At 28.1% G+C, this 72,089-nt stretch overlaps 1 protein-coding gene and 1 long non-coding RNA gene across 2 annotated transcripts; both read left to right on the plus strand.

The window, feature by feature from the left end:
- The first annotated feature begins 12,940 nt into the window (after window positions 1–12,940).
- LOC135928900 (uncharacterized) lies at window positions 12,941–13,722 on the plus strand. The gene is made up of 3 exons (XR_010572403.1): window positions 12,941–13,072; window positions 13,118–13,303; window positions 13,349–13,722. It is a non-coding gene; the product is annotated as an uncharacterized LOC135928900 (long non-coding RNA).
- A 17,185-nt stretch (window positions 13,723–30,907) lies between these two features.
- Window positions 30,908–57,464, plus strand: LOC135928946 (exportin-1-like). Its single transcript, XM_065465402.1, has 25 exons — window positions 30,908–31,082; window positions 31,122–31,296; window positions 32,739–32,845; window positions 32,931–33,046; window positions 38,025–38,139; window positions 39,416–39,535; window positions 39,910–39,964; window positions 40,316–40,504; window positions 45,690–45,865; window positions 46,402–46,617; window positions 46,927–47,065; window positions 47,310–47,413; window positions 48,368–48,602; window positions 50,443–50,522; window positions 51,174–51,503; window positions 51,881–51,985; window positions 52,076–52,261; window positions 54,158–54,269; window positions 54,357–54,590; window positions 54,798–54,971; window positions 55,061–55,201; window positions 55,427–55,613; window positions 56,031–56,127; window positions 56,423–56,525; window positions 57,105–57,464. Exons 1-25 carry the CDS (start codon window positions 30,972–30,974, stop codon window positions 57,146–57,148), a joined length of 3,651 nt encoding a protein of 1,216 aa, XP_065321474.1. The 5' UTR covers window positions 30,908–30,971; the 3' UTR covers window positions 57,149–57,464.
- Window positions 57,465–72,089: the final 14,625 nt, after the last annotated feature.

The following is a 72,089-nucleotide window of genomic DNA, read 5'->3' on the forward strand; positions in this document are numbered from 1 at the left end:
TGATGAATGTTATTGTAGATATAACTGACAGAGGTTGCTACCCTATAGAGTCACTGATGAGTGTTTCTACCGTGGAAAATCTTATTTTTCTTAGGATATACCCAGCAATACTTATTCTAGGATATATTGGAAATTCGATCGCTTTTGTATATCTAATATGCAAGTAAAATAGAAATTAAGAAGGAATTTATTTTTATCAAAAGATCACAATTACAAATCAAGTTTTGCTCACAGTAGTAAACATAATCTTGCCTATATAAGATTAAGATTCTTTTAATTGGGTTCGTTTCTTAAAGGCTCATTGAAAAATATTTATTATTTTAAATAAGTATTGTGATTTAAATAACATGCTGGTTTTTCTAATAAATTTTTAATTTAATTGTAATGGTCAATAATGGTGATAAAATGGGATAATTTTTTTCGCACATTTGATCCTCGTCTTTAAATAGGTTCTTCCTTTTATACTGTGAGCGCTAAAAAGGTGGGTTTTTTACTAATGAAGACCCTGATGGAAATGGTCCTTCAGGGCGAATAACTAATTTAACACGCGAAGCACTATATTTTTTTTCATTTTTTATTGCTATAATTAATACATTTTATTTACAAATTATCATAAATTTTTTAAAAAAAATGATAATAATCTTCACAATCACCCAGAAAATGGATCATTCCTACCTCGTACAGCAACTTAAATGTTCCCATTCGAGATATTTGATACTATTTATTTCCCTCTTTTTTTTTACTATAGTTATATCTATTGCCGGACAACATAATTCCAATCCTTATTTTATATGTTTTTAATTTCTTTTTTATTATTTTCAATTATAATTCCTGACGTTTAGCCCCCAGGTAGTGAGATAGCTTAAATAACTTTAGTGCACATTCGAGATGAGTTAGAACTTCGGATTAAAGACAATCTATAGCCATGTATAAGGGTAAAATAAATTTTTTAATTTTTGGAAGGCAATTTAATATCTGCTGAAACTATCAGTAATATAAGATCTGCGAAAGTAATATTTTTTTCATTCCTAAGGCAAAAAATACGTAAATAAAAGTTTTTGAAGCTAAAAATTGTATTTCATAATTTTATGAATATGGAACTCCCGTTACTATTATGGTAGATAGTATGTATAGAGAAACATCTTTTGATCCAATTTGAAACAATTAGTCTTATAGATGAAAAGGTAAAGTTTATCTTTTTGTCCCACCTGCAGGATAACCACAGTATCCTCCACCAGTTATTTCTATTTTAAAAAAGGCAAATAGGAACATATGGTCACTTCCATGTTTACCATCCTATTTTTGGCGTAGAAATATAAGCTTAACTATATATTATAATTAAAAAATTTTTCTGGCTTAATTATACCCAGAAGTATTTCACAGTTAAATAGAATCAATTTCACTCAATTTACCATTTTAATAAAGAATGAATAGCAGTTCCTTTCTGGGAGCCTAGGATATTTCTTTAAATTATGCTGATATTTAATCAAATTCATCATGAGAATCATTGTAATATTTAATATATTATTTCTCGAATATAATTCTGGTATAATAAGATTGTTCTTCTCGAAAATCTGGCATAAATTATTTAAATCCTATAATAGGAAGGCAAAGTTATTATAAAAATGGTTATCTTGCCCAACAGCTGTAATTTTCATATTAATATAACTAAACCATAAATAATTTCGTATACCTTAACAATTAAAGGATTCACAAGATGATGCAGAAAACAGTGGTACCTTTCGATCCAAACACTAGTATTAATCATTCAATGATGAATCGATTTAGACGTACTTTGTTCAATATTCTTTTTTGCTTTTCGCACACCACTCATTCTTCCTCACCGACAGACAATATATCATCTAATTTTCCTGATACGATAAGAATAAATATTTTGTATGCCGTTTATTTTGCCTTTAATCTGTGTATAATGGTGGTCCTCACCTCGGATCCTTTATTAAATTATTATTGGAAAAGCAGAAGTCATTCCACTCTCCATAAGCAGATATGGTTGGGATACGGGTGGAATAACTACAAATCCAATTATTACCAGCCTTTGACACAGTCGCTCATAAATATCACTTTTTCGCTATCGGTATTGATATGCTTGTATAGTTACTCTATGGCAGAACATAGAGAATATCTCAAATTCTTAAAACCAAAATACCTTAAAGGCACTGTAATAGTCATTATAATATATTCTATAATTATGTTCACCCCAATAGCCTTTCGGTACAAGATATTGAAAGGGAAACTTTGTCGCGTTCCGGACTTTGAAAATGACAGCATTGAGGCCAGAAAAAAAGCATCATTCACAAAAGAGAATTACTCTGAAATAGGTGGTCTAAGTTGGTATGAAAAAGGCTTAATAGAAGACCTACCGCTGAGAACTTTTTATATAACAGTTTATAATGTATTTGAGAAAAAGTCCTCTAAAATGTGGATCATATATCAAATTATTAGAGAGGTGATTTCAAAATTTATCCCTTTGTCGGCTATATGTTACGCGTATATTCACCTGATGAGCAAAAAGATAAAATCAAAATATATGATTGGTAACACATCAATGCACTTCGCAAATGATTATCAGAGACAGACCCTGAGATCAATTAATGAGTCTAGTACCCATTCCTTAAAAAAGTTTTTACACTCATCAAAAAATCTGGAACCACTGCAAGAAGGCATTGAAATGAACGTTAACAATATTAAAGAAATAAAAAATGAGTCGAAAACTCTCAAAACTCCAACTAATATTTCAAGTATAATATTTATATTTTATAAGCATAGAAAGTTATATTTTTTAAAAAAGTATTGTTGTTTAGCTAAAAAAAAATATATCAAAAAAATAAATTTTCTTTAATGATATTTAATCTGTAAACTGTAGAATAATTACACTCAAATTTCACGCGGAAAGCTTAAGAGTATACAACTTTCTAAGACACTCTTTATTAGATTGCTTAAAATAAATAAAAAATTTGCTCATATTTATAATTTAAAAAATTTTTTCCTCACTTCAAAATAACCGGAAATGGGAAATAATCTATTTTGTATTCCTAATGGTATTTGAAATGCTTTTTTTTGAAAGAATTTTATGCAAGGAAGTAGATAGAAAATAATTATAATATTAACCTAATATTTGTATTTTATTGTATTTAACAATTTTGTTTTATAAACTCAAATTTAAGCTACTATTTAAATTATCATCTAAATAATTTGAAATATTACCTATAATTATTAATTTATAGTACCTTACGTCGGCACATCATCTCCTACTCAAAAAACAAGCATTAATAGCACCAATTTTTCATTCCCAACTCAAGAGCAGAATAAAAGGACAACACCCGCAAACGCGAGTATTTTTCGTCAGTTATCTCCGCCAATGGACTTGTCAAACAGTTACGGAATAAATCTAACCACCTTCAGTTTCCTAGTTTTTCAAAATGTAGTATTCATGGTGCCAATCATAATAATCAACATATTCTGGAATCGCTTTTTGATGATGGATGCATCCGTTTTAATAAAATTAGATATGATTTATCATTTATTTAGCCTCTTATTCGCCACAACAATGTTTTACTTTGAAATTATTTTTAATTCAAATTGGCCAGCTTTAATAATGGCATAACTCGAGATGAACGTTAATTTTCAAAAAAAATTGAAAAATAGCCTTGATATATATTGCATTCATTTTAATTTTAAAAATTGTTAATACATTTGAAATTTATTTTAAATTATATTAACCTACGTACTTGTGTTATATTATTTCTTTCGCTTAACATGATATTTAATCTTATAGTTACATTGATTGTTATTTACTTTTGAAAAGTATATATATAGAAGCTATTAGGTTAATAGTTAGTTAGTTATATTTTATAATAAATAAATTTAAAATAAATTAATTTTGTATCGATATCATTTTTAATTTCTTCACCATATTAGCAAAAATAAATCGTGTTCAATTAAATATTTAAAAAAAATTAATATAAAGGATTGTTGGAATAACTGTCCTATTATTATAATACTAGCCGATAGCCCGTCACAAGAATGACAGGGAGTCAGAAATTTCTCTTTTATTCAAATGATGGATGAATAATAAATTTTACCGTTATTTTGATGATGAATTGAATCAGAAATTTTCCTATCTTACGACATGTGATTCAGAAATCAAAATTTATTTAGATGAAGGGTTTTCCCAAAATTTTCCATTATTTTTGATAAAATATGTTAATGAAGTATATATTTAATTAATTTTAATTTATGTGCGCATTAAAAAAAAATCTTTACTAAATTTATAATATAAAAAATACAATCTTTGGTAGATTAGTTTTGCATAACTTATTTTCGATTTAACTTTTCCCCCACAAAATTCACTTCTATTAATAATATAATTAATATATTCTCGCTAGAAGAGATTGAAAGAATCTTTTCTTTAATCAATATAGTCAAATGAGAGGAATAGATTATCCGTGTTCATTCGTGCCAAGATTTCTAAAAAAAAATTTTAGATAAGGTCAAATATATTCTAAAAAATATGGAAATTTAAAAAAAATATGATTTGAATTATAAGAATTTTATCTAATAAAAGAAATAATTTGATTTATAATTCTTTTAAACATTTTTTACATCCAGAAAGCCATGGTTTTCATCTTTCTCATCATTTCTTTGAAGCCATTTTTGAAAGACACATTCTTAATAAGTTCAGAACCAAAATACGCTTCCTTGATAACAATTCCATTGATTTACCGAGTTGCAAAAATTACAGACCTATGATATTTCATAAAAGGGATAATTCATAAAGCATGGTTTTTAATTTTAACAATAAATTGTTCTCCAGAGTTTTGAGAAAGTTTGCATCTTCTCATGACATGGATCCATTTTTCAATAAGATCTTTATTATAAGAAAATATTTTGTTAATTGAAATTGATTTTTCAATATATACAGCGTCTACATGACAGGATTTTCAATGGATGCAAACCCCGTTCAAAAACCTATACCTACCTATTTTTATTTCACCTTTTTAATTGTAATGATACTCTATCAGAAAATTTAAAATGAAAACTTAAATTATTTTATCTCTACTACCAACTATCGACATTTTGTAAAGGAGTTATTTTTTAGATAATAAATTCAATGTAAACTTCCATCATTTACAATGAATTCATTGTTATAGCATTATGTGCTTGCTGAAAACGTCTAAACCTTTTAAATTACATTTGTAAGGATAGAAGAAATTTTATTTGGAAAATAATGTCTATGATTGTTTGCAATATATAGATTTGGTTAATGAATTGTATTATGATAAGTCTAAAATAAAAGTATTAATTTTTACAGCGATAAATTTCGTCTTATTTGATCTCAAAATTTAATAGATAACCCCCAAAAAAATGCATCCTACCCCATTAAAACAGCCTATCCACCTCAAAAAATAGGATGCGAACGGTTCCTACCCCTCCAGCTCATGTAGACGCTGTATATATATATTTAAATTTGTATTGATATTTTATATAACTTTAATTGATATTATTTGAACATAACCCATTTAATATGTTACGATCATTTTAGCCTGTAACCTTGTTTTTTGTATAAATTGTTTTTGTAATACATATATATATATACCTCATTGTTAGTTAGTTTTTTTTATTAGTTTTGATAATATAATAAAAAATACCTTTTATTAGTATAATGAAATTTTTATTACCCTAATTCATAGTTATCGTTAGATAACATATTTAAACATTGATACTATAAAAATCTAAATCCTAACCCTCTGATGAAATGGCTAAACTATTTTTTTCTTCTTTCTTTCTTTCTTTCTTTCTTTCTTTCTTTCTTTCTTTCTTTCTTTCTTTCTTTCTTTCTTTCTTTCTTATCTTTCTTTCTTTCTTTCTTTTATTTCTATTGAGAGATTCCCATTATTGATAATTTATCTAAATCTGAAGCATCTTGACATTGAGCATACAATGTGAAATATTTATTTAAATAAAATCATATGTAACATAAATTACCAATATCTTTAAAGTTTTCTGATGAGGTATCTTGGGTAGTATATAAAATCTAATCATCATCATTATAAATAAAATATATAATCTAACATTACATGATAGATATATTACTATTGGCTTAACATTTTTATGATGATTGTCATTGGATGAATATTTTTTTAAAAATACTATTTGCCAAATTTACGTTTTTTTTAATGATTATTTCTCGACAAATTTGTGAATTGATGGTATTTAACGTAAAGTCCTTACTAATTTTTGTAATTCATCTTGCAACCTGGCAATCAATAATCTTAATTTCTAAATTAGACGTAAAAATTTGTAGCTAATTTTATTGTGGGATGATGGGGTATATTGTTTATTTTATTATTATTATAAGTAAAATTAATTTTAATTGAATATTGTCATTGTATCCAGCACCCAATTCAATTAAACATTTTTTTAAAAAGTAGTTAGACCTATAACTAGTCCATAATTCAATTAGGTCTTTCATTTTTAAAGTGATTTAAACTGACACCCAGTTAAGAATATAACAGGCAATATGCATATACCGCTATAGTCATTAATATTATTTCTAAGGCACCCATTTTTACTTAAGATGAATTCAAAATAAGATTCAAATTAGGCCTAACTTAAGATGTATTTCATATATTTTACTACTTTACTATCAATTTTATAAATATATTTTTTTTAAATGTAATAAATTGTATTATCAGATTTTTATTATTGGATAATTAATTAATACATATTGATAGAAATGTATGAGGTGTGGGGCTGGGAATTAATTAAATTTATTGGCATATAGTGCCAATAAACGATCTGCAATTAATTTTTTTATATTGTTTATATAATTAGATGTGTATTTGGATAAAAATTAAAAATTATTATATAATGCAAGGTTGATTTAATGAACGCAACAACCCAGTTTTATAAAATAATTAAACCAATAAACACTCGATTTTAAACATTAATTTTTAACTATTCAAATATATTGTTGATGAATGTTATTGTAGATATAACTGATAGAGGTTGTTATCATGTTGAATCACTTATGAGAGTTTCTACCCTGGAAAATCTTGTCTTTCTTAGGATATACCCAGCGATACTAATTCTTGGATATATTGGAAATTCGATTGCATTCGTCTATCTATTATGCAAGTAATCGTTTCCTAAAAATCATTTAAAAAAATTTGGAGCATATTATACCAAAAAAAAAACTTTTTATTTATTTTTATTAAAGATCAATTACAATTCCCCAAGTAAGTTTTGCTCACAATAGTACATAATTATCTTGCCTTTTTAAAACTAGGATCATTTTTATTCAGTTGGTTAAGGCACATTCAAGATTGTAAAATTTATTTTTCTAAATATATAATATAACTATATATATTTTTTTAAATAGGTTTTGTGATTTGAAGACTGAGAAAAAAATTTTTAATTTAATGAAAGGTAAATAATGGTTAAAACAGAGTTGTTAAACGCTACTTTTAAAAGTAGCGCGATACCGCTATGGCTATTTGTCAAAAAAAAGTAGCGCGCTATTAGCTCTATATTTTTTTTAAAGTAGCTTTTGTTACTTTTTAACTTTTTATAAAAAAAAAAATTCAGAAACAAATTTATTTTATTTTTTACTTATAATATTATTGTATAGTAAATATAATATATAAATATCAACATTTATAAATATTAAAATATAGTTAGTTTTGATTATAAAAAAAATTTATGTAATGAAAATAAATATTTATGGTAATTTGTTGCATTTTGATAACAAAATCATTTCGATATTTTTATCCCCAACGATCAGAAACTATAAGTTTTGTCTTAATAAATTATCTCTCAACACTAGCAGTTGAGGGCAAGGGATTATTTAATCTTATTTTCATATTTTTAATGTATAAGATAGATTATTTTGAGAATTTTTATATTTAAAAAAAAGGTATCTCAGTGGATTTTCTATTATACAATCTTATATTTCAGAAAAAATTATTAGCGTTTAGAGCATCTTTCATCACTTTTAAAGTTCTATCTTATTCATTAAAGTCTGGCGACATAAAATTGTTGTACCAGGAATGATGGATTATCGACCAAGGACATTGGCTGAACTGTATCAATTATAAAAATCATCAATAACTTTATCAGCCAATTTCTGAGAAATATTGGCATTTGTATTATCAATTAATTTGGTTTGAATTAGTCTTTTAGGATGTAGGGTTTGCCTATCCCAAAATTATTTAGATGTTTTTCTATATTCAAAACGGGAGATTTTTTGGCACTTTCGACCTTTTTTTTCTAATAAATAGTTTGTTTCTTGGTTTAGTTTATTGATCTATCTCCCTTTGCTTTTTATATGCTGCCTCAATCACGTGGGGCTAATATTTACCCCACTTTTTTTCAGGATATTGATAAAGAAGGGAATATGTCTGTAGTCTGGAACCTTACATGTTTTCTTAAGAAAAAAAGAAAAGCAATCTTCTTACCTTCCTTTTATCTTAGAAAAATAAAAGCTTAAGTATTTTCAAAATTATGGATTAGGAGAAGATCTGGGATATATACAGCTGGTGTTTTGGTCTTTTACGATGGAATTTTAATTTTTATAGGATAAAGCTAATTGTATCATTGAGAGCGCTATATAGGCTTAGGTAAAAGGTGTTGCTTCATATTAAATTATAGATAACCCTAGGAGCCCTTTAACACGCAAAATAAAATATATTTCATTTTTTATTGTTAATAATTAAATACATTTTATTTAACAAATTATTATATATCATTATTTTTTAAAAAAAAAGATTATTTCACAATTATTGGTACTCATAAAATATATCAATGTTACCACTGTTCCCATTCGGGACATTTTAAACGATTTATTTCTTGCTTCTTTGTTTTTTCCACAACATAATTTCATTCCTTTTTTTTTAAATGTTTTTTTTATTTTTTTATCGTTTTTTAGATTTTTATAATTTTATTCCGCTGCAATTTGATGCTCTTCTATATCCAATTTTATTCTCGGACATTTAGCTCCGGGGAGTGAGTAGTATTGTTAAATAGCTCGTTATGAGCCGATTTTTAAAAAAGCTGACTCAATATTTCATCCAGAAGAATATTACGCAAGCCTGAAGATTTTTCTCATAGAAGGAACAAAGATCTAGACATATATTATCGAAATCTTGGGGACTTAGGCAACATTTTTCTGGCTAAAATATTGAGTTAGCCGTTTAACAACACTAGGAGTGAGTTAGCTTAAATAGCTATAGTACCCATTCGAGATAAGTTAAAACTTTTGATCAAAAGTTAATCCATGCCATGCATTAGGTAATATGACATATAAATTTATTAATATAGGAAGAAGTATTTCTTTTTTTTCTTTCTCATGGCAATCTAAATAAAAGTTGCGAGCAGAAAATTATTTTTGATAAATATTTCTTGAATATGGAGGCTCCCGTTACTAAATGCGCATATGTTGATATGTATAAGAAATACATCTTTTGACCAAATTTTAAACAATTAGCCCTAAAGATGAGAAGGCTATATACGTTTGACTTTTTTGTCCCGCCTTTCGGATAACCCCATTCCCTCCCACTGTTATTTCTATTTTAAAGAAGAAAATTGAATCATATGGTGACTTCCATTTTTAAAATCCGATTTTTGGCCCATATTATAAAATATATTTTATTAATAAAATGTTTCTGGCTTAATAACAGGGGTGGTCTAGTGGGTAATAATGTATGCTTGTAAACAGAAGACCCAGATTCAATCCTGGTAGGGAACCGTGACAATTTTCAGGTTTTTCTTCCATGATTGATGTGTAAAGACATATGATAAGATAAATTACTGAGCTTAGAGATGACACCCCGGTTACCGACAGGTTTGGACAACCGGGTTACTAGTCCTATAAACAAATGAAGGGTGCAAACAATATAAAAACTAGGGCGTTCCCTCCAAGCGACACGCAGGGTGTTGACTTCCATCCTGTGAAAGGTAAAATAAATATCAAGGAAACAAGGTTAGCAAGCTTGAATATTGGTGCACTTAAAGGTAAGACCAGAAAATTGGCATCATTGTTGAACAAGAGAAAAGTTGATATAACATGCATACAAGAGATGAAATGGAAAGGTCAGAAGACTCTAATAATTGGAGATGGGTATAATAATAGAATTGTTAGTAGAACGGTGTCGACTTCATCCTCAGTCAAGATCTAACCTCTTTAAATAGAAGTTAACAAGAGACTTTGATAGACTAATGAAAATAAAACTATGCATTGGTCAATCAATACTACACATCCTTTCAGTATATGCTCCTTAAACGGGTTGCAACGAAGGGGAGAAAGATGACTCTAGAGCTATCCTTGATGAAGCTGTAATGGACCCCTAAGGATCTAGTCATAATAGGTGGTGACTTAAATGCGCATGTGGGAAAAGCAAGAGACAGCTACAAAAGGCATCTTGGTGGTTTTGGATATGGAGAAAGAAATGATGAAGGAGAGCATGTACTGAAATTTGCAGAAGCTTTCGACCTTGCCTTAATCAACACCTACTATAGGAAAAAGACAGTCATTTAATAACATATCAAAGTGGTATAAGGAAAACCCAGATAGATTGCATGCTGATCTCTCGCAGAAGATTAAAAGATGTAATAGACTGCATAGTCATCCTAGGATAAAATATTGCCGAACAACACAAGTTACTAGTGATGGATTTACACATCACAAATAAATCCACTCAAACAAAATAAAACTGAACCATGCATCAAAAAAATCATAGGCAGATGCCTTTGCAATCAATGCAAACTTTTAAACAATAGGACAGACCTTTCATCCAGATTAATAGACACTGCCAGATCGACACTAGGCTTGACAAGGGGAATCAATAAATCATACAAAGAACTATGGTGGTGGAATGAAGAGCTACAAACCACTATACAGGAGAAAAAAACTCATATATAAAATATGGTACAAATCCTAAAAATAGATGATAAGATAAAATACAAAAAATCCAAGAGAAAAATACAAAGGCGGTGGCTAGGGCTAAAGCAGTGTCATACGATGTCATATACGAAGAACTAAGAGGGGCAAAATAAAATACGGTAAGATTAGCCAAAGTAATCAAAAATAAAGATGGGAGATAATAAAAGACAAAGAAATAATGAATAGATGGAAAGAATATTTACAGGAGCTTCTTAACTTTAATCCCCACATACTATATCTAGATGAACACTCCACTCCCCATGTTTAAACCTCATATAATTATTAACGGAGCAAGAAATAATCACATGCTTCAAGCATTAGAAAATAACAGAGCTAGGGGTTCTGATGATATTCTAATAGAAAGCCTTAAATCACTAGGAGATGATGGAATACTATCCTCACAAATCTGTACAATAAAATACTGGGAAATAAAGAGATTCCTCAAAAATGGAGCCAGAGCCAACGTCTACATGACAGGATATTCACAGGATGCAAACCCCCCTAAAAAATATATATCTACCCCCCTCAGGCGCGTACGCAGCGGTGGGGACAGGGAGACAAATCCCCCCCCCCCAAAGCCAAAAAATGCAGATGCCGGATATATTTTTCAAAAATATTATTTTCTATATATTAATATTATTTTTATAATCTTTATTCATATATCTTTCATTCAAATATATATTTAATTACATTTATTTATCACAATCATTTACTAAGTTATTTTATCAATTAATTTCAATTTCAAGTTTTCCTTGGTAATATTTATCTACTATTTTCAAATTTTTAACGGCAAATTTATCTACCATTTTTTTCTAGTCAAATAACAATTATGGACATAAGAAATTTTTTTAAAAACACGAATGATGATAAAGATTCTAGTCAAAGTCATCTTATAAAAAAGCAAAAAGGTATGAATAATTTAACATATTTTTATTATTTTCTTTTTTTAGTAATTAAAACCCCTCCCATAAATAATGAAATAATTGTTGGAATTGGAAGAATAATTGAGAGTCAGGATATAGAGCCAAAGCCATCAAAAGGTTATTCTAAATAAATATTTTGGCTTTTTTAAAATAATTTTAATCTCAATATTATACTCATATAAAATCCTTATACAAAACTCTAGAGTACAATGATCATCCATATGATATAGCCAATTTTTTGGATAAAGATAATATTAGCTTAGAAGAAAGACATTTACTTTTTAAAAAAGTAATAAATATAAGATATCTATGATAAATAATTTATTTAATTTAATAATAGATTTATATTCCACCCCTCAATTTTCAATATCCACAAACTGTATGTGCTAATCGAAAGCTAAAATTTCAAAACAGCTATTTTACTAGATGGTTATGGCTAGCATACTCTATCCGTGACAATGGAGCTTATTGTAATATATGTGTCCTGTTTGGTCCAAGATATGCTGGAAGAAATTTGGTTAAGCTTAACACTCTTGTTAAGACTCCATTTAACAGATACAAAGATGCTGGAGAAATTTTTGATAATCATCAAAAAACAAATTATCACAAAAGTTGTGAACTGATGATTTCCTCAAAAGAATCAATTCAAAGTGGGGATATGAATCCCATTACATCACATATTGATAAAAGTAGGCTTACAATTGCAAAAGAAAATAGATGCAAGATAAGACTAACTATTGAAGCTATTCTATATTGTGGGTTGCAGGAATTAGCTTTACGTGGCCATTTTGATTCAGGAAGCCTGAATTTCAATAATGATAACGAAGGGAATTTTCGTGGCCTTATAAAATTTAAAGCATTAGGAGATTTTGCATTAATGGAGAGCATTAATAGTAGTAATAAAAATGCTACATATCTTAGCCCTAGGATCCAAAATGAAATAATTGATGTTTGCAATAATATCATTCTAGAAAAATTGATTACTGAAATCAATTCTGCCCCATGCTACTCAATTTTGGCAGATGAGACCACAGACATTGCTGGCATTGAGCAGATGTCACTTTGTGCACGATATATAGATACTCAAAATAACATTATAAAAGAGATGTTTCTACAATTTATCCCAGTTTCAAGCATGACTGGGTCTGCCTTAGCTGATGTAATATTTGACAATCTTGAAAAATTCAAAGTAATAATTAATCACATTATAAAATTATTTTTTTCAAAAATATAGCTTAATATAAATTTGATACGTGGGCAAGGGTATGATGGAGCTCGTGCAATAAGTGGGCAATTCAATGGGCTTCAAGCATTTATAAAAAAAAATGCCCAACAGCTATATATGTCCATTGTGCTGCTCATTCCCTCAACCTGGCAATATCTAATGCATGTTCTTTGCCATTGATATCAAATTGCTTAGGTATAATTTTATTTATTTCAATTAAATTTCTTATATTTATATCAGGCAAAATATCTAGCATCTATGAAATGTTTAGATATCCCAAGAGACAAAATATTTTGAACAGAATTATTTCTGAAACTCCTTGTCCAACAAGGAGGAAAAAATTGCAAAAAGCTTGTCCAACAAGATGGAGCCTTCGCCATCAAGCTGTGACATCTTTTATGGAGTTAGAAGAACCAATTATTAACGCTCTTACCGAAATATCACAATGGTCTGAGAGAGATATTTCTACAGAGGCTAGCAAATTATTAGATTCCATACTTATACCAAATTTTTTTTTCTCATTACAATGTATTAATAAATTATTTAATTATACTACAATTTTATGCAATACTTTTCAAAAACTCGATATTGACTTGATTGAGATGATGAGAATAGCAAAGAGTATTTTAATAGAACTCAATGAAATTAGAGCTAATGTTGATGACGAATTTCATATTTTATATGTTATTGTTGAGTCAAAAGCACAACAATATGAGTTTAATATTTGTCTCCCTCGACTTGCAGCAAGGCAAACTCATCGTCCAAACATTAATATCGGGTCAGTCGAAGAATATTATAAAATAAATCTCTTTATCCCTCTTTTAGATACATTTATAACACAAATAAACGAACGGTTTTTAATTCATAGGGTAGCACTTAGCAATCTGCAGATATTATTACCACAAAAACCCTCCCAACCTTTTTCAGATGGTGATAGAAATAAAATAAAATATTTGGCAAATTTTTATCATGAAGATATTAAAGTATCTTATGATGCCTTATTGGCTGAATGCCAACTATGGTATAAAAGATTAACCATGGTTGATATAGTCCCAAAAAATGCTATGGATGCTTTGCATCAATTCAAACATATTTTAGATTATTTTCCTAATATATTAAAATTATTATATATATTAGCAACTATTCCCATTAGTACTGCAACTAATGAGAGAACCTTCTCTTCTTTGAGAAGAATAAAAACCTACCTAAGAAGTACAACTTCTGAAAGTAGATTGAATGGTTTGGCCCTATTGAATATTCATAGGCATTTGACGCCAAGCACGGATGAGATAATTGAAAAATTAGCTCTATCCCAACGAAGATTGGATTTTACCTTATAAATATATTATATGCTTTTAAAATTTTTTGTGCAATTTTATAATTTTAATATATTAGGAAAATAATCTAAAATATGTTTGAATTGATGCAAAGCATCTATAACATTTTGTTGGGGTCCAAAAAAGGTTGGGAGCAGTTGCTAAGTGCTGTCCTATGAATTATAAATAGTTCATTCACAAAATACAATTTTACCTAATAAACTTATGTAAATTTATATTTACAACATTTAAATTTTTTATACTTTATATATAAATTTTAAAGACTCAAAATATTTCTATTTTGGATCATTTATTTTATAGTTATTCATATGCCGCCGGTTATATCCGTTTAATATTTTATGCCGGTTTATATATTTTAAAGTTTTTTATATGCCGATTTATATATTTTAAAGTTTTTTTTACCGGTTTTTATATTTTTTTTATATACCGGTTTATATGTTTTAAAGTTTTTCATATGCCGGTTTATATATTTAATTTTTATAATTCACATTAATTTAAAATTGTGTATTAGAAATAGTTATTAGTCCTAATAAATTTATGCTTCAGAATTTTAAATAACAAAAATTTATTTAAAAAAATTTTAATTGTCCCCCCCCACAGCAAATTCCTGCGTACGTGCCTGACCCCCCTAAAAAATCCCGGCGCCTTCAGCGGCGATGTTATTTTATAATTACCTATAATTCTTTAAATATAGTATTTTTTATAAACGATTGCCACATGTTTTTTATAATATATTTGAATCAACATTTATATAAATAGTAATATTTCGAAAATAGGGAATTATAAAGAATAATTATTGGTATAAAGATCTTAATTTAAAAAAATATATATTATATGGTTACAAAATATTTTAATATTGTACACATTTATAATATGACAAATTTACATGATACGTGATATATAGCGCTTTTGCCCTTTAACGTTAAATGTTCAACAGAGCTACGCTAGGTTTTCCTCATTTCCATCTAATTGGAACAATTTAATTTGGGTATAAAAGTAAAAATATGAGGAGCCCAGTGGCATAGCTATGGGGGTGGTTTTTGGGTTTGGACCCCTCAAATTTTTTTTAGATTATACGTTCAAAAGACTTAAAAGTGATTTTATATCAATTAATTTTTGGTTTTGATGTTTGTAGAAGGATATTATATTACTATTGAAATTATTTTGGATAGTATTATTAGTCATTGAGAATAATCTATTAAATTATAATAACATATTGAGGCATTTAAAAAATTTATTTATTATATATTATCGAAGATATGGTTATGATTTGTAAGATAAACCCGGTCGAAGGGCAGGCAAAAGGGTCGGAGGCCCGTTAAAGGGGGTCTGGGGGGCGAAGCCTCCAGCTTTTATATGTATGGACCCCCTCTAAGGAAAATTCATAGCTACGCCACTGGAGGAGCCCTCCTAACGGTTGTGGGCAAGCCGCACGTAATTGTATGCACAACATTCTGAAAAATATTGCTATTAAACAGGAGTGGGGCAAAAAAAGAGCCTATAACCGAGAACTACAATATAATTTAATTTAATTACATTACCTTAAAGGTGGAAGTTATGATTACTATCAATATTGAGATATAATGTTCATAGAATCTGTAAATAAATATGATTAAAATAAAAAATATTTGCCTGATACAACTCATACAATACACATCTATCACTTCAAATTTTCCACCGGATGAAACCGCTTTTTTACATCAAATTTCAAATTTCACGTGAGAGGATATATGTCGACAAATATAAATAAATTCAAAAATAATGGAGTACAATATATTAAGATTGTATTGGTTGATTATTAGCAATCTATTATTATTATAATATGTCTATAATTGTATTATAAATTATTATAGCAAATTTTATCCATATATAAATTAAAAAATGTAATAGATAATATTCTAAATAATTTTACACTACCACCCAACTTATACTACCTACCCCCTTTTAGATATTAAGATGCAAACTGTTCTTACTCTCCCGCTAGCCAGAGCTATCTAGTTCCTATCTTCAAAAATAAAGGGGATTCACACAATTGTCAAAATTACACAGGGGCAAAAAACTTACGTCACATTGTCTTAAACTATACAAAAATATCATATAAAAAAGTTTAAGAGACATAGTCGAAATAGACTCAGATTAGTTTAATGCCTGGAAGATCAACGACTCATGCAATCCACGCAATTAGGCAAATGAGCGAAAAATACAGGGAAAAGAACAAAAAGCTTTACAAGGTCTTTCTCGATCTAGAAAAGGCATTTGATAGAATCTTAAGAAAATTTATCTGGTGGGCGCTACGCCACAAAAAGATTCCCCAAAAATATATAAAAATAATACAAGATATGCCATACAACACAACTGGTACTTCAAAAGGCTTCATAATAGCCGAGGGAGTTCATCAAGAGTCGGTTCTTAGCCCATTCTCTTCATAACAGCAAGATATGTAATATCACAGTCTGTACATCAAACAGTCCAGTGGAATATGAAATTTGCAGATGATATTGTGATACGTAACGAATTCAAGGATGAAATGGAAGACTGAGTTGGATAAATATCCTAGAAAAGCACAGACTAAAGGTAAACAGGGAAAAGAAGGAGTATATGGTAATAGGAAGAAGTGAAACAGAGAGCATTAATACAAATGAATAGAAGATATCGGCAAATAAAAGCTGCAAATATTTGCACTCCACTAAACACAAATGGCACAATAGAGAAAGAGATAAAGAGTAAAATTAATCAAGGGTGGTTAAAGTGGAGATCTTTATCTGGATTGCCTTTGACAAAAGAATTCCACACAAATTGAAGAGAAAATTTACAGTTCCATAGTATAACCAACTATTCTATATAGTTCGGAAACATGGCTAACCAAAGAATCAGATGAGATAAGCCTTCAAACTATGGAGATGAGAATGCTAAGGATGATGATAAGGTGCGAAGTACAAGAATACTAGAAAGTTTAAAGGTAGTGTCTATTAAGACTAAGATAATGATGGCAGACTTAGGTGGTGAGAGCAAATAATGAGATGGCCTATGAACTATATAGGAAATAAGATTGAAAGTTTGGAAGTGATGGGCAAACGTAAAGAGGAAGGATAAAACTTCAATAGGGCCAGAAAGTTAGAACCAATATGAAGAAGTATAAAATAGATAAAAGAGATAGCATGAATAATATAAAGTGGAGAGAGATATTCAAGGAGCATACCACCAGAATAGGTTAAGGCTAAAAAGAAAATAAAATTTCTGGTTTAATTATACCCAGAATATTTACTGTTAAATGGAATCAATTTCATCAAATTTACTATTTTATAAAGAACATCTAGCAGTCCCTTTCTAGGAGCCTAGAATATATTTTTTAGTTAAGATTAATGATGAGAAAAATTAAAAATTTTTAGGTTGATATTTAATGTCAAATTCATCATGAGACAATGTTGTTAATATATTATATAACTATAAGATATTGTATTTAATATATTTTCTTCGAATAGAATTCTGGTATATTTAATAAGGTTGTCCTCAAAAATCTCGCATAATTTATTTGAATCTTATAATTGTACCTCAGGTTGTTTCTAAAAAATATGGTTATCTTGCTCAACAGTTGTAATTTTCTTATTAATAAAACTAAACCATAAAAAATTTTGTATATCTTAACAATTAAAGGATTTGCAAGATGATGCAGAAAACAGTGGTACCTTTCGATCCAAACACTAGTATTAATCATTCAATAATAAATCGATTTAGACGTACTTTGTTCAATATTCTTTTTTGCTTCTTGCACACCACTCATTCTTCATCACCGATAGATAATTTATCATCTAATTATTCTGATACGTTAGGGATTAATATTTTGTATGTTGTTTATTTTGGTTTTAATCTGTGTATAATGGTGGTCCTTACCTCAGATCCTTTCTTAGATTTTTATTGGAAAAACGGAAACCATTCCTCTCTCCGTAAGCAGATATGGTTGGGATTCAGGTGGAATAACTACAAATCTAATTATTACCAACCTTTGATACAGACGCTCATAAATATCAGTTTTTCTCTATCGGTATTGATGTGCTGGTATAGCTACTCCTTGGTTGAGCATAGAGAATATCTAAAAAATTTTGCACCAAAATACCTTAAATGCACCATAATAATCACTATAATATATTCTATAATTATGTTTGCCCCCGTCACCTTTTGTTACAAGATATTGAAAGGAGAACTTTGTCACGATAATGACTTTAAAAATAATAGCATTGAGGTTGGAATAAAAGCATCATCTACAAAAATGAATTACTCTGAAATAGGCAATCTAACTAGGTATGAAAAAGGCTTAATAGAAGACCTACCATTGAAAACTTTTTATTTAACAGTTTATAATGTATTTGAGACAAAGTCCTCTAGAATGTGGATCATATATCAAATTATTAGAGAAGTGATTTCAAAATTTATTCCTTTGTCTGTTATATGTTATGTGTATATTCACGTGATCATTAAAAAGATAAAATCAAGATATGTAATTAGCAACACATCAATGCAATTCTCAAATAATTATCAGAGACAGACCAGGAGGCCAATATATGGATCTAGATTCCATTTCTTAAAGTATTTACAATCTTCAAAAAATATGGATCCACTGCAAGAAGGCATTGAAATGAACGTTAACAATATTAACGAAATAAAAAATGAGTCGAAAACTCCCAAACCAACTCCAACTATGATTTCAAGTATAATATTTATATTTTCTAAACAAAGAAAGTTTTCTTAAAAAGAATTGTTGTTTAGATAAAAATTTAATAAAGTATAAAAATTGAATCTATAAACTGTAGAATAATTACACTCAAATCTAGTTTACTACTTTCTAAGACACTCTTTCTTATATTGGATTACTTAAAATAAATAAAAATTCTGCACATATTTTCACAAATTTTTATTTACTTCAAAATAACCGGAAATGAGAAATCCATATTATATTTCGAATGGTATTTGAATAATACATTAACTACGCATCCTTTCTTTTTTAAAAAATATTTTTTAAAGGAAGTAGAATCATAATTCTAGCCTGGTATTTGTGTTTTATTGTATTTGGCAATTTGTTTGTTTTAAAGGTTACTATATATTATCATCTAAATAATCTAAATATTACCCCATAATTACAGTACCTGCCGTTGGGAAATCATCTTGTACTCAAAGAACAATCATTAATAGCACCAATTTCTCATTCCCAACTCAAGAGGAGAATAAAAGAACGATTCCTGCGAACGCGAGTATCTTTCATCAGTTATCTCCGACAATGGATGTGTCAAACATGTACGGACTAAATCTAACCACCTTTAGTCTCCTAGTTTTTCAAAATGTCGTATTCATGGTGCCAATCATAATAATCAACATTTTCTGGAATCGCTTTTTGACTTTAAACACATTGATTTTATTAAATATAGATATGATGTATCATATATTTTGCCTCTTATTTGCCACAACACTGTTTTACTTTGAAATTCTTTTTAATTCAAATTGGCGAGCTTTTATAATGCATAACCAGTGATGAACGTTAATTTAAAAAAGAAGAAAAATAGCCTTGATATATATTAGATTCATTTGGATTTAGTAAATCGTAATGTTTTTAAAGGGCTCGTTTTGGCCAATTTTTAAAAACGCTAATTCAATATTTCATCCAGAATAATATTACGCTAGTCTGGTTTAGGCAATATTTTTCTTTCTAAAATATTGAGTTAATAAATCGTGTTCTCAATTAATATTTAAAAAATTATCGTAAAGGATTGTAGAAATAACTGTACTATTGTTATAATTATTACTTCGATAAACTATTACTCTCACTTATAATTAATTTTATTTGTATATTATCTACTAAATTTTGATCTCATCTTTAATTATATATAAATTTGGAAAAATGTCACAAATATTTCAATATTTTTCAGATATCATGTGATCATAAAAATAGATCCAATGACATATATATTATTATATGTCATTGAATAGATCACACTTTTCCACCATTTCTGATAATATATTACTGTATTTTTATTCTTAATAACAGGACTCTAAGCTAAATCTGAACCACCAAACCTGAGGTCAGCAAATTTTCGAAACCGTAACGAATGCGAAAACAAAACCCGAACCCCAAATATTATTTTTTTTTTAAAATGGCCAAATAATTTTTTTTTTGATACCTTATTACGAATTCACTTTTGCCAAAACATATTTGTTGAAAGTAATTTCGCTCATTAAAACCTATACAATAATGTTAAAAAGACTTGATGTGCAAGCTCTAGATATTATATTATTTTATATCATATGGGATGAAATAAATAAGGACTCTTCTATATATAAATGTTAATTTTGGTAACTTAGTATAGGCTAAGGCCAGGGTATAGTCAAGAGTAAGTATTATATTGGGTTATATTTAGAAGCTACAATTTTTATCAGTGAGCAGGTTTGCGTAATTAAAGTCTCCAGGGTGGCTAAGGAGGCATACTTTTAGTCAATTTTATATAATCATTAATTTTCTAATAGAATTTATTTTAGTCTTCTTATGGTGTCTTCAGAGATTATAATTGTTGTGGCTTAGAGAGCATTGGACAGATTTGATAGTACTAAAATTTATAATAAACTAGTAGAAAGCCCGTCAAAATGATGGGGAATGAGATTTTTATTCATTTTTACGATAGATGTCATGCCAGGTTCAAGCTTACAATATTAAGAAGCATCCAAGATCTTATAATTATAAAAAAGTTTATCAAGTTCAGCTCAACCCTTAATAATTTGTAAAAGATATTCCCAAGTCAGGTGCATGCTAATATTAATTTTGAGGTTCCAAGCCCAGTCCTACCCATTTTAATTTTTAAAATTTTTTCCCGCCTCGAAGATAGTTAAATTTTTAATATCATCACATGAACGGGAAATATCTGATATACTAATTAGTCTAATATGGAAAAAAACATGTAAATTCCGTATTAAGGGAAACTGGGAAGGCCTGGAAAACCACTTATTAGAGAATCATGACAAATAAAATAAAAATAACCGACTCTTATACTTTTTTGTACCAATTAAAATTATATCTAAAAAATATGTTGTTTATTATATAAGGTTATTGTTGTTTTTCAGATAAATTTAATGTATGTCTTGTATTTCTGAAATTATTTGTCAAAGTTGATAAGGGATATATATTTTTTTATGTTAAGTAAAAATAAATGCTGTCTATTTACATTACAAAAATGTCATTAAACACTAATGAAACCAGGCGCATACGCAGGAATTTGGTTTGGGGGGGGGGGGGGGGGGTAAAATTTTCTAAGAAATATTATTGTTAATTAAAAGCATAAATTTATTAGGACTAATAACTTTTCTAATATACAATTTTAAACTAATGCGAATTAAAAAAATTATGTATATAAACCGGCATTGAAAAACTATAAAATAAATGTGAATTATAAAATCTAAAGTGAATATAACCCACGATATGAATCACTTAAATGACCCAAAATTGAAATTTGAAATTTGAATTTTTTTTATTTAAAATATATAAAGTATAAAAAATTTAAATGTTGTAAATATAAATTAATACACAAAAAGTTTTTTTTAGGAATAATTGTATTTTGTATGTTTTGAGCTAATTTTTCAATTATCTACCCTTGCTTGGCGTTAAATGCCTATGAATATTCAAAAGATCCAAATCAATCAATCTACTTTCAGATGTTGTATTTCATAGGTATATTTTTCACAGACATGCAGGCCCGGCCCCCGAGCCGGATCGTATTTTAATTTTTTTGAATATACCCGGGCCGGGCTCGTAATTTTTTTTAAAAAAACACCCGGGCTGGGCCTGAAAATTTTTTTAGAAAAAATATCCGGGCCGTGTCCTGCAAATGGTACCTTCTGCAAGGCTCTGTTATTTTTCTTAAAAAAGATAATGTTCTCTCATTGGTTTACTAAAGAGCTGCTAATATATATAACCATTTTAATACATTAGGAGTATAATCTAAAATGTGTTTGAAATAATGCAAAGCATCCATAGCATTTTTTGGGACTGTTTCAACCATAGTTAATCTTTTAATCCTAGTTATTCAGCTAATAAGGCATCATAAGATATTTTAACATCTTCATGATAAAAATCTAACAAATATTTATATTTTTTTCTATCACCATATGAAAAAGGTTGGTAGAGGGGACATTTGTTTTATAATACTCTTCTACTGATCCTATATTAATGTTTTGACGATGAGCTTGCTTGCTGCAAGTCGAGGGAGGCAAATATTAAACACGTATAGCTCTGCTTTTGACTCATAACATATAAAATATGAAATTCTTCATCAACATTAGCTCTGATTTCCTAGAGTTCTAATAAAATTCTCTCCGCTATTCTCATCTTCTTAATCAAGTCAATGTTATGTTTTTGAAAAGTATTACATAAAATAGTCGTATAATTAAATAATACATTCTAATGAGAAAAAAAATTTGGAATAAGTATTGAATCCATTAATTTTCTTGCTTCTGAAGAAATATTTCTTTCAAGCCATTGTGATATTTCAGTAATAGCATTAATAATCGGCTCTTCTGACTCCATAACAGCTGTTACTGCTTGATGGTGGAGACTTGATCTCGTTGGACAAGCTTGCAATTTATTTCTCCCTGTTGGACAAGGAGTTTCAGAGATAATTACTATTTGACTAGAAATTTTGATAAATATTAGGCCACTAAAATTTGAAAATAATAGGTAAATTACGCCAAGGAAAACTTGAAATCAAAATTAATTGATAAAATAACTTAGCAGATGAATGTGATAAATAAATGTAATTATATAAGATAGGAATAAATATTAACAAATATAAATTAATATTAACAATAATATTTTTTTAAAATATAATCCGGCATCTGCATTTTTTGGCTTTGGGGAGGATTTGTCCCCCTGCCCCCCCCCGCTGCGTACGCCAATGAATGAAACTTATATGCAAATTATTTATATATTTTTCAAGATATTTTTTTATTGACATATAAATTTAGGATAATTTTTTTAAAAAATAATGAGGAATATTTATTATGTATTTGATAAGATTAAGAGGACATCCTTGTTGACATTTTAATTTTTGATGGAAAAAGTCATAAAATGTTTATATTTGTTAAAAAAATATGCGGAGGTGGCATAGGGATTGTGGTAGTGGTGATAGAAATATCATTTGGAGAAATGGGGGAAAATAAAATAAACATAGATATATAACATAGGATAAAAAAAACAAAATAAACCTCCAGATGAGTTCATTTCAAGCGTAGTTCTTTATTATATTGTTTACCAGTAACACTAGAACGGGTAAGGCGTTTGTTTAATCGTCATTATTTTATTTGCTTATCTTTAATAGATTCATCATGTTTTGTAGCAATGTGAGGGATTAAGGTTAGCCTAGACAAATAAAGAAATCAGGCAAAAATATAAATAAACTATTGCTGATTAAACAAACATTAAAATAATGTAAAATTGGTAGATGGGTCAATATTAGATGCATATTTCTAGTAGTTGGAGGGCTATCATCAAAAAAAATTTTGGGGGACTTATCAAGCCTATTATGATATTCTAAAAGTTAAAAAATAACATGATGAATGTAATGTTATTAAGATTAAGGTTAATTAATTGTAAGGTAATTAAAAAATAAGATTAATAAAGGGGAGAAAAAAGAAGGTATAAATTATTATATTATAAAATAATAAAAATTAAATTAAAGGAATTGATAAGGTTTGGCTATCATCAGGAAAAATTTTTTGGGGGACTTATCAAGCCTATTATGATATTCTAAAAGTTAAAAAATAATATGATGAATGTAATGTTATTAAGTATAAATAGGTGTTAGGATAAGAATATTTATATATTTGAATATACTTGGTTATCTTCTTAATTATTGGTTATGAAGAAAAATATGAGTATAAAAAGATTTCATTAATGTGTAATTGATAATATGAGATGAAAATTGATAAGGTAATCTAAAAAATAAAGAAAATATTAAGTGAAATAAAAATTTCATTCATATTTACAAATTTGAGGGAATATTGTTTTCTTCCATGTTAGGTATGTGTACACCATCAATTCCAATCATCTGTATGAATAAAATAATAAATAAATAAAAAAAATAAAAATAAAAATAAAAATAAATAGGTACCACCGATGACATGACGTAGCGATGACATGACGTAGCGATGACATGACGTCACGATGACGTATTGAGGACATCGGAAAATTACAATATAGATTAGTAATAATTTTCATGGCTTTTTACGGTAATCATACATTAGCAATTTTAAGACATTAATGAAAACATGATTTTGTGATAATCAGTTTGGCTGAGAAAGATTCACCGTAAAAATGCGTATAACTTAATTTAAATATTATATAATCTATAAATCTAAATATTTATAAGTCATTACTTATTTATATTTCTACTTACCTCAATTAAAATTAATGAGGAGATTTCACGACAAATTTGTGAATTAATGGTATTTATACTAAATTCATTACTAATTGTAGTAGTTTTTGAAAACTCACAATTAATAACCTTAATTTTTTTAAATTAGACGTGAAAATTTGTAGGTAATTTTATTGTAGGACAGAATATATTGATATCAAAGTATTTTCATTATTATTATTAATTTGAATTTTGTCATTGTATGCTCTTAGGCGTAGTCAAGGAGGGGGTAAGGGGAAATCCCCCCCCCCCTTCAGAAATTTATCACTTTTTGTGAATATCATTTTATGCTAATAAAAAATATCCCCCTTAGTCCTTCCACTACTCCCTGACCCCCAAAAATGTATGCATATATCTTAAACAATAATTTCAAAGAAAGAATGTAAAATTGATATTTTTTATAAAACTATTCATCATAATTTATACATTTTTGGAAAAAAGCATTTATGTATAAAAAAAGTGAACAAAAAATGTATTTTAAGAAATGGAATATAAGCAAAGATAAGTCTTAAGATAAAAGTGAAATGTATTATAATTATTAATAATAGATCCATAAAATTACTAAAATATAATATATCAAATATAATTTTTTATAAAGAGAGTAATTTTAATATATTTATTTTAATAAAAGATAAATATAATTATAAAATGATAAAATTAAATCATGAATTAAATAAAAAAAATTAAAGCATAATACAAACAGTGGAATATTAATATGTCGTAGATTTACAATATATCTAATTTTATCAATTATCATATGACAATCAAGTAATTTTTACCAATATAGTGAAATATATATTTTACAGAAGACTATAAAATATTGATAAGGACATCAGAAAATATCTTTTAAAGACATTGTGGGATGAATAATATGAAGATTATTTTTTAATATTATTTTTTATTTATATTAAATAGATGGCGTTAAATAAATGAATGCAAATTATTCCTATATTTAATATCAAGAGCATTGATTAGAAAATTTTGTTAAAATATTAACTATAATATATTCACTAACTGTCAAATATGACTGTTAAAGTGGAATTTTACTTAGTATTTTGTAACCAATTCTATATAATAGAGGAATATTAACTATATGTCTACTTACTTTTTATAAATAAATTTATTATATTTGTTTAGATTAAATTATTACCATTCATTTATATTAATATATATAGAAGTAATTTATTATATTTTATATAAATCAGTGGCGTAGCTAGGAATTTTCCTTAGAGGGGGTCCATACATATAAAATCCTGGGGGTTTTGCCCCCAGACCTCCTTTAACGGGCCTTCGGCCCTTTTGCCCGGCCTTCGGCCGGGTTTATTTTAAAAATCATAACCACATCTTTGACAATATATAATAAATATTTTTTTAAATGCACGAATAATATGTTATTATAATTTAGTAGATTATTCTCAATGACTTTATAACAATATTACCCAGAATAATTTCAATAGTAATATAATATCTTTCCACAAACATCAAAACCAGAAAATTATAAATATTAATGGTATTTATTTGATACAAAGTCACTTCTAAGTCTTTTGAACGTATAATCTAAAAAAAATTTGCTCTGGGAGGGGTCCAAACCCGAAAACCACCCCCGTAGCTACGCTGATATAAATTAATAAAAATATATTTCATATTTGTTTCATGCTTATTTTTTTTATTAAAATTAATTTCATATCTTGTAAAAAAAATTTTTATGACTATATATAGACTAAGGTAACTCGGCCGTAGCTCGAGCAAATGCGGGCCGAAAGCCCACCCAAAATGGTGTCTGTGAAGCCCCCAGTAATTTTTTAATCCCCCACTTAGGAAAATTTTGGCTACGCTTATGTACACTGCACTATTTCACTTAAACATTTTTAAAATAGTAATCAGCCTATAACCAATCTAGATTCCAAGTCAAAATCATTTTCTAGTTTAAGTCTTTCCTCATTTTTTTAAAGTGATTGAAACTGAACCTGGTTTAGAAATCAGTTTCAGAACCATAAACATAAATATAATGAGGCAATATGCACATGCTATCATAGTCATTACGTATAAGCTGCCGCAAGAATTTTTGCAAGTAATAATGGAAAAATGTAGCTACCCCAAAATATCAGACAATTAGGTTGAAACCATTTTTAATTAAAACACATATTATCTTTAAATGACACTATGATTTTAAAATAATTTACTATATGATCGAGAAAGGATAACATGTAAGTAACAAAAAAAAAGTCTTATATTATATTCCATTTGATTTTTACACTCTATTCTAAACCTTTAGCCTATATTATATATATTTTGAAGGAAAATTTTTTAAAATTATTGAGATTCGAATAGAATTCTTTAGGTATGAAATTAGAGAGTCATTATATCATTAACCATGTACCATTGATTCTTCTTTATATTGTAATTTCGATAAGAGTCAGCGCTGGAACTATTCTTTTTTTCGACTTTTTTCACAATCCTTTTATAATGCAAACGATTCTTTGGAGTATCTTAGTTTGAATTTCTAATTTATAGGAATTTCTAAATAAGAATTTTATTAAAAAATAACATAGTTTTTGAATTTTTGTGTTTGTTTTTGCCATTGTTTTTAAGTTATTACACCTATTGTTAAAATGAAGGTAAGATAGTCCTAATTTTGAAAATCTGTAAAGACAAGCTTAAAATTTAGTTTTTCACGATTAACTCTGTGTGTGGAATTCCGATGGGTCCCCATTTACTCATAAAAATTTACACAAAGAAGGGAATGTATAATTTATCCCTAGGGAAAATCTCCACCTAAGCAGAGAAACGATCAGAGAAAATATTCACACATTAATTTACCCGATTAAATCTGCTAGCTTTTGCCTAAAAGGGTATCCAAAGGTGACTGACAACATCCTGGGGAAAAATTTTGAACACAACCACAAATAAAGTATTTAGGTATTTCCATTCTAAAATTTTTATATATAAAAACATGGTTCCATAATAATTAGAAAATTAAATAACAATATAATAATATAAAAATAAATAAACACATCATTTCAAATACAATTAGAATAATGAAACCCCCAAATAACATATAAATTTTTTATATATTTAAATCATTAATAAGAGAAAAAATTATATAAATGAAAAGTTACAAATAATTTATAAATTTTGATTTTTATATAATGTGATGATATAACTGTCTATGTCCACCTCTGCCATCTCGAATCAATAAATTAGTCATATTACAATTAAAGGCCTCCAAAAAACTTAGTACATAGCTTTTGTAAGTTAAACATTTCAACAATTGTAACATCGAATTATTCATTAAATTATTCTTTATTATGAATATATAGAACAATGTACCTGCATCTATCAAATAATAATTGATAGTATTAACGAGGCTATTATTCTAAAAAATTAAATATTTATAAAATTAAATTGTAAAAAGGATAACATCTTTATATAATAACCTGGATATATCTTATGATAACCCCATTGCATCGGTGTAAACATTTTAATTGGAGTTACTTTTGATATCGGGATATATATTTTGGATTATCTGTTATTTTAAATTTCGTTTAAAAAAATCACGATAAAATACATATAAAATTTTTTAACTTAACTTGTTATCGGGAGAGCTACCATCAGTTTCCATATGGAAATCTCAATCTAATAAATTCAGTGTTTAAAAAGTCAATTTTTGGAAGATTATATCTACTGACGAGGAAAACGATATAACTTATTATACGACTTTAATATTTAAAAAAATGTTAACAAAGGACATTTTCTTAGGAAGATTAGAAGAATGAGAAGCATTCCTGAGTATATGTTTGATTTTATCCAAAACTAGAATAAATTTACACTGGGTTCCGAAGTATTCCTGAGTATATGTTTGATTTTATCCAAAACTAGAATAAATTTACACTGGGTTCCGATGTCAGATTCTCTATATAAGAGATGGCTACGATATTAGCTCAATATTTATTAATAAATAAAAATTAACCTTAAGGCAAATTGTCAAAATAAGTTCTAATCGTAGATCATGATATAAAAAATAAAGTAAAAAAAAAGTTTCAATATAACTCAGTTTTAATAGTATTGACTTAATTAATAATAAAAATATTTATATAATAAAATCTTTTAAGCCAAGATGAAAGTTAAATATAAGCATCGAAAATTATTTGACATTATAGGAGGGTGTATAAGACTATATATGTTATTTTTTGTTTGTCATGTTCATAAAATAAGGATATGTTATATATTTGTTTTTTATTCATTTCTTTTATAGGGACAGACCCTAAGTGGAATTAAAACGAACCTTTATAATTTTTTTTGAACCCTTTTTTTCTCCTATGGGGCTTATTTAAACTCGGAATTAGTAGTAGTATTATATAATTAACTATATTTCAAAATTATGTTTTTACTAACCTGAAATCTATTTAGCATTATAATTACATTAAAGTATGATTGACAATTGTATAGGTTGGCAGGGAGTAAAGCAAGATTAAAAAAGATTTAGAACTTTTATTAAATAAATATATTTTGTAAATATAACAACTAAAAAAATATAATAAATTTATTCTTTATAAAATCTATTAAACAATTATATGAAACTATTAAGTTAAGTATATTGGTGTTAATTAAATGAATGTAACATACAAAAATTTGGGCTATATAACAACCATTATAATAATAATAATCTATGTTTAACAACAATAAATTTATATTATTGCAAAGGTAGTATTAAATAATTTAGATCAAATTTTTAAAACACCAAATAAATAATTAATATTTTTTTTATTTTTTCTTTAAATAAGGTGTTAAGCATTTAGAAGAAATGTGAAAGACAGTAAAATAAAATATTTATCAATGATATTGACTACAGCTGACTTCAATGTACACCTATAACGAAAATCATCCATAGGTTAGTATGAATCTCATTAGTTAAATTGTAAATTATATTTACCTTTCGACATTAGCTCTTTTAACTACCTACCTATCTATCTGAAAAATATCAAATTTTTATCTAAACATTAAAACATTTTGTCAAAATGATTTCATACACATATTGTTGTTAAATCGGCTCAATCCTAACAAGAAAAAAGTTGCTAAGCCTTGAACGTTTATTTTTTCAAGTTTGAGTTATCCTAAGTTTAAAATGACCAAAGATATGATTATAATTTTTGGATAAAAATTTAGTTAACTTTTTTAGACTTGCTGGTAGGTGACATCATTCTATACTTTAAATAAAATCAGAAGCGGATAAAAATTTATATGGGGGGTTATAAATTTTTAAATTTGAGGGTGTTTGAACATTAATGGGTAATCAATACTTTATTATCTTTTATTTAAATATTTAACATGATTAATTTTTTGAATATAATATCCAAAAATTTTAAATGAGAGAAATCAAAATTTTTATTTTATTAAAATAGAAAATGAAACTAGTAAAAATAAAAATATATAATTATAAAACTTTTAGCTTCTTTATGTGGCTAAAATAATATGGAAAAGAAAACCATTTCTATATTTGACTATATAAAATTTTCAATTTAACAATAATAATAAAAAAAAGAATAAAATTTAACATTAAAAAATATTAAAATTATTTAAATGTTTTAATGAAGGAATTCAGACCCAACTTAGAATTTGAAAATGGGAGCTGTGAATCGAGAAAAAATATTAACAGAGGGCTTACCCCCCCCACCCCCCCCTTTCCCCTATCGTAATACACCCATAAAAATAACAATTATATATTTATGATGTAGCCATTAAATTCCAGCAATAATATCTTATTCAAAACGCACTATATATCTTTTATAGCCGTGACAATAGACCTATAGAACGTGTATTACTGTCCTTCATTTTGTTTGTAAAAAAAAATATGATTCAATGAAAAATTAAATATAAGGTCAAAATTTTATTAAAAGATATTCATTATTTATTTTATTGATTTTACAACTAACATTTTTATTTCGCTGAATAAAATATAAATCGAAATAAAGTTATTTCCAAATTCAATATAAAAATCAATTGATTGATGAGAAAAATTCCAGTTTAAACCAGTAATTCAATTTTAAAAGGCAAGAAATATTGATTTGGTACTAGAAAATGGCAATGGGATTAGAAAATGCTCAGAGGCTTCTAGATTTTGGACAAAAACTTGATATTAACTTGTTAGACCAGGTTATTACTTCTTTATATACAGGAGATCCCACTCAGGTATTAATTTTTTACCTTAAAAATGAACAATTTTGGTAGCAAAAGATGGCCCAAGAAATTTTAACACATTTGAAAGAACATCCTGATGCTTGGACGCGAGTTGATACAATATTAGAATTCTCAATAAATCAACAAACAAAATATTATGCACTTCAAATATTAGAAAATGCCATAAAGGTTAGGTGGAAAGCTTTACCACCTGCCCAATGTGATGGTAATAATAAATTATAAGCAATTTTTATTAATGTATTTTCAAATAAAAACAAAGGATTAATAATAAAATAGTTATATTAAATTTTTAGAGTTATCAATTTATGAATCAACAAGAAAAAATCTATTTTTATATTTATAATTAATTTAAATAATGTTTTAGGTGTTCATTAAAAAGGGGCATTTTAATTGATTCATTTAAATGAATCTAATAATTTACTATTTATAATGTATGAATTGGTTTGAATATTTCCTTTTTTTAAAATATAGCAAAAATTTATTATAAAAATGTAGTTTACATATTTTTTAATATTGTACACCTAATTTTAAACATATAATATAATCTGGTGATCAAATTATTAACGAAATTAATTTATATTTAGAATAGGAAATAAATTTTTAAGGCAATATAAGACATTCAATTTTTTAATAGCAAATTAGTTCCAACTAAGAAAAACCTTTCATAAGCAGTTGATGTATACCTTGTTAATCACACTAACTGTCAGATTAATAGGTTATTTATTGAAATAGCAAATGAACCATTTATTAAAAATCATATTAATTATTCAGAAAATTTTTATTATTCATTATTTGAATAAATTCAATGAATTTTTGATAAAATTTAATAAATGGAATTACATTATTTCAAAAGTTACTAGTTACAGTTAAATTTCAAACATACCTAGTTACATATTGCAACAATTTATAAATAATTTTTATAATTCATCATTAATCTTGAATGTGAACCCCTACAAAAAAAAGTGGTTTAGGTCCAAGTTCAAGGATAAAAAGTTTAAAGAAATATTAACTCAATATTAATAAGATAAATTTTTTTTCTTCCATTTACTAATTTTTTATAACTTCCATTAACTTTGTTTCAGATTTGGGTTAGCCACACTATACACTTAAATCACATTAATTTAATTTAGCCAAAGATTCTATAATACTGTATATAATGTAAATAATAAAGATTTAAAGTTTTTGAATGTTTTTATTTTAATTCATAAGCTTGTAATGAGAAGTAGGTTGTATTATAGTTTACATAGTCAAGATGACCTATCTAATTATTTTTAAAATGCTTTTGGCATGGTTTGTTTAATTTTTTTTTGCCTAAACCAACCAGCCTGCAATAATTTTGCGAATTTATAATTCAAACCCTTAATTTGTGGACCTCAGCTCACCCATTAAAATATATTGCCGCAATATGTCTTAAAATCTTTTTGCCCTCAGGTTTCAGATATGCCTTATCTATCTCTACCATACCATATATTAATTATAATATTAATACTATTATATATAAAAACTAATAATTTTAATTTTTGAAATATATATACCCTTATTCTGATAATGGTAAAAATAAATATTTTGCTAAAAAATTTATAAATTTCCAATCCCCTCGTATTATAATTTATAAAGCACTTTTTTTTATAATAAATTATATTATAGGTATCAAAAAGTATATAGTCAGCTTAATAATTAAATTATCGTCAAATGGCGAATCTTTGGAAAAGGAGAAAATTTATTTAGGAAAATTGAACATAATATTAGTTCAGGTTTATAAATTATTATTATTTAGTATATAATATGCAAAGAATTAATTGTTTATAATTATGCTTTTTTTTAAAAAAAAATATTTAGATTTTAAAAAAAGAATGGCCACATAATTGGCCCACTTTCATTGGTGAAATTGTTGGCTCAAGCAAAACAAAGGAATCCTTGTGCCAGAACAACATGGCTATTCTTAAATTATTAAGGTATATATATATATTGGATATTTAAATTGAATTATTTTTTTTTCGCAAAGATGCATTTATACTGCTGATATCTTAAATTTTTGCCCAACTCATACTAATTGTCAGATACCAAAAACAATTTATTTATTCTAACAAAATATATGTTTAAATAAACCCAAAATTACATTAAATTGACTTTTTCTACCATTATATAATAACTTATATTTTGTTTCATTAATTTTGATCAAAATGAATAGCTGGTGGATAATTTTTTTTTATACAGAGGAATAATAAATTAAATTATTAAAACAAAAAAACAATGAATAAATATTTTAATAAGTTTGGGTTTGTTTATCATATATATATATATATTGGTTTTTAGTAAATTTCCAGTACATTAATGACTTTGTCAACATTTTTGCAAGAAATATTACCCAAACCTGATTTTGCTTATGATGACAGACATGTTTTGACATGTATATTAGCATCTTGAGGCTTAGATGATATTATTTTTTTTTGGGCTAAAGTCTTGTTTTAGCCATTTTTAAAAAATTGGCTATTCAATATAATTACATTAATAATAAGAGTCTAGACTGGCAATTATTTATTAAAAGTACACGTACATTGAAGTCATCTGTAATCGATGTCAATTATTATTAGTAACTACCAATCACATTCAATCAATATACCTTTCAATGGGGGGCATTAAAAGTATGTAGTGTTGTTAAAACGCCGTGAGTCGTGATCTCGACCCAAAATTTGGGTCGTTTTTTTCGACTCAGACTTGAAGTTTGGTCGTTTTTTCGACTCAGACTTGAAGTTAATTTTTTAAGGCAAATATGTAAAAATATATTTTGCAAACATATTAAATTAAAATTTCATTGAAGATGTATCATAGGAAAGCATAATCATCATTTTTGAATATTTTAAAGGCAAATAGGTAAAAATATATTTTGTAAAATGTTAAATTAAAATTTCATTGAAGATGTATCATAGGAAAGTGACAATTGTCATAATCGTCATTTTTGAACCTTTTTGAATTTGAAGCAGATAGATAAAAATGTATAAAACATTGTCGTAAATTATAATATTTTTGAATAAAAAAGATTTTAATTTTTTTATGAATATTAAAGAAAATAAAAGTGTATAAAAAAAACCTTACGTTTCTTTGTGATTTTATAATTTGAATAAGGTATTTCTATATTTAGATCTTTGCCAGTTTGGATTGTCTGCACAAATAGTTCTTTTTATTTAGTTTTCTAATTTGTCATTTCTATTTCTGTTTTTTTTTAAATTTCGTCGTCATTTTTGACAAACATGTTAAATCAATAATCTTCTTTGTATTTTAGTGCAGAAGAACCCGAGAAAAAGATTAATGGTGGCAAACTATCTCATATAAATACCTATTTATTTTTGGAAAACTGATTTTATTTATAATTAGTATTTCAAAGCCTGTTTTTATAAGAGTCTCCGCTGTTTTTTCAATATAGTAGCGTCTAATTTAACCATATTTTTACAATACTTCCAAATTTTTTTTTATTTTCTTCAAAATATTCCAAAAAAATTATCAACATGGCTATTTTAATTTTAAGTTTTTCATCACTGAAAAATTGATTTAACATGTTTACAGTATATATTTCTATCCTCTCTGCTTCAATTAAATTGAAAAAAGTTCAAAAATGAGATTATGACAATTGTCACTTTCCTATGGTACATCTTCACTGAAATTTTATTTTAACATGTTTGCTACCCATTTGCCTAAAAAAAATTGAAAAAAGTTTAAAAATAACGATTATGACAATTGTCACTTTCCTATGGTGCATCTTCACTGAAATTTTATTTTAACATGTTTGCTACCCATTTGTCTAAAAAAAATTGAAAAAAGTTTAAAAATAACGATTATGACAATCGTCACCTTCCTATGGTACATCTTCACTGAAATTTTAATTTAACATGTTTGCTACCCATTTGTCTAAAAAAAATTGTAAAAAGTTTAAAAATGACGATTATGACAATCGTCACCTTCCTATGGTACATCTTCACTGAAATTTTATTTTAACATGTTTGCTACCCATTTGTCTAAAAAAATTGTAAAAAGTTTAAAAATGACGATTATGACAATCGTCACCTTCCTATGGTACATCTTCACTGAAATTTTATTTTAACATGTTTGCTACCCATTTGTCTAAAAAAAATTGTAAAAAGTTTAAAAATGACGATTATGACAATCGTCACCTTCCTATGGTACATCTTCACTGAAATTTTATTTTAACATGTTTGCTACCCATTTGTCTAAAAAAAATTGTAAAAAGTTTAAAAATGACGATTATGACAATCGTCACCTTCCTATGGTACATCTTCACTGAAATTTTAATTTAACATGTTTGCTACCCATTTGTCTAAAAAAAATTGTAAAAAGTTTAAAAATGACGATTATGACAATCGTCACCTTCCTATGGTACATCTTCACTGAAATTTTATTTTAACATGTTTGCTACCCATTTGTCTAAAAAAATTGTAAAAAGTTTAAAAATGACGATTATGACAATCGTCACCTTCCTATGGTACATCTTCACTGAAATTTTATTTTAACATGTTTGCTACCCATTTGTCTAAAAAAAATTGTAAAAAGTTTAAAAATGACGATTATGACAATCGTCACCTTCCTATGGTACATCTTCACTGAAATTTTAATTTAACATGTTTGCTACCCATTTGTCTAAAAAAATTGTAAAAAGTTTAAAAATGACGATTATGACAATCGTCACCTTCCTATGGTACATCTTCACTGAAATTTTATTTTAACATGTTTGCTACCCATTTGTCTAAAAAAAATTGTAAAAAGTTTAAAAATGACGATTATGACAATCGTCACCTTCCTATGGTACATCTTCACTGAAATTTTAATTTAATATGTTTGCAGAATATATTTTTTTAAACATTGGCCTAAAAAAAAACTTCAAGTCTGAGTCGAAAAAAACGACCCATATCTCGGGTCGAGATCGTTTTTTTCGGCTTGAACTCGGGTCGAGGTCGAAAAAAACGAAGGTCAGCTCTGTTCGGGCCGACTCGGCTAAGCCGATTAACAAAAGTATGCACACCTCGTGTAATCAAATATAAACATGAATCGAATGGTATCTTTTTGTATTCAGTTCAAATGATTGAATATACTTTGCACTATTAAGTTATTTAGCTTAGAAATTCTGGTCAACAAGATGAGTGGTTAGCCTTAAAAAAGTGGGAACCTGAGTTGTAGTTTAGAAATTCTGGTCAACAAAAGATGAGTGGTTAGCCTTAAAAAAGTGGGAACCTGAGTTGTGGTTTAGAAATTTGTCTTGAATTGATATTTTCTTTGCCAATTTTACCTGCAAATATGTTAGCATATGTATATATACGCACATTAAGACTTTTGGGAGTGCATTCATTTTATTGGATCTTTCGAGATGATTCATAAAGACCTTTAAATCTACAGTTTTAAAATCTGTATACTTACGAAAAGTTATAATTCCTGCATATTACTCCTTAGAATACATTGTCGATCTTATTTTCAATTTCAAAATCATATTACCTTAAATTCATATTATAAATGAACCATGATTTCAATTTTCCCATTTTTTTTCATATTAAAAATTTGAGATTTTCAACTAAGAAAGAAAGTCGGTAATATTTTATTTTGAATAACTTGTTACTTTGCAAAATTTTTAATTGCTAAAACTTTATAAGTTCCAGGAGACATCCATTATTTTATATCAGTTTTTAATATATATCTTTAAATTTGTCCTTCAGTCAGTGGAACATAAATGGGCCATTCCATGTAACATCTGTCACGATATGACCGACCCCTTTTTAAAAATTTTTAAAATTTTATAAAATTATTTAGATGGGTACAAAAATAAAATAATCCATATCCTTTATAGGTGCCAAAAATAGTGACTATCGATTCGGTAAAATCTTTAAAATGTTTATATTTTAAAGAATATTTATGGGTATTTCTATATAATATATGTATACCAAATCGATGACTTTTTCGCCCGACTTTTTAAATTTTTGATAAAATTTTGAGTACTGTGAGAATATCATTAGAAAACTTCGAACTAAAAATTTTATACTCTACCAAGTATTAATAGGTCAAAAGTGCCAAAAATGACCATTTTTCGCAAAATACGATTTTTTTAAAAAAAAATTGAGATAATTTAAAAAATAACGATACTAAAAAAAATACAAATTATATATTAATAGGTAACCTATTAAAGGCCTTTTTTATTAAATATTATGGATTTATTTTTTTACAAAATAATAATTTTCCGGCTTTTATTCAAGTTATAAATTTTGGAGCTGGAAGTTCCAGGTATATCGCTCGCTTTCCAAAATTCCTTGAATATAATATTTTATGATTTACTTATATTGTATCACAAGCTTTTGTAAAATACTACGGTCCGACTCGGGTTTTGTATTTGACTTCGCATCCTTGTTTTTATATACTAATAAAGACCATTTAAAATAAACGACCCAGGCTAAGGGTCGGTCCGCTGTAGGTCTCAGATAACAAAATTCCGTCAATATTTTCAATTTGAATTGTTCGATTCTATTTTATATATTATGAAGGAGATGATAATAAAACGGGAAAATTTACTATTCGTTTATTCGAATCGAATATCGGTTTCTTTTTTGAAATGGGCTTAAATGATGAGTTGTCTTATCGATGTTCATGGTCAGTTACAACTATTTAAACCAGACACCTGCAAAGATACCATTTGTACGGCCTGGCCTAGCCTGGCCCGGGTATCTTTAAAGAAATAAAAATCCGGCCCGGCTCGTGTACCCGAACCGGGTCGGTTTAGGGCCGGGCCTGCAGGTCTCTGCTTCAGAAATGTTGAGTGCCAGCCACGGGTATTGGCGCATCAGCGCATTTTGCAAAAATTAAAATATTATTCATATTTTATTTTACACTATGCTCAGTATACAATGGATTTTCTATTTTGTATAAACATGATCAAAGTGAGGAGGTGTTCGATTTTTCGTTAGGCCAGATGACCCAAAATAAGATTAAACATCTGAAGGATCAAATGTGCAAGGAGTTTATGCAAATATTCCAACTGTGCCAGTTTGTGTTGGTAAACATAAAAAAAATTAGAAATTTATTGTTGTTTATTTTCAAAATTCGATAATCCTTATAAATGATACTCGCATGTTTTCTCTATTACGAAATAAACATAAATAAATATAGTAATTAATTTATGGATTTTATTAAATCACCAATAGCATTTTATTGGTTTCTTGGAAAGTATTTTTTTTAAAAGCTCAAGTGTGGTGACAGGTCTACCCCAGTCTTTGACTTGCGCTTAGTCTAAGCTAGTGTTTAGTGAAGGTCAACGGTTCGGTCCTATCGGTCTTAAACCGGGATCGGACCGGGCCGATCTTTTTTTAAAAACCGTGGTCCGGACCGGTTTTTTATTTTTACGGTCCGGACCAGTCTTTTATTATTGTTTAAGTTTGCTTTACTATTCAATTAATTTAATTTTTTTGTATATTTTATTTTATGATATGTTTCTAGAGGAGTTATTTTAGATTTTGTTAATTTTTATTTTACAATATGAAAACCATAAGTTTGTCCAAGAAACATTTTACTTATAGTCCCAATAAAAAACATAGAGTATGCGTTCACTGCAGTACCAAATTTAATGTATCGTCAGCAATTAGTAACAAAATAATTGTTTATAATTTTTTAAGCAATAAATTATTCAAAATAAGCAGTAATATTATTAAAATATTTTGGTTATTATATAGTTCTATTTTTTCTCAAGAAACTGTCTGTATAATTTATTGTAAAAATTACTTAACCTTATTCTTAATAAAATAATTAGGCACCTTAAGCAGACATCTGATAAAACATAAAATATACACTTCTAATGATGAAAATGTCTCAAAAAACACAATCTACTCTTAATTTTAATATTCCCTCCACATGCACAAAATCATTTTCTTCAATACCATTGGATAAATTTTATTGTTTATATAATACTCTTATATTTAATAAAATTATAAAACAAATCAAATTAGGTTAAAAAAATATGTTTTTTATTTAGGACCACGGTCTGGATCGATCTTTTTCTTAAGGACCGTGGTCCAGTCCGGACCAAAGACCGGACCGTGACCTTCACTACTAGTGTTGTTAATAAGCCCGATACGGGTCGATTTTATAAAACCGCCCAATTAAGATGACAACCAAAACAACATTATGTAAGCCTAAAAATTTTGCTAATAGATGGCAGAAATGCTAGGACATCTATTTTCCAACATTCTAAGCATGAATTTGATTGTTTATTTTGAACATATATGTATGTAAGATGAATATCTACAACAAAACTATCTTTTCATATAATTTATAAGGATAATTCTGAAAATGCTCCCTTAGTTTTAGCCACCTTGGAGACCCTGCTAAGATTCCTGAGCTGGATTCCACTGGGATACATATTTGAAACCAAATTGATTACCACCTTAATAGCCAGGGTATTTTAAATTATTCTCTCAATTCTCTAAAGAAAAAATTTGAGTGAAGTTTGTATTTTTTTTTAAAATCCCATGCTGTATGTTAAAATTTTTTAAATATATTTATGTGTTTCTTACTTCTATAAATCGAGGTAATTTAATATTTATTAACGAATTAGATAGGTGTATGCTTGTAATATCGTTACTTTAAGGACCCAAAACTATCTTACATTTTTGAAATAAAATTATATAATTTGTTCTTAGCACATTCACACATATATTAATCGTAATAACTTTAAACTTCAATTTTTGACTATATAAGCTGTAGTGAATAAGATCGCAACATGTATATTCTCATATCAAATAATATATTCCATTATTATTGACGCGTATAGTTTCTCACGGTGCCCTTGTTCAGAAACGTTACATTGCAATGTTTGACAGAAATAGGTAAAAACACACTTGATAATAATTTCAGCTTAAATGAATTACGTCGAAATTTATTTAATTAAATTTGCCAGGAAAAGTAATTATCTTTGTAATAAGGTATTATATAAAATAAAATTTTATTCTTTCTTATTATTTGATTTCTGATAATATTTTTGATGGACTCTACCCCCTGTACAAATACATAATTTTTACCCCATTGATAACATTATAATGGTTGCCCTGTTAGCTTGTTCGTAATATATGACCTTTTAACTAGCCAATTAAAATTAAATAATATTTATCCCATTATAGGATTCTAGCAACATATATATTTTTAAAACAAAATGTTGCGAAAAAAAAAATTACAAACAGCTGGCCTAAGAACTCCCCAATACGATGAGCAATTCGCCAACTTGTACATGTTGACCATGTCTAAACTTCAAACCCTGATACCACTCACCACGACCGATTTGGCTCAAGCTTATGCCAAGGGAACAGACCACGAACAAAATTTCATCCAGAATCTGAGCCTTTTCCTCTCCACCTTTTTCAAAGAACACGGTGAGTATGCGCACTTTGGAAGTCAGCTGTAGTCGAGAGCCATATTTTTTACATTTCGTCTTAATTTCTTTTAATGGGCGGACTTCAATTTTTTACGCATTTTTTTAGTGGCACTTTAATGAATGATTGTCAATCATCATCAGTCTTGACTAATATTAATGTCACTGTTTGGCTTTGGGATGAAATCATGCACACACAATATTTGGTTTACTTGAAGGATTTAGGGTCTTTCCTTGTCAAATTAAGCACCCATCAGCTGACCCTTTCATTTTCGATAAAAAATTTGTAAGCACGTTTTGTATATATTCTAGCAATACCTTAAGCAAAATTTTAGCTCATTAGCAATTATATTAATATTTTATCAAAATATTGGTCATCTTGTGTCCAGTTAAATAATTATAAATTAATATTTCAGAGCCTTTTTTTCTATTATTTATTTGTTATTTTTCTTATAATTTCTTCAATAATTAACTAATTAGCACAGCTGGATAATTATTTTTAAAAAAAATATCACAAATAATGTATGCAAAACGTATATATGTCGCTTTATATTAACATTTCAAACATGGCTTTTTTATACCTTTTAAAATCATTTCAAGGCAATAAAATAGATTTTACGAATAATATTTTGCATATTGAATATTAATTTTTTTAGTAAAAAAATAAATTTTTCGATGTACATGATATTTCCCATTGATCAATATCTTAATAAGATTTTAACGATAGAAAAAGCCTATTATTGACCCCATACCTTTTTTTTTTATCCATTATTAGCGATATAATTTTATTTAAATATCGAAATTGATAAGGGTTGGGCCGAAAATCTTGATTTTCTTGCACATTTGACATGGAATTGCCCTTTATCATTAATTGGTAGCCATATTTATTTATTGTAGACCGATGTGTTGATTCTAAAATCAATAGCAATAGCAGAGTTCAGACATTCTTATTGACCTTATTGAATTCCTTTTATTTCCATCTACCAATCAAAATAGGGTAACTTAATTTATAAGTTTAAATTTACAAAGCCAGCTGATAAATATGCCGTCAATTATTTGACTGCATTTATGTCTTATGCAAAATTGAATATCACTATGAGATAGTTTAAACGTCCATCCTTAATTAAAAAAAAATTGTATCCTTAAACCCAAAAATTTTAAATTTAAGAATTTAATACCCTCTTTCTATTGGAGGGCAGTTTTTAAATTGTAACCAATGAAAAAAGAGGGAAAAAATAATAAACAAAAAGTTTGATTTAAACAAAGAACTAATGTTAACTATATGAAAAAAAGCGAAACTAAATTCTAATATAAAAATAAACTCAGAAAGAAAAACTGGCGTTGGAGTTGACATGTATTTTGATACAGTGTCAGGCTGAATTTGTCCGAAACTCCCGTTGATTAATTGTCCTGTTACCACATAATCATTGGTGAGCTGGAGATGGGCAAGGAGCAATTCCCATTCTCTCCCATTTGGATCGACTATGTTCCCAATACACAAAAGATAATTGTGTATTGGTTTTGGAACTACCATAACGGATGGTAGTATATTTTCTAATTTCTTTGATTTGAAATCCGGATCATTACCTTGCGCGAACATAATATTATATATTCGCCTCCAGAGTTGAATTATACAGTAGTAATTCCACATCGCTGGACTGATAGATCTACCGAAATAAGAGTTGATCCTTAACATCTTATTGTAGCATGATTCGGTCAGATGTAAGATGTAAGATAAGCCATTCATATGTAGAATTCTGGCTTCTTCATGCTCACCGGGATCACGTTTAGAATCCGATGACATGGACGAAGATTTGTTGTGAAAGGTATCACTATGGTCAGAAATGGACAGCTTATGGAGTGCATTCTGAGGGCGCCTAGAAGAGTCCTTCCTCTTTGGAAATTTCCCTTTGGAAAAGGGTTTGGCCTTGACTTCTTCATACTCGTACGCCGATGGTCCCATGGCATAATCATTTTGATTATTGTAGTGCGATGATTCACTCCTTTCATTTCGCCAAGTCAAAGAAACCTTGGGAACGTATCCACATTGATTTCTTTGATCTGGATAAAAAAACATATTTTTTAGTGGTAGACTCATATTCCAAATGGATAGAATATGCAGAAGTACATGGATATACCACAAAAATTGTTGTTAAAAAATTAAGAGAATTATATGCTCGGTTCGGTTTTCCCGACACGATAGTGTCTGACGGGGGTCCCGCCTTTGTCAGTGAAGATTTTAAACAGTTTTGTGTTGAGTCACAGACAAAACACATTCTAGCTCCACCATATCATCCCAGCTCGAATGGACAAGCTGAGAGGATGGTAGCCATTGTTAAAAATTGGATCAAAAAGGCTGGAACCCATAAAGAGGAGGCTTACATGTCTCAATTATATTACTTCAATTCTCGTAATCGAGAGGGGGTTACGCCTGTCGAGTTATTTTTAGGTAGGCGAACACGGGGTCCTTTGGATTTCTTAAAACCGAAGAAGAAAAGTATTACCTCAATGGAAGTAAAATTAGGGGTACGGTTTGCCGTGGGACAAAAGGTTTGGGTACAATCGGGCAACCAAATGGGAAAGGGGTCGGGTCATATTGAACCGGGGTTCGAAATTAAGTGAAATTTTGTTAATAATAGGGGTGACCGTGATTCGTCATCACGACCATGTAAGATTGGGATAAATAAGAAGCGTCTCATTTTTGGGTTCATATCGGTTCGGGTTTCGAATACGTGGTCATATTCGTAATAATTCAATCGGCTCAGGTTTGGGGGTCAGTTTGATTAAAATTATAGCTCAATTTTGACAGGTTCATTAAAAGTTTTTCTTTTTACCATTTTAATGATATTGGAAAGTTTTTTTTTTCTTGCATTGGTGGCGTTAAGGAATGTTCTTGAATCAGTATAATTTTTTTTTGTAAATATGCTTATAAAATGGAAAGTTTTTGTTTTTAAATGTTATTAAAAAGATGTTCGTGATGGAATAGACAAGTTGTGTTTTTGTCTTTTATTAAATGAATAGAAAGTTTTTTTTTTAATGTAATGAAAAGATGTTTTCGTGATTGAATAGACAAGTTTTTTTTTTTTAAATGTAATGAAAAGATGTTTTCGTAATTGAATAGACAAGTTTTGTTTATATCTTCTATGAGATTAATAGAAAGTTTTTTTTTAAAGGGTATTCAAATAGCTGGTGATATTAATGTTGGTCAACTTAAACATTTGGTAAGAAGATGGTTGATGTATTAAACATTTTTCTCCCAGTTCTATGTTGCAAAAATTTTTCCTTACTTATTTTTAAAAGTAGTAATGAATAATATTAATTTTGGGGGATTCGCGTGAGTGAGTTAGAGTGTTCTGTTATTTGTTTCACTCAACGCTCACACCAAGGGATAGTGTAATAATATTATTGAGAAAATTGAAGCACATGGGAGAAATAGGTTTTGTTTTTGTTATAATGTATCCACCGCAAATAGTATACATTAATACATCAGACCATAACTTTTTTTTTGTAAAATATATTATAAGTTTTTTTTTTTAAATAACATATGTGAGTGAGTTAGAGTGTTCTGTTGTTTGTTTCACTCAACGCTCACACCAAGGGATAGTGTAATAATATTATTGAGAAAATTGAAGCACATGGGAGAAATAGGTTTTGTTTTTGTTATAATGTATGCACCGCAAATAGTATACATTAATACATCAGACCATAACTTTTTTTTTGTAAAATATATTATAAGTTTTTTTTTTTAAATAACATCAGACCATAACTTTTTTTTTGTAAAATATATTATAAGTTTTTGTTTTTAAATATATTATAATAAATTTTTTCATATAGTTTTTTTTTTATAATAATTTAGATCTCTATTCATAAAAATTTTGGTTAAAATTTTTAAGTAAAGTTTTTTTTTAAAGTTTGTTTCTCCTTCGTGTCCAGTTGATTATCGAAGCAATGCTCATGACTTATCGTTTACTCCACCACTCCACCTTTCAAAGCAATTACAACCACCCGATTACGATGTATAACGTCAATGTAGATAAATAGAGATCCAATCCCTTTACGATATGGTTACGTCATTCATGGAGCTACAGTCCTCTATGTGGCCACTTTTCACATCTTGCCAGAAACAGGCTTTTTGAAACATTCGTCTTATAATAATAACGTCTTCGTTATCCCAAAACTCCACAAAGGAATACCACAGTACCACCAATGATGAATTTAGGCAATGAACATCCTTTATTACGAATGGATATCGCAGACAAAGAAAGATCGAAGTGGAAAACGAAGCAGATGATTTGACAAAGATTTTATTATCACCGACAAAACAAAATAATGTTGATGTTTAAAATAATATTAATGACAATTCCGAAATTTGATGCTTTAGGAAATATATATTGTCCCTTTCGAGTGTGGTGTTTCCCGTAGTTATATTCACTATCACAATGGATCATTCACATTGAAATTAGCTATTTTTTTGAAATATTTAAGGTAATCATGATATTATTAAATTAACCAAATAAAATCGAAGGACTTTATAAAATTTTATAAATCTGTTATAGCAATTTAATTGATCATGCAACACCGTTATATATCGACCATTTTTTTGTTCCAAAGTATATATACCGTGACAATTTTATTTTAAAATATATATTTTTTTTTGTTTATTTGTGTGTTTATAGGCGTTCCACAGCCCATAAAGGGGTGGCATGTCGTAAATGATACATTTTCTAATATAATGTCAATCAATTTATATATATATATTAGTTTTATCAATTGTATATAATTAAAGAAATGTCAGTCATTTTTTTATTAATATTTTGTTGATTTTTTTTGACAAAGAATCACTTTTAATTTTTCATGATTTTTTTAATTATAATAAAACTTTTGAATTTTTACTTACTGTGACTTAATAAAAATATAGATCCAAGTTTCAGTTCTGTGTTCCCTTTACTTTATAATTCTGAATTTAGCTTTTTAATTCAGTAGTTTTTCTTTCGGAGTTTATTTTTATATTAGAATTTAGTCTTACTTTTTTTTCGTATAGTTAACATTAAGTTTTTTTTTTTAAATCAAACTTTGTTATTTTTGATATTGCAGGCAAATCAGTTATGTATTTTTTTTTTAATTCTGTGCACAAATCGATTTACAATTGTTGATTATGTACAGTTATTTTTTGACAAAATTATAAGGAACTCTCATGGAAACCAAGGCATTCCAAGAAGATGGCACTAAACCTCTCATGGAGTTAAAACTACCCGACACTATAATCACCAGCGATGACCCCTCTAAAATGGGTAACGGTATAGACGGTGATATGGGCGACCACACGAATGCTGTTGGGGGTTACGCCGAGGCTCTAAAACAAGTCATTGATTTAACTTATCCAAATGAAGCATTGTTTTAAAATATATTTTTCTAAACTTCCATAATAAAGTAGATTTCGAGAATCCCTACAAAACCCGAGCTTTAGAAATTTCTATAAACATTTGACATTTTATAAGGCGGCACTTATATTTTTTTGCCAGTAACAAAATGATATGGTTATAATTGTGTACATCTCGTGATTGGCACAAGATTGGCTCCTCATTTATAATGGTTGACCATCTTGGAATGTTTATAAAACTTTAGAATATGTTAAAGGGGGGGTTAGTATCGGCAATTGAGATGGTTTTGGGCACTTGTTTGTTCGTCTTTCCAATTTCAAACAAATTTCCATTGGCCGATTCTAACACCTATTAATAACTTTTTTTAAGATGGAGATGTTAATACAGAATAATTAACCGCCGATCTAGTGGCCAATTTCGAGGTGCAAGGCATTTATAACCAGATAATTTTAATAACCGCTGCCATGCAAATTTTGATCAATAATATAATTATCATTCGCAATAAAATGTTATTCAGGGCCATTACTATCTCCTCTTGATATCTCGCGTAGAAGAAATCGAGATTTTCAAGATTTGTCTCGAGTACTGGAATCACCTGGCTTCCTCTCTTTACCGCGAAAAGCCCGTTTCCTCCTATATTTTCAACTGTGCCAGCACTGACAATAGTTCCGGGGGAACCAATCTATCGGAGATACCCCAAAGATGGAGGCTTTACAGGGGAATCTTGACCAAAGTCAGTCACCCTTTAATATATATACTAGGAGATAATACCCAAGACAAAAAATTCTAATATATGAATTTCAAAGATTTTGTGGTTTATTATTTTTTTGGACCAGTTTTTTGTATTTAATGTTCGAATTTTTTTAATATATGTAAAAATTAATATTTAAATCTAGCTAGCATAGATCAGACAGGCTCTGCCATATCAGACGGTCTGGATTGGTTAATCCTGTATTTAATCACCTACATCAAGATAATCGTTTTATGTGGACAGTCTTAAAAAATATATATATATATCTATTTTATATATATATATATATAGTTACGAGTCATAATAGTGAGCAGGATGGCTAGACCCGAAGAAGTATTGGTCGTCGAAAATGATCAGGGCGAGGTAGTCAGAGAATTCATGAAGGATACCGATGCCATCAACCTTTACAAGAATATGAGGGAGACATTGGGTAAATTTTTTTTTTATCATGCATCCTTCATTTGGAGTATACAGGCCTGGCCTGGGTTCAGAGGCCGTGCTGTATTTTAGTTTCTTAAATTGTACCCAGGTTGGTCCGTATATTTTTTTTTCGTATTAAATGTGTGAATTATCTTTTTAAACGTGAAGGGTTTCTTTAAAGTCTTAACAGATACATTTCAAAAGTATATTCTTATAAGTTATTTATATTTATAAATATTACGAAATTTATATAGTTTATTTGACTCATTTGGATTACGCGGACACCGAAAAAATAATGTTGGATAAATTGGAGAAGCAAGTTACCGGGGCTGAATGGTCTTGGAAAAATTTGAACGCTGTAAGAAATTGACAACGAAATGCTCTTTTTTTATTTTAAAAACAACTGTAAATTATGGTATTGCAATGGGGAAAAAATTCAATGGTTAAAAACAGCTTTTTGTAACCTTTAGCTCTCTTTTAATTGGTTAGTACTTCCCTTCTTCTTAACCAATGATATTGATACTACTTTAGACAGACTAATATTCATTAAAATGCATTTGAAAGTTTGCATACATCGCCATTGAAAGGCATTTAAACGAAATTTGAAAGGCGTTTAATCAATAGAGCTGTTATTCAATATCACGTGCTTACAGCCTATGACATTGACTACAGCTGACTTCAATGCTTGTAAACTTTTAATAATTGAAATGTCTAAGTTAGTATTATAGTCATTTCCCCTAACTATAGAAAGTTTGTAATACAAATTGATCGACAAGGAAAATAAACTTTAGGTTATTTATTTTTATAATTTAATATTTTTGCTTTAGATGACGTTATATATATTTAAAATAAATTCAATGTGAAATCTGAATATAAAATTGATAGCTCATGTTTCTCAATGAGATTGTTATAAGGCATGATGAAGTTTTAACTTATTTTTTTACAAAAATAAGAAAAAAACTATTTGGCTCCATCTGGATTGGCTAATTGTTGACTAACATCTCTACTAGATCGTAGTTCCCAAAAATATCGTTTGATACAAAATCAGATATTCTCGTTCCTGTCAATAAGGGTAGCTAGGGTGATATGATTTTATAGCCCGAATCATAAGAGATTTTGGGGCACATCAAAAAGAGAGGGAGATGCCTACATTCTTCATTTTCCCAAGAACGGAAGAAGAGGGATTAAAGCTTAGGATGGGCAACAATGAATAAAATACGAAAGAACATTAGATAGGTGGGGTGAGGGGATGGGGGCGGATTTAGTTTTGTTGTTGGTTTACTTTTTATTATCTTAAAAAAATTATTTATAGCTCTGTTGGGCCATAGGTTCTATAAGTGGCGCCATGTGCGAAGATGACGAGAAACGATTTCTCGTAACCGTGATTAAGGATCTGCTTTACCTTTGTGAACAGAAGAGGGGCAAGGATAACAAGGCCATCGTGGCCTCGGATATAATGTACGTGGTTGGTCAGTACCCGCGTTTCCTCAAGGCCCATTGGAAGTTCCTCAAAACGGTCGTTAATAAGCTCTTCGAGTTTATGCACGGTAAAATATGTTGCCATTTTTAATCATTTTTTATAGAAGTTTAGAAAAAGACGTATTACTTTTTAAGTCTATCTGTATGTAGATACATTTAAAAAGTAGTAACCTTTCATACATATCAGAATATGGAAGATGGACCTACCGTTCTTATATTTTATACAGTTTAAACCATCCAAAATGAATCGTGCAATGTTTTACAGAATGTAATATTAAATCATTTGCGCTCGACTTTTAGAACCGATTCAGGAATTAAAGGCAAATTTTTGATTAAATTTTAACTAATGATATAAAAGATGTTCAATTTTATTATCTGGTTTTTTTTATTACCATAATATTAAATCCCATCCTTAGAGTGCTTGTTAGATCTCAGTTAAAATCAGGGTTTGGCGTTTGATCGGTCAAATACGATTTGGTCAATTGACTTGACTGGTCAATTCAGTTAAATGTTTTTATCACAGCATTTACTTTATTAGGTATATATATATATATATGCGATTACAAATATACAAAATATATTCATAAATAAATGCATATTTTTAAATTTGGTAATATTTTGATTCATTCTTGAAATGCTGTATGGGTTTTACACTTACTTATGACAAGAGTCCTGGTTGATTAAGGTTTTAATTGATTTGGGTTATTTGTATGAATATTACCCCAGATGGACCAATTTCTTCTGAAGAAGCTGGAAAGGTTATAAAGATATATGATTCTTCCCTTAAAGGTCAACGTGGCTGAAGCTCCCCCCCCCCCCACCACCAGTTCGATTCCCAAATCTGATTAACGATTATGGATTCTTCCATACACATATTTTCTTTATATCGGCTTGATTTTCATCATTCTTGCATAATATTGGTTCTTTTTATCATATCACAAGCTTCATCGAATTCATTATTTGTGAGATGTTATTCTTGATATAGGTGATCTAACAAGTAAGCTGCATTAAAAATATTAGGTTTGGCACAATTGAATAATATGTTGTTTTAAAAGATCATCTTATTATTTTTTTTACTTAGTACAAATTAAGATATGACCAGCTATTTCTCTTTCGGGTATCGCAAACAGTTTCTTCGACGACGGACCCTTCTAGGCTCTCTTGCAAATTTGTAATTGTTGCGTACACTAATTAGTGGAGAAACCCATCTCATTAAACTAATCCTAACTTAAAGTAGATAATATGGCATTTTGGTTTCTGTAGGCAGGAAACTACTTGCACTTATGTATATACTTTTAGACTATTTTTTTAAAAAAATAATATAATGTGAATTGAATAATTGCTGTTACATGATCCTGAAGAAAATGATTGTAATGCTCGCGGTGGCACCTATTTGGATTTTAATATTCTCTAAGCAGCTTTTGTTCTGTTGCATGGCGATTCCTGGATACCTAAGAACATAATACGGAAACCAGCGTCATTACCATAAACATTATAAGGCTCTTATTCTAGGTATTGCCCTACTCATCTTAAACAATAGAGTGGTGGGACATGTAATATCAGCAACCTTCGCTTCACAAGCTTTTATCTAGGAAAGTTTAGTTCCCACCAATACTCATGAATAGGGGTAAGTTATAAATTGGGCATATCCTTTTTTATAAAAAAACTCTTATAGATACATTTCAGGTGATATATGAAACGGTAATGATAATATTTGACCAGTCAAGTTATACTCCCTATCATTTGCCCTTATTTGACTGGTCAATTGACCAGCTCCGGACCTGGTTATGATAATATAGTAGATGCCCTAAAATTTAGCGTCAACGTGAGGCTTTTTAAAGTTAAGGCGGCAAAGTATAATTATTTCTAACATTTAATTTTTGCACATTTTACCCAATAACATAATAGAAACGCACGAGGGAGTGCAAGATATGGCGTGTGACACGTTTATCAAGATAGCGCACAAGTGCAGGAGACATTTTATTCTGGTATAGTATATTTGAATCATCAATAATTACAAAATTCTATTTTATTTTTTTTTCTCTTTTCTAAATTTTCAAAATATGTATGTATGTATTATATTTTGGGATAAAATCCATCTTCGAATTCCTTTGCCTTTGCATATGGTCACTAATTCCTTTTTCACCATTTCTCGGTCCACTAGGCGGTCAACACCGCTAATTCTGTAGCGATTTGCAATTTTTTTTTTTAAATTTAAATATAGGTATTACCTTTTGTTATCGATATCGATTCAAAAATTTTTCATGAATATATAAGAAATATTCCCAATTTTTTAGCTATTTAGAATGGAAACCAAGCGTAAAACTATCGAATAAACATAATTGACTTTTTAGCTGACCAATAATGAATAATTCGTCTCTTGACTGTGATCAGGATTGATAAATCGTTTTATTTTGACCGACTCCCAAAGTACTAAACCCCAAGCAAATATTTTACGTTGGTTGCGCCTCAAGATGTGCTGATTTTTTTTACAGCTTATGATTGGCTGAGTTGATTTTTGTAACACTAATTAATATTTGTTATTGAGGCGAAAAAATTATTTTACTATACCACCAACTCTTTTAAAATGTTCCTTCTTTCATATTATCTTGTCATTCATTTAAAATATGTTATCATAGATTCAACCAGGAGAAATTCAGCCCTTCGTGGAAGAAATCCTATCTAACACGAGTCACATAATATGCGACCTATCCTCCCAGCAAGTCCACACTTTTTACGAAGCTGTGGGCATGATGATATCGGCAGCCTCCTCCCTTCCCAACAGCCTTCTCAACGTAAACCCGTTTGGTAGTCAGCACACTGGGGCGGGTTTGAACCTGAACAGCCCGGCTAGTAACGGGATAGGCTCTCTCGGGAGCCCAGTCAGCAACAACCAGGAAGCCCTTATACAGAAATATATGGTACTTCCCAATCAGGCTTGGGACGAGATCGTTGAAGAGGCTTCTAAGGTTTTTATTTATGGATTCTTGTATATTTGAGTTCTGACATACAGATTTTTTTAACTAATTGCTAATTTTTCTGGCTTTTGAATAAGGAGCCTGCTTGATTCCACCCACTCGATAATTAGGCGGGTTTTTTTAACCAGAGTATACAAATAATATTTAGTTATTGTAATCTAATGAGGTACTCATAAAAATTTATTCATTTGTGGTTTGATTAAAAAAATCAAGCTTTCATGAGATATTAATCATTTTTAATATGTTTATTCTTTTTGTTAAGGATGTTGTTTTATTCGCCCCAAAAAGATTTTTTTTTTTGAATTTATATAAATATAATATATTTGTAAAATTTAAAAAAAAAACAAATTAAATAATGATCCTCCAAGAATGTCGAAATATTGAAAGATCCGAACATTGTAAAACAACTAGGGAACATCCTTAAAACTAACATCAAGGCCTGCAAGTCTCTGGAACACGCCTACGTTTCCCAAGTAAATTAAATGGATTTATTAGATATTTCCTTCCTTCTCCAATAAAAAAATAACTCACAATTTATTTAAAATCTATTTTTTTTCCCTCAGCTCGCTAAAATATATCTCGACATGTTGAATCTGTATCAAGTCATGAACAACAACATTTTGCAAGCCTTCACGGCCAACGGGCCACTCGTGAATAAGCAACCCCTGGTTCAGGGTATGAGGGCTATCAAGAAGGATATATTGAGGCTCATTTCTGCTTGGATAGGAGTCGCCAGTGATCCCAAACTCGTAAGTGTTTTCTAAAAATATCATTTTAAAAACTTCTCATAATTTTACAGGAGCCCTAAATAAAGATTTTATTAAAAATAACAGAAACATCAGATAATTAGAATAGAGCACTGCTCCACATATTTTTCACCTATCCGATATTATTGGTTTAAACCCGATCCGATATTTATATTGATTTTTCACGACCTCCCTTTGAACCTAATTAAGAAATCAATATTTTTTATGCAAAAAATCATTATGCATTTAATTTGATTTTTTTCATTTCTACAATAATTCAAAAAAAATTATATTTTATAATAGATAAAATAAATATATTTAATAATATATTGGATTTTTTTAAATAAAATATTTCCATAATTCAGATACCATATTTAAAAAAGTTATCTTATTTAAAGTATAAATAATAAAATTGGCGTTATTATTTTCAAAATATTTAAAATAAATAAAACTTTGGGTGTTCCTTTCTATTTTTATATAAAAAAAAAACTTTTAAAATACCGTAAATCTATATTAAAAAATGAATAAAATTTATGGGGTGTTGTTGCATTTTCATTGTTCGAATTATTTAGAAAATATTATTAATGTAAAATAAAATAACAAAATATAGAAAAGTAAAAAGATCGGATCGGTTTTTACAGGTATCGGCCTGATCCGATATTAAATATTGGTGCCGATCTGATATTTAATATCGGCACATCCCTATTAGAATATAAGCAAATTATTGTAATATCTTACAAAAATTGAGTGGTTTAACTTAAAATATTGCTTTTTTATGCTCATTTACACTAGTGAGTAATTTTTCAAACCCGGTCCGAAATTTTTTTTAAAAAAGTTTTGCCAGTCCGGCCTGAACCCGAAATTTATTGTAAAAAATTTATCGAATTTATTTAAATATAGAAATTAATTTTTATAATCACTTAAAATAAAAGACATGTGTTAATATAGCATTTAGTTTCAATAAATTAAATAAAATTTTTTTTATTTTACATAAAAAATTCAGTATAAAATTGATAAATTTAGATATATTTAATAAAATTTCCAAGGTCCGACACTTTGCAGATCTCTAATTGACACTGCATTTGCCACTTGCGATTAATTTTTTTACCTTGTGATTATGCTTTTATAATTGGAAAAATAAATACAAAATTATGTTATATTTTTTTTAAAATAATTTGCATTTTTTTATACCTAATTTTAATATAGCTTTATATATGTAAGATAAATGAAAATTTAATATTTTTGAAAAAAAAGTTATTTAACATTTTAAAAAAGGATTCGAGTTTGGGTTAAGTTGCAATATGTCACTAAAAAGACTGTAATAATGTGAGATGCATTGATACAATTAGTCAATATCGGCAATAAAACTATATTGGCGTATCTGACATTAGGGCTCAGGCAAAAAAAACATATTTTTTTTGAAATATATTATAAATGTAAGAAAAATTTGTGAATATTTAAAAAAAAAAGTATTGTATTTGTTTCATATCTTGCTGTATGTTAATTGGGCATTTAAAAAAATAATTTTTTAGGTATTTGTAACGGATTTGTTTTTATAAACGAATCTTGAGCCGATATTCAGAGACCAACAGGTCCTGCCCTAAACCCGGGCTGGGCCTGAAAAATTTTTGAAAAAGATATCCAGGCCGGGCCCTATATTTTAAAATCAAATATTTGAAATCGCTATTTTTTAGCTGTAAGAATCAAAATAAATAAAATATATTTAAAAAAAAATTTAAATTCGGATCGGGCCGGAAAAAATTTAAAAAAAAAACACGAGCCGGGCCGGAAAAAATTTTTGAAAAAAAAAATCCGGGTTGTACAAATAATTAATTTTTTTTTAATTTGTGGAGAAGCTGATTAAGCGTATAATTTGCATTGTATTATTATTTTTTTTAGATTTTAGAAAACTTCGTATCCCCATTACTCGAAGCTATGCTGCCTTCATACAGCACTGATCCCTCGGAGGTTAGAGAACCAGAGGTCTTGTCAAGTGTTACAACTGTTTTGGGTAAGTTTTTTTTACATTCAGTTTCTTTATATATTAAAATTTGTTTCCAAACATTAAAATTAATTTATCGAATTTTTTTAAATTTAGCCAAACTAGGTGGGCCTACCGGTTATAGTCCAGGCTCGACGACTGGCCCACTTAGCCCCGTTCTATCAACCATCCTGCCCGCCGTGATTGGGGCCGTATTTGAACCTACGCTCTCGATGATAAGCGGGAATTTCACTGACTGGCCCGAGCATAGAACTAACTTTTACGAGCTCCTGAAAGTCGTGGTTCAACAGTTGCTACCCCCAGGACCCGACCCAAGCTCTTTAACTAATGGTATAAGATATATTGATGTTGATTTATAAGCTTTTTAGAATGTTCTCGGTTAAATTACTTTAAAAGATGGCAAGGCTTGATATGTAGTACTTTAGAAGTTCAAAGTAATTGAAAGGCTGCTTTATTATCATTCTTATGGTATTTAGGATCTCTATCTATATTCACTTTACATAATGTATATGAAATACTTTTTATTTAATTTATAAGGATCCCCTTCTCCCAATAAGCCGTTTCCCCCTGTAGATGGACAAACGGAAATGGAGTACAAAGCCGTTTTATCTTTCGATCTAACCCAACCAGCAGGCGGACCTAGATTCAAATTGATTTTCGATTCCATTGTTTGGGGCATTAAGCATACTATGAGAAACGTGGCCGAGATAAGTAAGATACATTTTTTTTACCTATATATATATATTCACTATAAGTGACATAACGAAATCTTTTAAATTATTCACCTAATCCCTCTACAGGCCTCGATATACTCATGAGCTTGCTCAAAAATATAGAAAGTCGATCCGAATCTAGGGTGGCTCAATGCTTTTACCAGAACTTCTACACCACCATCCTAGAACATTTGTTTGCCGTGGTTTCAGATACCTCACTTACAGCCGGTAAGTCATTATATTATTTCCTCTGTTTTGTACTTTTTCGTGGTTAAATCAATTTTATATTTTTATTCCTAAAAGAGCTAAATAATTATATAAACATTCCAGAAAAGTTAGATAATTTGGTTTTTTTTATAGAATACAGAGGGCATTTCAAAATATTAATGCAGGGAAGTGTATACGCGCTTTTTAAAAATAGATTTTTTTTTAAATATAAAAATACTTTTTTAGATCTCCCGGCTCAATCGGCCATATTAGCCCATATTTTCGGCTTACTGGAGAAAGGAAAAATATCAGTGAATCTCGATCCGACCCTAGTTACCTCTCCTGTTGGAACGGATTACGCCCAATCTAACATCGAATACGTACGACGGTTCGTTTACAAGCTCCTTCAGACCGCTTTCCCCCATCTTAACGAGTTTACAATTCAAAATAAATATTTACTTCACTTGAACAGTGCAATGATATAACTCCAAAATTTTGTCTCTCGAAATGGAAAGCTTTGTAACCCACGAATGTGTAAGATGGGCTTTATTTATTCCCCCACTTTTAAAGGGCTCAATCTCACTCACTATACATTTTATGCTAAGTTTTGATACTTAAAATCCTAATAAAATTACACGAAATGTAAAGCCTAGGTCAAAATATATAAGAACTTTGCTTTGTGATGATAATTATTCCGAAATATTATATGGGTGTAATTGTAGCCCATACCCCCATTTCATCTTTTCAACTCGAGGGGTAATTATAAATAAATCTGATCCCCCTTAAATCAAAAAACATATTGAATATTACCATTTGAAATGTAATGTATTCGATATTTATTTAAATACAGTGCCCAGCTTAACGTTACTATCCAGGGATTTTTGAGTTTGAACCATGACCTTGCGGCCTTCAAAGAACACTTGCGCGATTTTTTGATTCAAATAAGGGTACGTTTTGTGTACACAATTTATAATTATTTTAAATACGTATCGTATCTACGACTTTAAGGTGTTCATCAGGAACGGTTTACTCGTTATTTTGTCGGCCAAATCAATCCACGGCTGACCACTTTTTTTGAAATTTTTTGGCTGTCCTTTTACTTAAATGGACTTTTTGGACGAATCCTTTTTTTTTAACTATATCTTAGCACTATAATCCTAATCTTATAAGTAAAAGATGAAATTTGTCTTTCTCAAAATACAAATTATCGTTTTTTTTTAAAAAAAAATAAATATTTAACAGGAATATTCTGGTAGCGACGATAGTGATTTGTATCTGAGTGAAAAGGAGGCCTCCATTAAAAAGGCTCAAATGGAGAAACTGGCCCAGATTTCCGTTATCCCTGGTAAAATAATAAATTAATTCTGAAATATTATTAAATTATTGTTTTAAAAATGAAAAATTGCCTGTTTTCTTAATTCTTACAAAATCTTGCCAGATTTTTCGATCTTTACACTTATGTCTCTAGTTTATATTTTTTTGGATTTGTCTTTGATATTTAACAATATTACATATTGCATTTTACTTTTTAATTATTTCAAACTTAAAGTTTATTATTTCAAAAATGTAAAATTATAATTGTTTCTATTTTTATTGAAATTTGTACAATCATTAGTATGTATATAAACTTAACTTGTTAAAAATATATGATTTTAATTTTCAACTCGGTTGCTTCCTGAGATATGGCCACTTTTAAAAATTCCAAAATACACTCCATTTCATTTTTATATATTTTTAGAAAATATTTATCTAAAATCATTATTATATGACTCTATTATAGCCATTTAAGGAATTTAATTCCGACTATATTTCGAAATAATTCCCATGATCGAAAAAGTTATTGTGAGTATCAGCCTCAATTTTTAACTCAATCAAATCTTTCTCCGTGAAATGAATAAAATATACAAATACTTTATTTTATTAGGTATGTTGAAACCCAGTGAGATGAACGAAGAAATGCAACAATGATAGGAAAGGGAAAAATAGTCGGCTCATATTATATTGAGGAATTTTTTTGTTAAATTTTATTTTTTAAAACCATGGATGGATCTCTTTAATAAAACAAAAAATTTTAATCGTTAAATGATGTTAAATAGTTTTTTTTACCCTTATAATTTTATTACTAATATTAATCTGTTAACTTATTATTCTTCTTGTCAGTTTCAACAATCACTCCTTTTATTTTAAATTTAGAATTTTTAAATATATATTTTTTTTTATATAAAAATTATAATTATTTATCTTGTTGTGCAACTAAAATTTATCCCCAATATTTAATTTTTTTTGATGTTTTTGATGACATGTATTTTTCTAACCTAATTTTTATGACTAAAAATTTTGTAAGAAAATAAATATACATTTATGAATTGCTAATTTTTGGTGATTTGTTTTTTTTTTGTGGAAGAAAAATTTAAATCACCAAAAAGGCATAAAAATGATAAAATTCATTTTTTTTATGCCACTTACATGAAAATTATCCATATATTTTTACTCTTAGAAATTATTTGATGCCATGCGCCTTTATAGAAGGCATATATTCTTGATTCGCTTGTGTTTTTTTAAATTATTGTACCCACAATTTACAAAAGAAGAAAAAAAAGTATACATTTATCTAATTCGTATTTCTAAACACAAAAATATATTTTTTTTATTATTATATATGAATGTATCATATTATATACATTATTACATAGTTTATATTGAAAGAAAATAAATAAAATAGATACAAAAAATTTTTTATACGACGCATAATTTAGATAAGTATGGTTTTGGGAAGGGATTAATTATTTCATTTATATAGGATTAAAATTTACTTTCTTCTGATTTATAAGACTTAAATATCTAAAAAAAATTATTTTTTTCCCCTTAAAATAAAATTAATGGTGTTTGAGATGCTAATTTTATTTCTTCCATATTTTTTACACGTGAATGAGTTAAATCCAAAATAAGTTGCTTAATTTATCTTTAAATTTTCTCTCTTTTATAGATGATGATAAAAGAAATGATAATAAAATTTTTAAAAAGAAATCCCTTGTGCCAATCATATTTAATCGTATTTTAAAAATTCGAAAAATATTTGTAACGATTATATAAATTAATAATACACATATCTCCAAAATATATACTTAATGTTTTTAAAATGGTTTATATTTTTCTGCCCCTACTTTGATTTGATCATCTCTCCACAACTAACTTGTAAGGTGACGGCTTAGATCCTCGTGTTTAATTTTTTTTCAATGGGCCGTAAATGTTTTCGCTTTCAGTAAAAATTTCACTGGGGTTGGGATATGAAGAAATTGATCTTAGTTTTAAATTTATAGACCGGCAGGCTTATTGGGCTTTGATCGAAACAAATTGAATTTTGGGCGGTTATGGTAAGTGAGGCGATGGTGACTTCTCCCTTCTGGTTATTTATTATCATATTTGAAATTTCAAAAACGTAAATAGGTACCTATTCCGCCATTATTTTTTAAAGATACATATATATATAGACCCTAACCCATAAATCTCTGGCCTTTTAACCCTTGCTGATGAGGCTGGTATCAGAGAAAATATGGTACCACAGGTCATTGATCAAAAGAAAGAAAAAAAAACAATGACACTACTAACTAGACTGTGATTCATTCATTTAAATGTGTATCATTAACGAATCAGATGGCGGCACGTCATTTTTTTTTCTTGGCATATAAATTATTTCCATTCAAATTTTTTAGGAAACTTTTGTAAAAAAAAAATAAATTGAGTTTCATTTATAATATTAAAAAAAAATTATATTTTGGAATGACAAACAAGTATAGTTTGGGTAAATACTAAACTTTTAACCGTTTAAACCATATTTTAGCCAGCATACCGAGTTTTTTTAGCCGAAGACTATCACTTTGGCCTAGGAAGGTTTTCTTAAAAAGATAGCATGGCAAACTTGAAGGAATCTAATACGAATTAAAACGCCTTTTTGGTAAAGAAATTTTCTCCGGTAGGCGCTTGAATATTTAGCCGGCATTAGCCATTACCCAATTATAGTCACCACGAGCAGATTGAATTCAACAACGCTTCAAAATGCATTATATATATATCAATCAGTCTAGATAAGTATTTTATATCAATAAATAAAACATGGTTCAACAACCCCACTTGCCATATCAACTCGACAAAATATCATGTATATATCTATATAATATATAAACAAAATTACAAAGAGTCAAGATTTAAGCATGGGGTAGCCGGTTGAGAATTTGAGATCAATACTCTGAATTAATTACAGTTCATCATTTTTTCCCCCTGTGTTTACCTAAAATAAAAATTTATAAATTTGATTTTTAATAATTAGAAAATATAATAATTTCATTTTTTTTTTCTTTAAAAAACAAAAATATATCTTTTTAAACTTAAATTAATTTTTAAAACGTCCTTCCTTTCTCTTTAAACATATTTTTTTTTAATCAGCTTGTAATTAAATTTATTGATTAAATTCTTTTCTATCTTTAGAATCAATTAATTCCATTTTATATTTAATTTACAAAAAAAAATTTTATAATGTAAATAAAATTTTAAAATTTTTACTTTCTCAAATTTTGTAAATAATTTATTAAAGTGCTTACGATTTGTTAAAATAATTTTATTTTTTTTTAAAAGTAAAGTTTAGATTAAGATTGTAAAGGAAAAAAGGAGAATATCAGACAATTTGCCAGATGTTTTATAATCCTTCCATTCCCATCCATTTTTTTGGAATTTAAGAAAAAATGTCATAAGGTATAAAAAAAATAAGGGAAAAAGAAAGATATTTCATGTTTTTTTTTCTCAGAAAAGTATTAAATTTTCTTATATAAATAAAAACTCCAAATTTTTATATTTTAACACCTACAGTTCTTTAATAAAATCTGGCTGCCATTATTGGGGACCAATAAATAATAAAGAGACCATTTTTTGCTTTGGTTTAGTTGTTATAATTGGTTGTTAATAATTGATTTATTTTTTAGCTGAAAAGGTATCATCTCATCAGGGTTTATTGCTGTTTCAAAATATAGGTTCAGGAGTGAAGAAAGCAGGAATAGATGAGTCTCAATGCTTTTCTTCCGTACCTTGTCCCCTGCAGATTTTGACGAATGAGAAAATTTTTCAGCCTTTACCCATCTATACCAGTTTACAAAATAAATCTTAGATTTTTAATATTAGATTTTACAAAAATTTTTAAGTATTTTGAAGAAACTCCACTATTTAGTAAGAAATAATAAGAAGCAAAAATTGCAAATGTTGGGAACTCTCCTAAATTTATTATAAATTTTTTTGTATATTATATTAATAAGATTAAGAGCTCGATAAATAATCACCGTTTTTTTTCGTTATAATAAGAGTTCCTATCCTGTATTTAATTATAATTTATAAGCCACCACATTTTTTGGCCATATTTTTGTTGAAAGAAACCGAACTTATTTATGTATAAATTGCTGGGAATCGTGATTGGATAAGAGTTATAGCGAGGAGTTCTGCGATTGGATGGGAGTATATCATAGAGTTTTGCGGGGTTTATTGCCTAATTATATGATGTAAATAAAATAGATGGTTATGAAGATTACTTGAGTTTTATTAAACTTTATTTTTTTTTTGACAAAAAAATAAAAATTTCTAATTATGACAATGACATAAATTATTTAGATCAAATCGATGTAACTTGTAAAAAATATAATATAAAAAATAATAGCAATCCTATTATATGCCGAAGTTTGGCATTTGTACGCTATCAAAAAACCTTGAGACATCAATTAAGAAATAATGTATACACAAAGAAGGAAAGAGGAAAGAGATAAGAATGAAAAGGAGAAAGAAAAAATGAAAATTTCAGAGTTGACACTTGTAAAGATTTTTTTAAAAATCTATGTAAATATAACAGATCTCAGAAACCGATTTATTTGATCAAATTATCGGACAGACATTATTCTAGTTTGGCCGAATTTTTTTGTAGTCGGATAGTGCTTTTACATTTAAAGTAAAATTGACGGATCGGTTATATAAATGTTTTCCTGACAAATATAAGTTCGGTTTAAACTTTCTAAAACCGGTTCCAATTTTTTGGCATACAAGCATATAAGAATTAGGTTAATAGTAGCACATTTAAAAAAAAAAAAATTATGCCTATTTCTCTAAATAATAATATTGATTTGTATTAGAGATCTGCAAAGTTGGGCTCGGCCGTACCCGGCCCGAAACCGACCCGGCCCGAAACCGACCCGGCCACAATTAAAATATTTGCAAGACTCACTTACTGCCAAAAATTTCATACGCTAACTTGGGTAAGCGATAGTTATGAAATATTTTTTTAAAATATGGGGTAAATACCATTTGTACTGATAACTTCTGTATTTTGATATATATATACTATCATAATATCTTTGTTCTATAGCGAGAAAAATTAAAACAAAATAAAATATTGTATATTACATACTTAGTAAACCCTCTACCTTAATCTAGTGTTGTTAAAAGGCTTAATGTGAGCCGGTTTTTCGGCTAACTCGGTTATTTTATCCGTAAAACGTTACGCAAGCCTGAAGATTTTGGTCATAGATGTCACTAAGGTTTGGGCATCTATTAGCGCAATCCAGAGGTTCGGGACATATTTTTCTGGCTGAAATATGAGCTAGCCGTTTCAGAAAATCTGCTTACATCGCGAGCCGTTTAACAACACTAACCTCTAACCTAATCACTAATTAATTATTTATCGAAGAACTCCAAGGTTAAAATTCATATCGAAAGAAGTGGTATATTATAAATATTTTAAGAATAAATATTATATAATATATACTATTTCGTTTATGTTCAATAAAATATTCACAAACTGAAATATCGTTTCTTTCTTTCTTTCTTTCTTTCTTTCTTTCTTTCTTTCTTTCTTTCTTTCTTTCTTTCTTTCTTTCTTTCTTTCTTTCTTTCTTTCTTTCTTTCTTTCTTTCTTTCTTTCTTTCTTTCTTTCTTTCTTTCTTTCTTTCTTTCTTTCTTTCTTTCTTTCTTTCTTTCTTTCTTTCTTTCCTTCTTTCTTTCATTTCTTTCTTTCTTTCTTTCTTTCATTCTTCTTATTATATGAGACAAAACACATTATCTCGTTGTTTTTAAACAATTTGGGCTGGTTTATTTTATAAACGGTTTCGAAAAAGGGTAAAAAATATCAGAAGCAGATTTAAGTATTTTTTATCCTATGGCTTAACCTGAATTATATTCATTTGAACAGATCTCTTAGCAGGGTTTGTAGGGCTCTCTTATATACAACCCTATTCTGGAGAGAATTGAAACCATATCAGAATTGTCAATAAAGTATCTTTGGATACTAGCATTTTAGACATATAACTGTAGAAAAATTAAAGGTGTCGGTGTCTATAGATAATGTTAAAAAGTTATCTTTTAAACGTCGTAATTAGACCGAGTACTCCTATTCGCTAAATCTCTATCTGTCCCCGCGAAAAAAAACGCGCCTAAATGTCTCGTTATGAGTTACAATCCCCGAAAGCCCGATATAAAATGCCACAAATCTGTCAAAAAATTTAAAATTATATATAAATTATCAATTATTTCTCAGAATCGTGCGGTTTTCCGAGCATTCTCTACGTTTGTTTCGACGCGTGTTTCTATATCTTAGTTTGAAGTAAGCCATATTATAAAGAAAACTTGGCTAAAAATTTAAAATTATATATAAATTATCAATTATTTCTCAGAATCGCGCGGTTTTCCGAGCATTCTTTACGTTTGTTTCGACGCGTGTTTCTATATCTTAGTTTGAAGTAAGCCATATTATAAAGAAAACTTGGCTAAAAATTTAAAATTATATATAAATTATCAATTATTTCTCAGAATCGCGCGGTTTTCCGAGCATTCTCTACGTTTGTTTCGACGCGTGTTTCTATATCTTAGTTTGAAGTAAGCCATATTATAAAGAAAACTTGGCTAAAAATTTAAAATTATATATAAATTATCAATTATTTCTCAGAATCGCGCGGTTTTCCGAGCATTCTCTACGTTTGTTTCGACGCGTGTTTCTATATCTTAGTTTGAAGTAAGCCATATTATAAAGAAAACTTGGCTAAAAATTTAAAATTATATATAAATTATCAATTATTTCTCAGAATCGCGCGGTTTTCCGAGCATTCTTTACGTTTGTTTCGACGCGTGTTTCTATATCTTAGTTTGAAGTAAGCCATATTATAAAGAAAACTTGGCTAAAAATTTAAAATTATATATAAATTATCAATTATTTCTCAGAATCGCGCGGTTTTCCGAGAATTCTCTACGTTTGTTTCGACGCGTGTTTCTATATCTTAGTTTGAAGTAAGCCATATTATAAAGAAAACTTGGCTAAAAATTTAAAATTATATATAAATTATCAATTATTTCTCAGAATCGCGCGGTTTTCCGAGCATTCTTTACGTTTGTTTCGACGCGTGTTTCTATATCTTAGTTTGAAGTAAGCCATATTATAAAGAAAACTTGGCTAAAAATTTAAAATTATATATAAATTATCAATTATTTCTCAGAATCGCGCGGTTTTCCGAGCATTCTCTACGTTTGTTTCGACGCGTGTTTCTATATCTTAGTTTGAAGTAAGCCATATTATAAAGAAAACTTGGCTAAAAATTTTAAATATATATTAATTCTTCCCCTGCCCAATATCGTTTTAACCAATGTCGCCAAAGCAATAAAAAAAACATAACTGATTTATGCAGCTTCAAAATATTTTGTAAAATATTATCGATGTTGAACTCTTAAGCATTCCTCGATCATGTCACCTATTTGTACTTTGCTTTTTTTTATAAAAAAACAATTTAATCTTTAGTAATCTCGCTAAATCGTAATCATAAAATTAGCGATTTATCGATAACGATAAGAAGAAATATTGATCATTTATTACTTTTCATTATTTTTAATATCAATTAAAAAAAAAAACTACAAAAGATAAAAGTTTTCGAAAAAAAAGAAGGAAGAATGAACCTTTAAAAAATCTTTAAAAATCAATTGGGATTGATTAATATTCATTGACTAAAAATCCTCCAGCAGCTTAGCCGATAAAAAAATTAACTATGATTTTTTTAATAAGATTACAAAAAACCTCAAAATTTCCCATTATAGATGGCAGACATTTGATAAAATCTCTAAGCTAAGATAATATTTTCGCGTGATAAGTGGTTTTCGACAATAATAAAATGTCGAATAGTGTGGCATTCATTATTCGTGTTCTAACATCGTTTTAAACGAATAGTACAATTTACTATTCGTATTCGATTGCGAATAATAAAATTGATTACCTGCAATCAGATTATTTAATTTTTTTATCTTTCTTTCTTTCTTTCTTTCTTTCTTTCTTTCTTTCTTTCTTTCTTTCTTTCTTTCTTTCTTTCTTTCTTTCTTTCTTTCTTTCTTTCTTTCTTTCTTTCTTTCTTTCTTTCTTTCTTTCTTTCTTATTATTCAATGCGTATAAAGAAATATTCAATGTCGATTGAAAAATTAAAGGTAGCAGTATCTAGATAGTTTAAAAGGGTATCTATCTTTTAAACCTTATAATTAGACTTGCTATACGTCCAAAGAAATATTTAATTCCTACGAATACGAATAAGTATAATTATTTAATTCATATTTTTGTAGGCCTAACCATAATCTGCGAAAAAAAACGAATTTAAATTTATTAATTAACTTTAATGTGTCGAGGTTATAACCCATAGGACATGGATAAAAATACGCTATCTTATTTGGTCTTCTAAATTAATTAAAAATTCGTGACACTATATTTAAATCTTATCACCAGCCTTAATTATTTATCTATATTCGATAAAAATATTCATAAATTTTGACATTTTGACATTTTTTTTTTTAAATTTAAATTTAAATATAATTTTTATTTATTTTTTTCATTTTTTTTTTTCACATAAATATTATAATATATTTGATAAAATAAGTATTTTTTATCATTTTTTTAAAAAAATAGGAAAATTATTTTTTAAAGATTCGAACGGCTAAATTGAATATTTATTCCTAAATTTCCCAACCACTCAACATAATTTTTGTTTAAATATTTAAAACCTACCAATTTTCTTTTAAAAAAATATCATTTTTTTTTTAGATAATATAAATATTATAAAATTTTTAAACGCCATAGGGGGTCATTATCTTTAATGGTTGTGGAATGAGGAAGCTAAATAAAAAAAAATCGATATATAGTTTAAAAATTCATAAATTATATTATTATATATATCTATATATAAAGGCTTAACTAAAACAAACAATTTTTCATTAAGAAAATTTAAAACACAGTGGGCAAAGGAAATAGATATTATGGAGTACAAAATAGAACAAAAGTTCATCTAAATTTTTGAATAAAGATAGATATTGTCGAAGCTTGTTTATTAATGTGACGTAGGAAGGATAATTATTAGGAACAAAATATATTTTTGATAGGCCGGGAATTGGTTGTTAAAATGAGTGGGGGATAACTCAAGATTTTAGCCAAGAGAATATTGTCCAATGTCTCGAGATTTAGCTAATAGATGTCCAAAACTTTGTGCCACATCTATGGGCTGAATCTTCCGGCTTTCGTTATTTTCTTTTGGATAAAATATCGAGTTTGCCGTTTTTTATAAAAACCGGGAAGGAAAAGCAAAAAAAAAACAAATAAATCTTAAAAATGGGGATAAGATGAACCGTTCCATTACCAAAATAATGCAATCCTAAGAATTTATCAGGTACATTGAATGATTTTGATAGGTGGGATCATCTCCTTTTTCTGAATTCTGATAGGCAGACTCCCGGCCCGATTTAAACTAATTTTTTTTTAAAAAAGTAAGCCAGAAATATTTTGCCTAATCCTTGAGATTTTGGTAATAAGACGTCCAAACTTTTTGTGCCAATGCCAACTATGATCAAAATTTTAATTTCTTTCTTTCTTTCTTTCTTTCTTTTTGCAATAATATTTTTCTCTCTAAGTTATAATATTGAGTGAGTTAAAGTGGGCACAAATTGAGCGCTTCTTGCAAGCACAAATAATGCATTTAATTACCGTTTGGCGTTAGCAACCATTTTAAAAAAAAACGGAAATAGATTTGCTTTTTCATTACTTTTCATATTCTTCGCTTCCATAAATATTATACAAAAATGTAATATAAATAACTTACTCATAATCCTAAAAAAAAGGAATATTTAGAAATTGAAGAAATAAGAAGGCAGACGATACTACAATTTTCGAAGACAAATCCTTTTTTTAGTTTTAGAACTTATTCAAATTTTTTAAATCGACGATATTAATAAAAAAAAAAAATGGAACCTCAAATTTAAACAAGGGACACGTGACCTACGGCAAAACGTGAACGCTCAACTTGTGTGCGCTATGATCCTTCTTTACATATCGACTCAAATCGAACCTTTAAACAATTCTAACAATTTGTGAATTAATTTTAAAAAAAATATTAATTTTCTTAAAATTTATGAAAATTTATTTTAGTGGTTCGAGCTTCCTTTTCATCCTTCTTAAATATTCTTTCTCGAAATTTAAGATAAAACTTGAATAAAATGAAATTTCAGAAAAATAAAATTTATAATTAATCTTTTAAAATATTTTATTTTTTTTTATTTTTTTTCGTGGAAATTATATTTATCAAAATATCTTTTATTTTTTAAAAAAAAATAAAAAATTAATTTTTAACCAATTTGTCAAATACTTTTTTTAAAATTTTTTTCTCAAAATTTTGACATAAAATTATCATATATATTATTATGAATGGCATTTAACGATACCTAGACTGACGACGCATTCATAATAAAGGCATGTGAAAGCGTCGTTGAATGCAAATCAGCTGGGGCCACCATTTTGGTTACCGATATAGTAATTATTCTCATGTTAAAAACTAGACTACTATTAAATTGATAACTTACTTCCTTATATTATTTCGATTATCAGCCGATTCTTTAATAATGTTTGCGTCAGAGATATAGGAATAAATTGGCCTCTAGTTTAAATTTTTTTTATTAATGATATGGGTAACCAAAATGGAGTCCCCGGCTGTATTTCGTTGAAGTACACTTTTAATAAAATGTCGTCAGTCTAGGTAATATTATATGTCATTGGATTATTATACAAGTTAACTAACCCCTCCATTTTCTCCAAGAATCTCTTACAGCAGAAAGAAAGAAAGAAAGAAAGAAAGAAAGAAAGTCCTAAATTCCTATTTAGATAGTAAACGGTTATAAAAATACTCGTTTACATTGGTCATCCAACATAGCCGTAAGCCTCGGTGGTCACTGTAATAAAATGCAATTATAGTGTATTAGATTTCCCTTTTAAATAAGAATTTATGGCGTCGCTCATAGCTGGCAGAAATGCTTAGACATCTTATCAGCCAAAACTCGATGCTTGGCCTATATTATTTCAGCTAAAATCTTAATCTGGCCATTATAAAAAAAAATTGACCGAAATCAGGTTCAAAATCCGATATAATAGACCGGTCTAAACCGAAATAAGTTTTGAAAATAAGACTAACCGGGACGTGGCCTTAGGGCTTCTAAGATCAGCCGTAGGGATGCTGATTTTATCTAAGTTGTAAGAGTTTATACGAGCATACGTTTATTTCTTCTTCATAAATAACAACCTTTGCAACTTTGCTTAGGCGTTATCCAAGATTTTGGTAAAACTTTTAGATGGCTAATCTTTACCCCCTAAATTTTATCGGATGGCTTCCCCATTGTTCGAAGGTCTTTAATGTTCATTTCTTCATTACGTTTAAAAATTGTTTTACGACAACCTCGTTTACTCCAACGTCACCTTTACCCTTATATTTTATGGAACTGGGGTTAAATGAACTCTTCAATACATATATTATTTCTTACATAATTATTAATTATTGTATATATATATATTACATATATTTATAGAAATTTATATTTTAATCTATCATATATAAGTTCAAAAAAAATATAATTTTCATAAATCATGTTTTAAAAAAAACAGCAAATCATAACAACAAAACAAAAAAAAACAAATTAGATTTAATTAAAAGAAAATGGAGGTATAATGTACGTAGTTTCCTAGAGAATGTTTTAAATTATTGTATCATTTTTCTCCTTCTTTTCTTTTTTAAAATGGAAAAAAAAACAAATCAATTATATTATATTATCTTTACTAAAAACTTATATCGGAAGAAATATATTTAAAAAATTTGTATTATTTTGACTTTTTAATTTGACCCTTTAAAGCAAAAAAAAAAATACTGAAGATAATTGAGAAATGTTGTTAGTTTTATAAAGCAAATATTTAAGTAGTTAGAAAAATATGAAAATGATTCTAGTATAAATTGGATAAATGAATTTTTTATGCCAAAAAAAATTATAAATGTTTTTTTTATATGGTTCTCCGTGGAGAAGGAAAAAGAATATAAAAATTGAATGTCAGGAGTAGATAGCTAGATCTGAAGATGCAGAGTGGTCGCAATTCTAAAAAAGTGTTTCTAAAAATTAGAAGATGTTTTCGCACTTTTAGAAAACACTAAATGATAAAAATTTTGATTTCGCGATTAGGGTGGTTTTTATTCGCAAATTTCGATAAAGTTTTTGAAAAATTTTCGAATTAATTTTTTCGTTATTTTTGGAGATAGTCTTAAAAGAAATTTTTTTTTAAAGTTTGACAAATGCAAAACATTTTTTTCTTAAACATCATTTACATCAATCCTTCAATTTAATATACTTCTAGCTCATGTCTAGTCACCATCTCGCATCTGACATTTTTTTTTTTACTTGAACTTTTCTGTTAAGTTTACTTACTACCCTGGGTTCACATTTAACGCTAATTAGCAGTTAAGTATACCAAATACGCTGTATATTCCAAATTCTCCCCCACCAAGTTTTGTAATCTTTCGCCGCTAATTTGCGCTATAACTGTGAATGAGAGAGGGGGTTAGACCTTATATATTTTTTTTTTAAAAAGAAATAGTTAAATGAAACATGGAATAACTTGCTCATTTAAAAGATAGTTTAGGAAAATAATAGATTTTTTTTTTTTAAATTATAAAATGAATTCCTGTATCTCATTTTTTTTTTGTAAACAAAATTAAACATAGGTCCTGGCGGGCAGTTAGGATTTCTGTTGTTGAACAGCTGATCTACTGCTTTTGAGCAGAGGAACAAACTCCAAACATTTTTGTCGTGCGAGCCATTTTTATACTCTTTATCGTTATTGAACCCCGAAAAGGAAAAATTAAATTTTAAGATTTAGGAATAACGGGTGGTGTTGTTATAACAAGATGAAAGTGGGTTTAAAATGTCGGTCTACTTTCGGAACCCTGAGGTCTAGCATTATCTGCTGGCTTTGTACTCTAATAGACCCCTCATTCAATTTCACGAGTTTCTAAAAAGAAATTTAGTTAGATCAAAAAAAATTTTTTTTTAAAACTAATTCAGCGGTTTTGGTCAGTTAATAGAAACGGGAAAATATGATCAAAGTTCCATTTTGGGAGCAAAAGTGGGGCTTACTGCTAAAAATTTCTTTAACATACCATCATCTAACACGGGTAGTGGTAGCATTAAAATTTATAAGGTCAGTATCCATTATGTGTTTTTAGTAATGTTGTGAGGTGAAGGGGGGGGCGGTTTTAGCGTATAGGCTTAGAGTTTTGTAAAAAGGCTCTGCCACCACCCGAGTTTCTATCTGCCGAATCTTATCAGCAATATAAGGTCTGGACAAGGTTTAAAAGCGTAGTGGATATTAAACAGGTTGACTTCTCGTATTAAGAAACGCGATAAGATTATAGTTGAAAGAGTTGCTAAAAGATACTTTTTAAATGGATCTAGATACAGATACATCGTATAAAATAATATCTAGATACAGATATTTTAATCAAAAATCTATGTAGATACAGATACCATATTTTTATATCTAGATGTATCTAGATCCTTTAACAACTCTGATAGTTGAGAAGGAAATAGTCTAGAAAATCATTTAATGTTCACATTAGAGATCTGCAAAAAGTAGGTCCGGGCCTAATATTTTTTTAAGAAAATTCGAGGCTGGTCGGGCATGGCCTTAGAATTTTTTAACTAATATGTGATTTTATTTGTAAGAAAGTAGAACGCCAAATAAACATGTATCGTTTATTTTGAGTTATTACATAAAAATTAATTTCTATATTTAAAAAAAAATTTGGGTTCGGGCCGGGCCGGAAAAAAAATCCGGGCCGGTTACTGGCTTGATCACATGACTCCTTTTTTTTTTAGTTCTTTTACATATTATAATATACCGAAATTCATTCTTATTTCTTGTGTGTTTAAAAAAAAATGATCGTATGCATCGGTGCCATTTTTGGAAAAAGAAAAAAAGTGTTTCCAGATTGATTCTTCGACTTTTTTAATTTTTTTTTTTAAAGATTAAAATTTATGAATTTGGGATTAATTACATATATTTTTTTTTAGCTGGTATTGTCTGAGAATGATAATTATTTTTAAAAATAAAATATAATATTATTTTTTTTTTTATTTTAAATCAAAAAAGAAGGGATTAGATAAGAAGGAAGAAGAAAGTCTAGCTTAATAGGAATTCCATTATCCTTTTTTCTTTTTCTTCTTCATCTTAAAGAATAATATTCCTTTAAATCAATATTCCGCATGATCAAAAGTCCCGTTCCCTAACCTCTCCCCCCCCCCCCCCCACTTCCCCCATTATAAGGGAAATTCAAAATTTAAAACTTAGCTTCAATTATTTTCGTTTATTTTTTTTAGAAACTTTTTTTTTCAAATTTATTATTATTATAATTATTATTATTTTTTATAAAATTTAAAAGTGTTATTTCATCCCCGGAATTTAAGATTGTAAAAATAAAAAAATTATAATTCCAATTCCACTTTCCACTAGGCCCGGGGATTAATCTTCACATTTCCGTTTCTCCGAATCGCGATGGAAATTAATTAATTTTATTGTTTTTTATATAATAAATATAATAATAGTGTTTCATTCTAAAATGTGGAGTTTGTAATTTATATATTTAATTAAAAGTCGTAAAAATCAATTCTTTTTTTTATATTATATATATATAAAAAATTGATAAAATTAAAAATGTAATTATATTACTGCGATTTTTTTTTTCCAGGAATCATTAAAAAGATGTATGATCAGAATTAGTAGAATTCTTTCTTTTCTCAAAATTGATTATTAACCTTTGAAACTAGATTGGATAGTGTGTTAGCCTAATATACATAGGGAGTGGTTACGCGAGCAGCACTGATGAAAATCATCGAAAATTAGCTCAATTCCCCAAAGAAGTTTGAATTTGTAAATTTATATATGCTTAATGATATTTTTACCAACATTTTTTTTTCTGACAGATTAATTAATATTTTATTCGAATTTGAGTATATTAGGAATTTGTCAATATTTTATACTCACTTAGTCCTAATAGATTTTTGAAACTAGAAAAATCCTAGAACCCCCCATTCCCCACCGCTAAATATGCCGATGGGGTCAGATGATCTCACAGTTATAGCGAAATGTTTTTTCTTGCATTGTACAATGATTTGCACGGCAGAAATCATTACGTGTATTAATTAATATAAGAAATTATTGAAAGAAAAAAAAATTTTTTGTCAAAATTTTTAAAAATAAGTATAAAGTGTACATAAAATGAGCTGGTATGTTTTTAAAGAAAACACGTTGTTTTTTTTTTAAAAAAACACGTCGTTTTTTTTTGTCATTAAATTATCCCTTTTGTTTCTGCGAATATCATTGTTCTGTACATTTTTCTTTTGTTTAACACGACATTACAATTTCTAAAACCTAGTTATGAAATTTTTTTTGCACTTGGGACCTTATAATAGTTACTTAAGTATTACTTCTTAAAATAATCTTCCTGATTATATTTTCATATATTTTTGAGATATCCCTTTGTACAAAATAATTCAT

This window comes from Gordionus sp. m RMFG-2023, chromosome 4 (genome assembly GCF_954871325.1).
Source record: "Gordionus sp. m RMFG-2023 chromosome 4, tfGorSpeb1-WG-v2, whole genome shotgun sequence".
Lineage (NCBI taxonomy): Eukaryota > Metazoa > Nematomorpha > Gordioida > Chordodea > Parachordodidae > Gordionus > Gordionus sp. m RMFG-2023.

What these genes read in the sequence shown, in the direction of transcription:
- LOC135928946 (XM_065465402.1), top strand. Translation starts at nt 30,972, where the DNA reads ATGGCAATGGGATTAGAAAATGCTCAGAGGCTTCTAGATTTTGGACAA. An exon ending in AACTGTGCCAGTTTGTGTTG is followed by an intron (nt 38,140 to 39,415) that starts GTAAACATAAAA and finishes ATAATTTATAAG; the next exon opens with GATAATTCTGAAAATGCTCC. An exon ending in AACACGCCTACGTTTCCCAA is followed by an intron (nt 51,986 to 52,075) that starts GTAAATTAAATG and finishes TTTTTCCCTCAG; the next exon opens with CTCGCTAAAATATATCTCGA.